The 72,089-nt window shown below is 40.3% G+C and overlaps 1 protein-coding gene across 1 annotated transcript; it reads left to right on the forward strand.

The window, feature by feature from the left end:
- Positions 1-19,382: 19,382 nt before the first annotated feature.
- LOC103955246 (UBX domain-containing protein 4) lies at positions 19,383-56,995 on the forward strand. Its single transcript, XM_009367123.2, is given in 13 exon segments — positions 19,383-19,791; positions 20,337-20,484; positions 21,246-21,317; positions 21,320-21,340; positions 22,344-22,420; positions 52,572-52,651; positions 53,204-53,264; positions 53,810-53,877; positions 54,025-54,106; positions 55,230-55,313; positions 55,421-55,498; positions 56,114-56,233; positions 56,703-56,995. Coding segments are annotated over 13 exon segments (1,236 nt in total). The 5' UTR covers positions 19,383-19,623; the 3' UTR covers positions 56,880-56,995.
- Positions 56,996-72,089: the final 15,094 nt, after the last annotated feature.

The raw sequence follows: 72,089 nt of genomic DNA on the forward strand, positions 1-72,089 counted from the left end.
TCATGAGCTTGATTCCATGTGGCGACTGATTGCTCTCTTTCTCCTTATCCTGCAGGTGAGAACAAGGATAAAGGAAATGACAGGGAGATTGCATGATATAAGATACTCTTACTCTTATTCCTGATGATATGAGATAATCTTACTCTGGTGTGACTGGTTTTGAAGAGGTATTCTCGGAGAGGAAGAAAACTGAGTATTTCGAGATGCTTTATTGAAGATGCATTCTCAGAGATGAGGAAGAGTTAGGTATTCTTGCAAGTCTGCCTTGTTATGGAGAACGAAGGTCGACATATATAGAGATTTTTCAATAGCAAGTAGTGGTGTTGTGCCTTTACTCTTGTCAGCAACTGTGGCGTTATTAGAACAATAAGATTTACGCATTTTCAACTTTGTCAGAGATCTTTGACAAAGTTGCACGCGATATCCAAAAAAGCTGAGATTGTGTCTGAAAAATGCCAACGAACTTTATTCAGGAAAATCTGGCTTTTGAAATTCGAAGAGTGATGCCTCTTCAATCTCTAAATAAGTGGCTTTATTGCCTCTTCTTTTATAGAGACATCAATTGTGTTCAAGAGTATGCTCAGAAAGTTGCTCCCTGTAGAAATTTTCCCCTTCTTGCACTTCTGAGATTTTATTTGACCTCCTTTTTCCTTCATCATTTCTGAAAATGGCTTGCTCGTCTAACATTTGCTTAGATTTGAGTCTTAGGAATGATACAGACGAGCAACGTCAAGATAATATATGGCACCCATCCTTCTTATCTTTTAATGGTCATCTTACGGTTGGGGACTCTATGATGAAGAACAACATAACCACTATTGTGGTAGCTAGGAATCTTCTCACTCTAAAGGATAACAGAATCCTTTCAAAACGATCTGATGAGTCGACCGTTCAAGACTCATTGGCTCTCAGTGTTCAATGTGCGGGCTCTGTATCCAATATGGACCAACGCCTACTTGCTCGAACTCGCCAAGTTGAATCATTCATGGCAGAGGTGGCAAGTCTTAAGCAAGAGATCAGAGGGTTCAATCACGAGAATAGAGTGTTACACGTGCTTGCAAATAATTACTCAATGAGCATGAAAAGAAAGCTCGACCAGCTATAAGAATCCAAAAGTCAGATTCAAAGTGATCACCAAAGGTTCGTAGCTAGATTTCGAAGGCAACTGATGCCTTCCTCTTCTGGTGTTTTGCCAAGTACTGGGGTGTCATATGATCAATCTCCAGTGCCTCCTCCTTCTGGGGTATTGTCGAGTACTGAGGCTTTACATGAGCAACCTTTGTGAAGGCTTCATCCTGTTTGTTTGTTTTAACTCATGTGTATGCACATATCTGTAATTTCTCAGAGATATTAATAGATATGTTTTATTTCATTCAATGTATTGTGCCAAATACAATAAAGCATATACTTCACTAAGATGTGGTACCTCTGGACCAAATATCAATTTATCTTTACCCTCACGAAGATAAATGATCATTCTTAGTGTCTAAATCATTTGAGTATTCAACTCATAATCTTCAATCCATATGATTCTTTAATATCATAAACATCATGGATAAGATTCGTGTTGACACATTGATCGATTTGCAGTTCGAGACAATATTTCTCTCAACAATTTATACTCTTTCTAGACTCTTCAGGAGTTTCAATTTAATATCATCAACTCTTGCAAGAGATTTTAGTATGTTGCAACAATATCATAATGAAAGTACTCACTAAGGTAATTTATACCATCCATTGGTATTGAGTACATATTTTATGTTTTACCCTTTGGGGCTTACTTCAAATAATTTGAATCCTTCACGGATTTTCTACACTTCATGACACATTTTCCTTTGGAATTTATACAGAGCAATTTGCTTCCATGTATATTTGAGGAATTTACGTATGGAGATATGATGTGGGCGACTCATAACCCTTCGTATATAATTCTCCATTCATATGAACTTGTTTATAACCTTGAGTCATATCATGTGAGTATATTTCACGGTATTACAAGTGCCTATATGTAACCTTCTAGGTTCAACATCTTTTGGCTATTTGTATTGTATTCAAGTATATAGGTCTATTTTTCCACGTTCTTACAAAATTGTAATGGAATTGCCTTTCTCCATTTTGGCTAATAATTTTGTTGACAGAAAAGGAACAGGACTCAATATCAACACAGCTCATTGATGAATTTAGTAGCTACTTGTAAAAACCAAAATTAACATTGGTTGTCATCAATCATTGATCCTATATTCTCATGTGCATGCACTTTCATAAAAGCTTTTCATTTATTTGGATATCCATTGCCTCTTCAAGGGCATTACACTATCTCTTCCAGGATAGTCATAATTTAGAGAATGTGGATCATAACCTCCTCTTAAGCATTATAGAGTTTGGATAGTAATCTCCACTTCCAGGAGTTGAGTCATTGGAGCCTATATGTCTATCATGCTTCGTGCATGAGACATCAATATTCCCATGTCCATGGATTGTCCTTTCTGGGACGTATATCCATGCGACGACTGTCATGCTTCTGGCATGCAATAGTTATGCTTCGGGAATGCAATAGTTCAGTAGTGCCATATTCTTCTTCTTTCAAATGACTAAACCTTTTGAGTCTAAAGGTCTGCCACGCTTCAGGTGCGCAACAAATAAATCATTTGCTGCCTCATTATATTGTCCAACGGGGACATTAATTCTTATAGACACATTTGCAAGAAGTATATGTGATTTCATCACTTTTGTTGCATCATTAATAGCATTTGGCATTTGATTTGCATATCGTTGCATCATTCAATTATTCTCACTTCGTTTTTATATTGATTGCTTCATGAATCAAAATAAGACAAATTCTTTTCGTTCTTCTTGAACAGTTTTTTCTCATCATTCTTCTAGAATGATATTTTCTCATCATTTTTCTGGAACAAAGTTATTTTCTCCCCCTAACGGCGGGAAAATTGTCTTATCAAAATGATAGTCCACAAACCACGCGGTAAACATATCCCCAATCAAGGTTCTAAATGTTGAATGATAGATGGTGAATCAAATTCAACATAAATTCCCAGTTTGTATTGATGCCTTATTTTAGTACGTTATGGTAGTACAACAGGCACATGTATAACACAACCAAAAACTCGTAAATGTGTAATGTTTAGCTGGTGCCCAAACACGAGTTGTACTGAGAAATATTGATGGTTGGCAACAGGTCTCAACCGAATTAATATTGCATCATGTAAAATGACATGTCCCCATGTAGAAGCTTGGCAATTTCATTTTCATGAGTAGAGCGCTGGTAATCAATTTCATTCACTTAATAAATACTTTTGCTAAACCATTTTTGGATATGGACATGAGGAACATGGTGTTCAACATCAATGCCTAGTGATATGCAATAATCATCAAGACTTTGAGATGTAAACTCTCCAACAAATATGCATTATATCATGATTTACATACATCAAGGAACTTCTGGTCCTTATTTAATAGCCTATGGATTGAGACTCTTATGTCCTTTATTACAATTAAGTTGTGGCACTTCAGCTCTTCAAACTTAAGGCACTCATCAAGGAACTTCATGTCCGATCTTGAGGATCTAGGGACTTCATGTCTGATCTTTCTGCATGATGGAACTTCGGGTCCAATCATTTTATGTGATGAGGATCAAGAAACTTCAGGTTTTGACTTGATCAAGGAACTTCGGGTCTAGTATGTACTCATCATAACAAAAAGAAGTACAATAAATAAATTAAAGCAATAGGCGGTAATTCCAACTATGGTAAATAAATTGCTTTTAAGTAAATAAAGCTTATAACAAGGGCTTTGATTCAGCACCATTCACATAAATATCAAAGCTTTAAAGCAAAGGGTAATAATTCCACCCACTGTAAATAAATTGCTTTAAATAAATAGAACTTGTGATATGGGCTTTAATCCAACACCATTCACATAAACATCAAAACTTTAAAGCAAAGGGTAATAATTCTACCCACTGTAAATAAATTGCTTTAAATAAATAGAACTTGTGATATGGGCTTTAATCCAACACCATTCACATAAATATGCCAAAATAGAAAATGCAATGATTAAGTCCTCATCTTTTGCTTTTTCATTTTCTTGGTCTGCCACTTTTTTTGTTTCATTCTTTTTATTTTTGTTTTTATTTCACAACTCTAAGTCCTTTTAGTTACTCAAGAAGTAGTAGTAACGATAAGTTCTAATTGGTGTTCCTCCTCGATGAGTTTCAAAAAAATTGAAACGGTTCCCATAAGTTTAGGAGACAAGAGTGTCAACAACTTATAAGAAGATCAAACCGTTAGATTTAGCTCAACATTTAGTATGATATGGATAAGATGATACCGAACAACTTTCGTGAAGAAATACTTTCGATCTGAGCTATCAAAATGGAGTTTTGGTACTCATAAGGTGCTTGTCTAATTTTCTGCGGAAATTGGAAACTGGTTTGGTATTTCAGGCATCTGCGATGATCGCACCGTTGGAATTTTCTGAAAATTTGATATGTTGTAGGTCCTGGGCGGACAAACAACTTTGAAGAAGAAAGTGTTTCAATCCGATATCTGCAAGTTAGAGTTCCGAGACTGTTTACATGACTGTCAGATTCTTTACGAATTTTGAGTTTGTACTCTTTTGCTTCTGCAAAGGATGATACACAGTCATACAACAACATATATATATTTGCTTCAGGAAAATCGGTAGTACAAAGATTTTAAGATGAAATGAAAAGATTTTCTTATCTATGAGATTCCAGGCGATAGAGGTGAACAAGATTTGTGGCGTTGTGCTTTCCACTGACACGAGAGCTTCTCGTGCTGATAACGTACTGTAAAATCAATGGTGTGTGCAGTGGAATAAAAGAAACAAGACACAAAATTTATGAGGTTCCTCTACAGTCAGTGTGACTGGAGTACGTCCTCGGAGTAGCAGCAATGCTTTCATATATAATATGAAATCATAAGATTACAAATCTCTGTTCTCTCTTCCCTTCTTCCTCTCTTTGCCGTGAGCCTTGTGGCTTTTTTCTCATTTTTCTGCATTGTCGTGCCTCTCTCTTCTGTATTTATAAGAAGCATGATCAAAGCATCTACATCTTTTTGTAGTGGGATAAAATAGTGGAGGACAACTATTATTCCACATATCGTTGAGTGGACATCCACTTATTCGTAACAGTACTGGACATTTGAGCTTATTATTTTATTTTAAGTTTATTATTTAACATATAACATAAAAAAATATCATACTTATCCGTAGTATGATTTACCATATACTTGAAATAATTGTTGTAATTGGTACTAGGTTTTCGTACTTATGATTTTGGATGCTATACAAGGTTTACAATGATGGGTTATTATATTACGAAAAACAAAGGTTTTATTGAATTCTTATTTTTGTCCACTAACACTTTAGGTTTTGCACCCCCCAAGGACTTAGTAACTAGATTTCAGTGGCGTGCAAGGGATCTTGGTGGTTTTGGCATCTGCTCTAATTAATGCAAAAAATTTATTTCATGTTTGTTGATGCACAAAATCGACGAGGACTTTGGTACAACAGAAAGTGTCAAGTTTGTGACCTTCGCTAGATTGCTCTGGTCATTAGTATGGATAAGTATGTAAATGAATAGAGATAAGGAAGCAAACAACACAAGATGTACGTGGTTCACCCAGATTGGCTACGTCCACGGAATAGAGGAGTTCTTATTAGTTGTGAAGGGTTTACACAAATACATAGGTTCAAGCTCTCTTTTAGTGAGTTCTAGTGAATAGTTTAGTACAAATGACATTAGGGATTATTGTGGGAGAATAATCCCTTTTTATAGAAGAGAGTTTCTAGCTTTGTTCTGACATTGACACGTGTCGTGTTGTGATTGGCCTTTGATATCGACACGTGTTGCGCTGTGATTGACCTCTGATACTGACACGTGTCGTGTTATGATTGGCCTCCTGGTTGGAGGAAAAGTCTTGTGGGTCATTGACGGTATACTGTTGACTGGTGCTTAGTAGTTTCGGGATTGGTCAAGTATGGTACAAATAGTGTTCCCCTAAGTTCACAAGTGAAGGAAGCTCCTCGGTTGGGGACTTACAAGATCTAAGCCATTGAGTAATCATGAAACTTCCAAGTACCGAAGTGTGGTGTCGCCTTCACTTGCCTTCTCTGTCCTGTAAGTAGATGTGGCATCTTCTCTTGGAAGTACTTTTCCTTCATCCAGGAGTGGTATCTTTAGTTGGCGTTGACGCACAAGGTAATGTATCATTTTCATTTGAAGCTTACTTGTAGTTTCGGGTTTGGTCAAGTGCGATACAAACCATATAGTAGGAGTCCCCCAAGTCTCTAAGCGAGGAAATCTGCCGAATGAGGTGACAGACAAGGTAAGCAATCAGGGTTCCAAGCAATCAGTCTTAGATCGGTAGGTTGATCTTGGGTTCTGGCTGATTGTACTCATTCTCCCTGTCTCTCATTCAGCAATAAGGATAAAGAGAATAAACAAGGAGAATAGATGATATGAGGTACTCTTGTTTTTGGAGAAGACGGACGAATTGGCACGTGCTTTGTTGTACTTGACTTTCCACATGTGTATTCTTGAACTAAGCTGTAGGGTTTTCTGGTTTCCTCCAAAGGAGCGAGCCGACTCTAGAATTTGAGGGTCAAAACAAGTCCGTCAAACCTGGAGTATGTTCGATCCTGATGATATGGGATACTTTTGCTGTTTGACAAAGTAATAGATGTGGTATGGTGAAGCTTTGTTCTTCGACGATGGTGCTAGCAAAAGGCTATTAAGGCTTCTCGATCTCTTCAATTAAAGCAATGATGCCGAGCTTGGATTTGACTTAGACTCTTCCGTCTGGATTGTGCAGTTCCATAAGAAAGGCATCGTGCTATAGTGATCTGTTCTAGCTCGTCGTTGAACTTTCTGATTCAATCTTTTGTATAGCAGAAATGGTGCGCAACCTTTGCATTTAAATGGTCATTCAGAGCACTACTTCTCAGTGACTCATCCATGCTTAGCAGTTTCAGTGTAAAGAGCCAATATCGTACCAACTGTTCTAAGGTATTTGCCGAAGGAATTCGTGACCTTGACAACAGTTGAGGATGTGTACTCGAGAGCAATGCTAGGCAAGCAACTAGGCGAAGGTTCCTGGCAATCAGTTCTAGATCGGAAGTTTGATTTCAGGTTCCGACTGATTGCATTCTTTCTCCTTGTCCTGCAGGTAATAGCAAAGGCAAAGGAAAAGATAGGGAAAAAACATGATATGGGATACTCTTGCTTTCAACCCTGATGATATGAGATATTCTTGCTCTGATGTGGCTGGTTGGCAGGGGTATTATCGAGGGAGAAGAAAACGGAGTATTTCGAGAGGCTACATTGGGAGTGCCATTTCGGATGTGAGGAAGGGTTGACCATTTTTTTTATTTGGCAGGTATGCCTGGCTATGGAAGATGGAGGTCGACATATATAGGAATTGTCCCAACAGTGAGTAGTAATGTTGTTCCTTTACCCTTCTCGGTCAGAGCAATGTAGTGGTCGCTGCAAGGTTCGCATGTTTTAACTTTGTCAGAGCACTTTGAAAAAGTGGTCTGTGGTATCCAGAAAGCTGATGTTGCATGTGAGGATTGTGGACAAATTTTATCCAATGAAATCCAACTCTCGAAGTTCGGGGAGCGGTGCTTCTTCGATTTCTGAGCAGGCAATCTTGTTGGGGATATAGTTCTCGAGATTCGAAAAGCGGTGCCTCTTCGATTTCTGGGCAAGCAATCTTGTTGGGAGTGTTTTGTCAGATGTGAAGAGAGGTTGGGCATTTTTGCAAGTCTGCTTTGCCACGGAGCACAGAGGTTGACACACATAAGGATTTTCCAATAATCAAGCAGCGGTGCTGTTCCTTTATCCTTGTGGGTAATAATAGGGTAACTGGGCCTTCAAAATTTACCTGTCTTAACTTTGTTAGAGTTCTTTGGCAAAGTTGTCCTTGGTATTCGAGGAACTAATGTCGCATGTGAAGATTGCTAATAAATTTTAACTCAGGAAATCCGCTTCTCGAAATTAGGAGAGTGGTACCTTTTCAATTTTTGAACAAGCAGCCTTGTTGAAGATCTGGCTCTTTCTTTTATAAAAGCACCAATTAAGTTCAAGGAGTACGTTCAGAAAGTTATTGCTTGTAGGAATTTTCCCTTATTTTCGTACTTCTGAGACTTACTGTACTTCATTTTTTCTTCATTTTTTCTGAAAATGTCTGGCCCGTCCGACCGTCATTTGGACTTGAATGTTGTAGAGGAGCTAGCCATGTCTCATCAGGATAACACATGACGTCCATCCTTCTTATCTCCTATTGGTCCCCTTACTATTGGGGATTTTGTGATGAAGAATGATATGACCGCTGCGGTGGTGGCCAAGAATCTTCTCACTCCCAAAGACAACAGACTACTTTCCAAACAGTTTGATGAGTTGGTTGTTAAGGATTCTCTGGCTTTCAGTGTTCAGTGTGCAGGTTCTGTGTCTAATATGGCCCAACGCCTATTTGCTCACACCCGCCAAGTTGAATCGTTGGCAGCTGAAGTGATAAGTCTCAAACAGGAGATCAGAGGGCTTAAGCACGAGAATAAGCAGTTGCACATGCTCACACACAGCTATGCTACAACCATGAAGAGAAAGCTTGACCAGTTACAGGAATCCGAGGGTCAGATTTTAACTGATCATCAGAGGTTTGTGAGTTTGTTCGAAAGGCATTTACTGCCTTCGTCTTCTGGGGCTGTACCACATACTGAAGCTCCAAATGATCAACCTCTGGTGCCTCCTCTTTCTGGGGTTCTGCCCAGTACTGAGGCTCCAAATAATCACCCTCCGGTGCCTCCTATTTCTGGGGCTTTGCCAAGTGTTGAGACTTCTCCTGAGCAACCTTTTTGAAGGCGCCCTCCTGTTTGTTTGTTTTGGTTCATATGTATGCACGTATTTGTAATTTATCGAAGATATCAATAAATAAGCTTTACTTCATTCAACGTGTTGTGTTAAATACACTAAGGTATCATTCACTAAGTTCTTTGAATTTTTTTATTTTGTTGAAGTTTGCATATTGAAACTTCGTGGGTGGACCCTGTAGGTTGAAGTAGTGCTCCCTTAATTTCCTGAGTGAGGAAAACTTCTCGGTTAGGGACTTGAAAAATCCAAGGCACTGAGTAGTCGCGAAATTTCCGAGTAGCAAGATGTAGTGGTATATGGTAGGAGTTCCCCAAGTCTCCGGTCGAGGAGTTGACGAAGGAGGTGTCTTGCTAGTAGGCAATTTTCCAAACAAAATTTCACCATTTTCCTTTCTAAGTGGTTGCCCAAAACTCCTCCTTCATATATATTTGGTATGAAAGTTGTTAGGCCCAAAGAAGGGGAGGCCTAGGCTCATTTCTTTTTTTCTTTTTCTTTTTTTTAATTTTTGAATTTTCGAAAAAAAAATTTATTTTTTATTTTTTTAATGGGTGAATCTTTGATGTTGAAGCTTTGTAGGTGACGTTTTTGTGTTGAAGCTTTGTAGGTGAAGCTTTTGTATTGAAGCTTTGGTGTTGAAGCTTTTGTGTTGAAGCTTTTGTATTGAAGCTTTGTAGGTGAAACTCTTGTGTTGAAACTTTGTAGGTGAAGCTTTTGTGTTGAAGCTTTGTAGGTGAAGCTTTTGTGTTGAAGCTTTTGTAGGTGAAGCTTTTGTGTTAAAGCTTTTGTATTGAAGCTTTGTTGGACACCATAAATTGATTTTGCTTCACACTATCTTGATCAAGAGTGTGTGAAGCTTTTGAGAATGGTAGTTGTTCTACATTGATGAAGCTTTGTTTGATGTTGAAGCTTTTGTGTTAGTCACCATAAATTGGTTTTGCTTCACACTATCTTGATCAAGAGTGTGTGAGGCTTTTGACATTTGTTGTTGCCTTTCATTTGTTGAAGCTTTTGTTGGCACTATAAGTTGGTTTTGCTTCACACTATCTTGATCAAGAGTATGTGAGGCTTTTGACATTTGTTGTTACCCTTCACTTGTTAAAGCTTTTGTTGGCACCATAAATTGATTTTGCTTCACACTATCTTGATCAAGAGTGTGTGAAGTTTTTGGGAATTGTTGTAGCCCTTCACTTGTTGAAGCTTTTGTTGGCACCATAAATTGATTTTGCTTCACACTATCTTGATTAAGAGTGTGTGAAGCTTTTGAGAATTGTTGTTGTATTCCATTGATGAAGTTGTTGTGTTCCCCTTCTTTTTTTTTTTTTTTTTTTTTTGGGAATGGGGTGAACAGAAAATTTGAAATTTGAAATTCCCTAGCTTGTGGAAGTTTGAAGACTTTCCATGTGAGGTTTTCTCATGGTTTGAATTTGAATTTTGAATTTCTTTGGTCCTGTTGAACTTATATAAGAAGGACAAGTATCCACTCTTTACCTTGCCTTCATTTGCTCATTTTGTAGTAATTTTGGAAGACAGAGTGTTCTCTAGTTGAGAGGGATTCTGGCATTGCTTTGCACCATCTTCAGGTTGGTAGTCTTCTTTACTAGATCGCATGCTTTCATTCTTGTTGAATTGTTTGCGTGTTCATGTATTTGGTTAAGAACAGGATGAACTGGTTGAGCTTTTCTTCATGCCCTATGAACTTCCTTATGTTTTGATCTTTCATGTAGTGATAGAGTTTGTTTCTGTTTGTTGAAGATGTCAGAGTCTGGAAGTCCTAGTGATGAGGGCTCCCCTAGCTCTAGCTCTAAGTTTAAGCTTGCAATGTTGGAGTCTTTAGGGCCTTTGTTGAAGTCTTGTACCAAAGAAACGTTGAATGATTTTCGCAATTGTCAAACTTTAGCCAATATTGGTTCTTCCTCCTTCATGTCAGTGGGTGAGGGGGTTGTTTTTTACGCCATACCTATATTTCTCTCTGAGTTCACAGCGGACCTTTTAAAGAAAAACTTGTTAGATAGCGAAAGGCAGCTTGAAGCCCTAAAGCAGTCATGTAGTATCCCCTACAGTGTAGGAATGCGTTTGGTACATCATGAAGAATTGCCCTTTGAACTGCCCAAGGGTCATATTATGTTTTATACCAAAATATTATTGACCTTAGGGGTGAAGTTGCCTCTACACCCTTGGTTGCAACGGATGTTATCTTTCATTGGATATGCGCCTGGGCAACTCAATCCTGGTTTTTGGGATACCTTGATTGGGTTTCATATTATTTGGATAGAATGTGGGTTAGGTGAGCCTTCCTTCCATCAGTGGCGCTACTGCTATAAGATGCGCCCGATGAAAGCATGCCCTAGGTATGCCGAGTGTGCATGTCGGAGTAAGAGAGAGCGTATTGTCTTTGGTAAGAAAAATGCGTACTGCACTTGGAAAAATCGTTGGTGCTTTCTTTATAATGATTGGGAGCATATTAGAGGTGTCACACCTAAGCGACGTGTTCTTACTCACTTCCAAATTGTAGGTTGTAATGTATCCATTGTTCGCATTGTTTGCTATTTGTTGTGATTTCTTCTTGCGTCTGACATTTTCCTTCATGCAGTGATGCAAAGCAACATTAAATTGTCCGGACAGAAGCTGGCTGATGTAGAGAAGGTGTTAAGAGTGCCTAAGGAGGATAGACATTTGGGCAAGCTATGGCCTTTGTTTCGAAAGTACGGTTTCCAGCCCCTAGTGTCAGAGTGCCAGAGACGAGTAAGTAAGTTGTGTCCTTTATTTCGCTCCCTCTTTCTTTTACAAAGTTGTATTCTTTACTTTGATTTTTCTTGTTCAGTGGAGAAAGTGAGCAAGAAAGGGGGAACTAGCACCAAGAAAGGGAAAACACCCATGTTAGTAAACACCGAGTAAGGCCAGCCCCTAGACTTAAGTCGCAAGAGGAGGTCCTCAAGATTACCGACTCAAAGAGAGTTGAAGCTGAGGCTATCGGGTGTGCTGCTGCCATAGTTGCAGGGGAGGAGAGATGACTGTTGCCTCCTCTTCCTACCATCGATCTCATATTTCCTCCAACCATGGAGTCAACTGACCAAGAAGGTGACCCTAGCTCCAGCCGTAAGAGGAAGTATAAAGAAGAGGTTGGCAGCATCTATTGGAAAGATTTGAAGGTTGCCATGCAACCAAGTAGTTTTAGGTATGTCAATAATTGCTTGGCAGGACGTCGATCCACTGTTGACGAGCTTGGCGAGCCGTTAGATGAGAATGAATCAAATCGTGACCGGATGATGAAGCTATCTTTTTATGTAAGTGTTATTCTGTCATTTCTTTATTTTCTTCCCTCTTTTTCGTGGTAGTGACGATCATCTTGTCATGTAGGTCATGACTGAGTACGACGACAGATTACGAGAGGTCGAGCGGTACAAGGTAAAGTTTAAAGAGAATAACCAGCTTATGAATGACGCCAGAAAAACAAGCAAAGCTTTGGCTGAGGCCATCCGCCTCAAAGATCACACTTTAAGAGTTTGAAGAGGCGAAATGGTGAGAATGTGAGGCTCAAGAAACAACTGGAGGGGGCTGGGAAATAGTTGGAGACTACTATCCTCGAAGTTTCCAAGGTTAAAGGGGAGTTGGATAGTGCCTTGGTTGAAGTTTCTGAGCTAAAAATGAGTATCCCAACTAAGAGAGACGCTGCCGTGCAGGAGTTCTTAGGTTCCCAGGCCTTTCATGATGCTTTTAAACCTTACTGCATCCGGGCGGCTAATTTTGAGAAAAGGAAATGGATGGTCGTCCTTGAGCGTTACGATAATGGAAGCATTATCCAAAAATACCGTGATGAGATTGATGAGTACCGACAAAAAGGTGAAGCCTTCGTCCTTGCAGTTGATCCTAGTACTGAGGATGACTCTGATAATGAGGCTAGTGTCGGTGAGCAGTCTCAGGAGAGTGAGGATGGTTCTGGAGATACCGAGGATAGTGGCGATGGCGATGCGGCTGAAACGCAGAGTGATATTGTCAGGGGTTCGGCCTCAGATGAGGATGACTCATAGTGCCCTCTTTTTCCGCATGTACTTTGAATGTAATAGTTTGTTGTTTGTATGGCATATGCCATGTATTCTAAATGTACTAGTTTGTTGTTTGTCTGGCATGTGCCATGTTATAAAGCTGAGGGTTTTTTGTTTATGTATGTTTGCAACCTTGTAATGTGCATTTTGATGTTAATTGCCAAGTATTTGTACTATCATTAATAAATGTTTGGCTATGTCTAAATAGATGTTTTGTTTGGATATAGGTCATGTTGACATATAATTGGACTTTATTTCATGTTGTAAGCATTCGTGTTGAAGCTTCAAACCTGAGCGTTTCAGTGATAGGAATGTAAGAGAGTTAGGACCAAGTTGTCTAAATCACCTCTTTATTGAATTGATGCCAAATGGCCTTCATTACATAAGATGCCGAATGGCCGTAGCTCAACACTTGTACAGTGTGAGTCTACTTGTAATAGTACTTCAAGTGATCAGCATTCCATGGATGGCCAAGGGTCTTGCCATCGAAGCTCCTGAGCTTGTAGGAACCAGGGCGACTGATGCCAATAACTTCAAACGGTCCATCCTAATTTGGGCTGAGCATGCCTTCACTCGGGACTCTGTCGCAGAGTAGTCTTTTCTTCAATACCCAGTGCCCCACTTTGAAAGAATGAGGTTTGACTCTTGAGTCATAGTAGTTGGAGATGCGCTGCTTATAGGCGACATTCCTCAAGTGAGCCTGATTTCTGTGTTCCTCGACTAGATCCAAGTTGAGGGTGAGTTGTTTGTCATTTTCACTTTGCATGTAGTTCTGGACTCGGAATGTTACTTGCTCAAGCTCAACTGGGACAACGACCTCTGTACCAAAGGCAAGTGAGAATTGAGTTTCTCCTGTTGAAGTCTGATATGAAGTGCGGTATGACCAAAGAACTTGGGGTACAAATTCTGGCCAACAGCCTTTAGCCTTGTCCAAGTTGGTTTTCAAAGTGCGCTTGATTATTTTGTTGATGACCTCAACTTGTCCGTTAGAATGGGGATGAACTGGGGAGGCAAAACATAAGTTGATGTTGAACTTAGAACTTAACATCCTGAATTTCTTGTTGTCGAACTATCGCCCATTGTTCGTGACTATCGCATTAGGAATGCCAAATCTGCAAAGGATGTTCTTCCATACGAAGTCTTCTATTTTTGCCTCAGTAATGGTTGCCAAGGGTTCTACTTAGGCCCACTTTGTGAAGTAGTCAACTGCAACGATTGCATAACGGATCTTGCGCTTCCCTACAGGCATTAGGCCGATCAAATCAAGTCCTCATTGGGTGAAGGGCCAATGGCTAATCATAGGAGTGAGAGGCTCGGGAGGGGAGTGATGAATAGTTGCGTAGCGTTGACACTTATCACATGAGCAAGATATTCTGATGGCATCTTGGTAGAGTGTTGGCCAGTAATATCTTTGGCAAAAAGCCTTGTGTGCTAGGGATTGAGATCCAGCATGATCTCCGCAGACTCCTTCATGTATTTCTCGAAGGACAATTTCCGCTTCCACAGGTGTGAGGCACCGTAAGTATGGTAGGTTAAAACCTCGCTTGTAGAGTTGGTCATTAATGATCAGGTAGCGGGTAGACTTGTATCGAATCTTCTTAGCTTGGACTTTTATCATTTGGGAGGGTGCCATGAACAAGGAATCTATAAATTGGGGTGATTCGGTTATCCCCCTGTTGCAAGTTGCACACTTCTGCGACCATGGTGCTTAGTGCTGCCAACAATTTGACATGAATTTTTCTCCCAATCTTGTCTTCCAATGTTGAGGCAAGGCAAGCCAAAGCGTCTGCATGACTGTTTGCCGCTTGAGGGACTTAGGTGATCTGGTAGTGGAAGTGCTTGAGCAAAAGCTGTTTTTGCGCAAGATACGCTGTCATAGAGTTATCCTTAACGTCAAAGTTGTTCGTGACCTGGTTAACCACCAATTGGGAGTCACTGAAAATATTAATTTGTTTAGCTCCAAGGTGTTTGGCCAAATGTAAGCCTGCTAAAAGGGCCTCATACTCGGCCTCATTGTTTAACGCCTTGAATTTGAAGCGAAGAGTATACTCCATTGCCACTTTGTTAGGGGTAGTCAGGACTAGTCCTGCTCCATAGCCCTATTGGTTGGATGAGCCATCAACATATAGAGTCCATACTGGGAGTGTTGGTTTTACCTTCCAGGTTTCCAGGGGTGATGAAGTCACTGCCTCAGGTGTAGGAGAAATGTCAACAGGATAAGTGAATTTGGCGATGAAATCTGCAACTACTTAGCCCTTTTCAGCTGGCTTTGGGTGGTAGGAGATGTCAAACTCTCCTAGTGCTATCGCCCATTTGATCATTCGCCCCGAAGTGTCAGAACTCTGAAGTATTTGTCGAATGGGGTGATTGGTAAGCACGATAATGGAGTGTGCTTGGAAATAGGGGTGAAGTTTCTGAGCAGACATGACTGATGCTAGAGCTAATTTCTTAATGTTGGAGTATCGTGTCTCCGCATCTTGTAGAGCCTTGCTAGCGTAGTAGACAGGTCGTTAGATACTACCATTCCTACGAATAAGAACAGAACTAACTGCTGAAGCCGAGACAGACAGATAGACAATTAGGGTGTCGCCAACTTCAGGTTTGGAAAGCAGAGGGGCTTTACTCATGTACTCCTTGAGGTTCTTAAATGTTTCGGCACATTCATCAGTCCACGTAATGTACTTCTTACTTCCCTTAAGTGCTTTGAAAAAATGAGCGCATTTGTCTGTGGCCTTAGAGATGAACCTGGTCAAGGCTGCCACCTTGCCAGTAAGGCTTTGGATGTCTTTTGAGGTTACTGGTTCTTTCATGTCCATGATTGCTTTGATCTTCTCAGGGTTAGCTTCAATGCCTCATTGGTTAATCATGAAGCCTAAGAATTTTCCAAAGCCCACATCGAAAGCGCATTTGTTAGGGTTCAACCTCATTCGATACTTCTTCAAGATAGAGAAGGTTTCAGACAAGTTGGCGATGTGTTGGTCAGCATATTTGCTTTTGACTAACATATCATCAACATAAACTTTCATGCTTTTCCCAATCTGTTCAGCGAACATTGAATTGACTAATCTTTGATAAGCCGCCCCTGCATTCTTTAGGCCGAATGGCATGACTTTATCGCAATATAGTCCTCTATCAGTGGTGAAGGCCGTGTGTTCTTGGTCCGAAGGGTTCATGATGATTTAGTTATACCCTACTATAGGGGGTTGGAAATTTCATCAACAACATATGTATGGATACCATGGCCTTAAGATCATTGATGCTTGTGCGCCCAAAGATGACATTGTATGTTGTTGGGCAGTCAACCACCAAGAAGTTAGTGGTGATGGTGGCTGTGTATGGGCCTGTAACGATGGTGAAGGGTAAATGTACGCTCCCTAAAGGTTGCACGACATCACCGGAGAAGCTTATCAAAGGAGAAATTGAGTGATTGAGCAAGTGTTCAGCTACATTAAGTGTTTTGAAAGCTTCAGCAAACATGATATTGACTAACCCCCCTCCCCAAGTCTACCAGGATTCATCGTACGTCAAAGTTGGCTATGTGAGCTTCCACAATCAGTGGGTTGTTGTGAGGATAGATGATACCTCTTTCTTCCTCAAGGTAGAAACATATTGGATCCTAATTAGGCTTTTGATAGTTACCTCCCTTGATGTCTTCCACATGAAACACTTGGTGGCCAGGCTTCAAGGTTCGTTCATTGTTTTTCATGGCCCTGTTAGAAGATTCAGATATGGGTGTGCCACCGCTTATGGAATATATCACATTCACTTGGCGTTGGTTGCGGTTATCCCTTGGAGGGTGAAGAAGGAATTGATCAATTTTTCCTTCACGTGCCAAAGCTTCAATATGATCACGGAGGGTGATACATTTCTCGCCGTCATGGCCATTATACTCGTGGTAACCACAAAACATGCCTGTGTTCTTCGTGGACTTGTAATCTGGCTTCCTCGGCCTTGGCTTTGGTATCAAATGAGCTATACTGGGGTAAATGGCCGTGCATGTGGCGTTCAAAGGTGTGTATGTCTCATACCTCGAGGTAGGACCATTCTTGACACGTGCTTGGCCCACTACATTGACTGCCTGGAGGCGGGCATTATAATGGCAATACCCTTGGTTATTGCAATATTGCCCCTTACTTTTTTTATTAAAATGAGATTGGTGAGGATGGAAGTCTTTTCTCTTGCCCTGAGAATGATACGCCTGTTGACTTGGCGAGGTATTAGGTAGGGCAGGGGGGAAGCGTCACTGTCGTTTGGAAGGCTAAAGTTTTCTCATTCGGTTGGATCTGGCTTCCACTCCCCATTTGCTGATAAGGGATGGCTGTAGGGAGTTTCCCTTGATATGTCCTTGCCTCAGCGGAGGCATGGTTGTAAGCCTATGCCATCAACTCAGAGTAAGTCTTCCAAGTGTTAGCATTGATCATGTACTTGAAGAAACAGTCACGTAGGCTTGCCGTGAAGGCTTTAAGGGCGATCTTGTCATCTGCTTCAGCGCAGCAAGAATACTAATGGCTTAAGCGGCCGGCATACTTTCGTAGTGGCTCATCCGGCTTCTGGCGAATAGTGTACAAGTCATCTGCGGAATGCAAGCGATCTGTCTAGAAGATGTGTTGAGAGACAAACAGTTTCCTCAGTTCCTCAAATGAGTCTACCGTCTCAGGTAGAAGACGGCACTACCAATTCAGAGCTCCGCCAGAGAGGGTAGAAGGGAAAAGAAGACATTGTTCTTCGTCAGTGTGCATCCAATATGCCATGGTGGACTCAAAGAGGTTCATGTGTTTCGTCAGTGTAGAGTTGTAAGCCAAGCTTTTGCTTTGTCTTTGCTTGGAGGGGGTGTCGAAGATCCTCCTTGTAAGAAGGCCAGGCCTGGGTTGGTTCCAGTTAGGTATTTCGACTTGACATTCGGCCTTCAACTTGTTTACTTCCTTAAGGAGTTGTAGGACAAGGGGGTCCTGAGTGGAGTCAGGTACTGCTGGATCCTTCTTCCGTAAGTCTCTATCTTCTCTTGGAAGTAGGAAAGCTTGATTAAGGGCATGAGATTTTTCTTTGGACTCACCGTACTGACTTCCAGGGCGAGCCTGTCGAAATGCCCCCGAGTCCCCCGTACCTTCATATTCCTCTAGGACATGTCGCTCATTCCCTAAATTGGCAGTTAGCTTGGGGTATAGGAGAGGATCGAATCTTTCAGAAACCCTTGGGTCATTGACCTTCGAGCTTATGTGGATGGGGTTCTCTCGACGTTGCCTCAGGAAGTCCCGATAGTCGCGATAAACGGCTTTTGATCCTTCTACTCCTTCTACAAGAATGTGCCTTCCTCCATTTCTCCTGCTTCGGGTCGAAGCAGCTGGGTCGAGAGAGGTCTCATGTTGATTAACACCTTGATGAGTAACTTGCTCCCCATTAGGGATATCCATGTTGAAGGCAGGTGATCCTCCGTGTTGGGGGGCACCCAGGTGGTGGTTGACTTCGCCGGGGGCGATGAGTTCGTGTGTTTGAGTATGCCTAGCTTCATGGAGCATTCCGAAAAGCTTTTCATACTACTCCTGGAATATCTCATTCTTTATCCCTATCTTGTTGTTCTGAGCCTCTAGCTCATCGACTTTAGCCTGAAGAGCAAACTTCTTTCGTTCCTTCTTTCGTTGCTTTACACTAAGTACGATGGGGGTGTCATTCTGCGTGCTATGGCTCCCTTTGCTCCCCATGTTGGAGAGGGGTGCCTGGTCGAAAGAAAGTGTACGAATGGTGGAAACCAGCTTGACAAAGCTAGAAAGAGTAGGAATAAGTGCGTTTCCCACAGACGGCGCCAAATGTTGATGCACAAAATCGGTGAAGACTTTGGTACAACAGAAAGTGTCAAGTTTGTGACCTTCACTAGATTGCTCTGGTCATTAGTATGGATAAGTATGAAAATGAATAGAGACATGGAAACAAACAACACAAGATGTACGTGGTTCACCCATATTGGCTACGTCCACGGAGTAGAGGAGTTCTTATTAGTTGTGAAGGGTTTACACAAATACATAAGTTCAAGCTCTCTTTTAGTGAGTTCTAGTGAATAGTTTAGTACAAATGACATTAGAGATTATTGTGGAAGAATGATTCCCTTTTATAGAAGAGAGTTTCTAGCTTTGTTCTGACATTGACACGTGTCGTGTTGTGATTGGCCTCTGATATCGACACGTGTTGCGCTATGATTGATCTCTGATAGTGACACGTGTCGCGTTGTGATTGGTCTCTTGGTTGGAGGAAAAGTCTTGTGGATCCTTGATGGTATACTGTTGACCGTTGCTTAGTAGTTTCGGGATTGGTTAAGTATGGTACAAACAATGTTAATAGTGTAACATCCATCCTACTCAGGATGAGAATATTCTTTCCTGCAGTGCAATGTTATGTGTGGCTTGGACACTTCATGCATTTGTGATTAGGGTTCATCCATCACTGCGTGCTGGACATCATGTTCGTTTGGGAATTGCCTTTGAGAATTGGATTGGGCCTGCTGGGCTGAGAAAAGGTTGAGCTTTGGGTCTTCTGTTGGTCGCAGGGAGCACTTTCGCTAATCCTTTTATCGAAAGAAAAAAGAGAGAAAGAAAGGGAAAACTTGTTGAGTGAGAGTCGAGACTCCTGAGTTCCACCGACGGCCGAGAGTGGGTGTGAAAACGAAAACAATCATCAATGGCGGGCGTATCGCTCAAGTGCGGCGACTGCGGGACTCTGCTGAGGTCGGTTGAGGAAGCCCAAGAGCATGCCGACCTCACCTCCCACTCCAACTTCTCTGAGTCAACCGAAGCTGTTCTCAATCTCGTTTGCTCTTCCTGCGGCAAACCTTGCCGATCCAAAACTGTATCTATACTTCTTCATCGAATTTCGAGTTTTTTTTTTGTTAATTCAACATTTTTATTTCAAAGGATTTGCTTATCTGGGTCATCTTAATTTTTATATGCATTAGTTGGATTAAGATATTTGATGAATTTGCTAGTGGATTTCGGAACTTTTTATCGGATTTTATTCTCTCTCGGAATTTCAATTGTTTTTTCTTTCAAATTTCGCCTTTTTCGTGATTTGTTTATCTTGTTCAGTAGAATTTCAGCTTAATTTTCATTTGTATTAGTTTGAATTCAGTATTTCTATTGTTAGATTAAGATATGTGTTAAATTTATCATTAAATTTTGAAACTTTTTATTTTATTGCTGGTGGATTAAAATTCAGTTTCATTTGGATTCGAGAGTTTTTTTTTGAAAGATCTTTTGGTTATTTGGGGTTAGAGATGAGATATGTACTAGGGTACCGAGTTAAATGAGTGATTACAGCAGAGGTTTATATTTGGTCGATTGGAGATTAGAAGTCTGGGCAATAATGCAAATTGTTTTGGTGCTTTGATTGTGCAGGAAAGTGATTTGCACACCAAAAGAACTGGGCATACTGAGTTTGTTGATAAGACTGCGGATGCAGCTAAACCGATAAGTTTGGAGGTTCCAAAGACTACTCCTTCAGGGTCCGAAGAGGCTGTTTGTGCAAGTAGCCATGCGCCAGAAGGTACTTCTTCCAGTTCAGTGTGATGTAAAAGCATGAAATTTGTAGTTTAATTTTTTAGTTACAAATAGGTTGTTATTTGTACAGTTTTAGGTAGATGTTACATTTCTGTATGAGTTTGTTGACCTTTTGTAACGATAACTAGAGGTTTGCTGTTTGGATGTCTTACCACCCTAAAATGTAGCCACTCACCCGGGAATAATTCCTGCTCAGATCTCAATCCTAGACTTTTTCTCTTCTACGCCGTCCTTAGTCATGTGATTGTTACTTTCTTTGTGCCTTTTTGTGCATGGTTTCTTGCTGTTGGCAAGCCGGATTTGTTTGAAGGGGCTTTGGTCCCTTTTGGATTGATTTTGTACCTTTTGGTAGTTGATGACCTTTCACATTGGTTTTATTTTTTTCTTTTCAAGGAAGATCGTGTAGTTATACTCAAATTAAGAATCTAAATATATGATACATGTAGTTCTAATTGTTGTTTTGTTAATGGTCTTTCTTCCTTTCAAAAATATTAGAGATCTTTCTTCGAAATTATTCATCGGGAAGGTTCTCAGCAGTCAGGGCTTAAAAGTAATGGTTGTAGATCAACATGGAGAATGAACTTTAGTTTTTCTACTCAATTCCTGAATCAGGCTTTATAACCTGTATATTTATGAATGGAAACATACTGCAATTGTTATTTTATTTCTTGATGTTTAGTTATTTTGGCTACTCTGGTTTATTAACTCTAGTAGTACTTGAGTTATTCATTAATTTTTTTCATCTAGAAATGGTCGTCCCGGACGTTGACAAAAAGCTGCTTGAGGAACTTGAAGGAATGGGCTTTTCAACAGCACGGGCAACCGTGCACTTCACTATTCTGGTGAGCTGATGATGAAAATAAAATTTTCTTTCAATTTGACATTGAAGCTTCTGTCTCTAGGCTTGCTTTTAGTGGCTTTATTTTACTTTTCCCAATCTTTTGTTCCTCTGACAAAGATGGTGGGTTCCTATAATAATTAGGAGGCTTTTCATATATATTCTCATAAATATCGCCATTTCTAGGGGTTAAGTGTTGGAAAATCTGATGTAACTTCTTTGGTTCTAGACTGAGGAGATGTCTTCTTGAGTAGAAATTTTTTTTTCAAAACTTAGAGTGTGATAGTGTCACAAGTTCAGGATTTAGCTGTTCCTCTGATATTTAGGATGCATCTTCATTTATTTATAATTTTGGGCCGTTCTTTCTCCAGCTGCCTACACAACTGATGGTGGATTATGTGAACTAAAACACATTTTATTTACAAAGAGGAATGAAGAAGCCTAAGAGTTCCATATAAGATAGAACCATAAACGTAGGCTTCAAAGAGGAAAGCACCAGAATTAGAAGTTATGAAAGTTTCTCTGTGCATCTTTTTAATTTTCTTCTCTTATTCTTTTCTTTCACTTTCTTGATTTTAAATGATTGGATAGAAAAACTTGATGTGAACCGAAGACTTACGGATGCTCCGGTTAGAAATGCGATTATGAGACAGAGGCTTAGGGAAAAAGGTGTAGAGCAAGACCTAGGGAAACCATGTAAGAGACTTTAAGAAAAGACATGGAGTACTTGGAGCTAAAGGGAAGACTTGGCGCAAAACCGAGCGCAATGGCGTTCTAGGATTCATACAGCTGATCCCAACTTAGTGGGATAAGGCTTTGTTGTTGTTGTTGTTGGACCCCATAGTTTAGGCAATTCTTTGCATTCTGCTTAGTCTGGTAAAACTGGCGAGCAATAATTTTTTTTTGATTTTTTATAGGGTTGTCAGCTTAATTTTCCTTTTGAAACTGTTAAACATGATATTAAGTTTGTGATCTTACAATTTTAATTTCTCATTTTGGTTTTTTAGGTAACGCTAGCTTGGAGGCTGCTGTCAATTGGGTGGTTGAACATGAGACTGATCCGGACATTGATGAAATGCCTTCAGTATGAAACATTTATTTCGATCCTTGTTTTGAAATATTGCATCTCTCTCTCTCTCTCTCTCTCTCCCCTTCTCTCTCTCGCACACCCTAAACCCCCTAAACCCTAAACCCTAAACCTGAAGCTAGACCAAGCAACGACGTTCATGGGATCTCTCTCTATCCAGCAACTACAGGAGATGATTGCAAGCACTATAAGACACAGTACAAAGGAAGTTCACATGACTGTACTGTACTCAAAGCCCTACTCCAAGAAGATTGATGCTTTGAAGATGCCAAGGGGTTATCAGCCCCCAAAATTCATGCAGTTCGATGGAAAAGGCAACCCGAAGTAACATGTCGCCCATTTCATTGAAACTTGCAACAATGCTGGGACAGAGGGAGATTACCTCGTCAAATAGTTCGTGCGTTCGCTGAAAAGTAATGCTTTTGACTGGTACACTGACCTCGAACCTGAGTCTATCAACAGTTGGGACCAGCTAGAAAGGGAATTCCTCAACCGTTTCTACAGCACTCGTCGTACTGTAAGCATGCTAGAGCTGACTAGTACGAAACAGTGGAGAGATGAACCTGTCGTCGACTACATAAATAGATGGCGCTCCTTAAGTCTGGATTGCAAAGATCGGCTTTCTGAAACCTCTGCCATTGAGATGTGCGTTCAAGGCATGCACTGGGGGTTACATTACATCCTCCAAGGCATAAAACCAAGAACATTCGAAGAGCTAGCAACTCGTTCCCACGACATGGAGCTGAGTATCGCTAATCACGGGGAAAAGGAGCCGATTACTAACTTCAAGAAGGATAAAGTATTCGCCCCAAATGTAGACAAGACCGGAAAGAAGCTCGCTAAGGAAGCTTTCACCGTCAACACTACCCTTATCAAGACCTCCTCAGCGCCTATCAAGATCTCCTCCAAGAAGAAAGCGAAGGAGATAAAGACAAATGAGGCTTCTCGCACCCAAGACAGATACAAGAGCACCTTGAGAGAGTTGGAACAGAAAACGTACCCTTTTCCTGACTCTGATATGGCTGCCATGTTAGATGACTTGATGGAAAAAAAGGTGATTGAGCTACCTGAATGCAAGCGTCCTGAAGAAATGAATCGCACAAACGATCTTAGGTACTGCAAGTACCATCATATTGTGAGCCATCCTGTTGGCAAGTGCTTTGTTCTTAAAGAACTCATCATGAAGCTAGCACAACAAGGGCAAATTGAGCTCGACCTTGAGGACACGGCCGCAACGCATACCACTACAATTGCGTTTGGATCGTTTAATCCCGTGCCTCTCCAAACGACACCTGACCATTCTCGTGAATGCTCAAGTTGCACGGCACCTCCTACACAACCATCACTGGAGAGAAGCGACTAAGATGCACATGCTGATGATGAAGAAGGATGGATATTGGTAACCTACAAAAAGACAAGGAAACCAAGACCACGAGTCATACAGCCAAAGGTGGAACAAAGAAGAAATCACCACGGCCGCAACAATGCGAAGCCTAAAAGAAACATAAAGCATGATAAGACAACATATGCTGGGGAACCTACGGAGCAGGAGCCACGCATTCCCGTTTCCTTGCATGAATACTTCCCGAATGACTTTTTCCAACAGTGCACTACTGTGGCCTGTCACATGGTTGAAGTAGAAATAGAAAAGCCCTCAAAAGGCAAAGCTATCGCCACTGAGGTAGAAAAGACCCTCACACCCGAAGAAGGTCTGCCAACACACTTTAGCATCGAGGAAGCGCTACCATTGCCAAAAAAGATACGAAGAGCACTAGCAGCAGTCCTGGCAGGTCCCGGCAACCACGAAGTGCGAGAAAGTAACGACGAAGGCTCGAAGCTTCAGCCACATGAATGTGCCACATGTTGTGCCACCCATGACGCAATTAACTTCACTGACGAAGACCTACTGCTGGGATCAAAGCCTCACAACCGTCCTCTCTTCGTCTTAGGGTACGTAAGGGAATACAAAGTCAACCGCATGCTTGTGGATGGTGGGTCGGCCATAAACATCATGCCAAAATCAACAATGACCATAATCGGCATCAAGGTGAATGAACTATCCCTGAGCCGTCTGCTGATCCAGGGTTTTAACCAAGGAGGACAAAGGGCGATGGGCATGATCCGGGTAGAGATGACCATTGGTGAGCTCAAATCAAGCACGATATTCCACGTGATTGATGCAAGAACTTCCTACAACTTGCTCTTAGGAAGACCTTGGATCCACGCAAATGGGGTAGTGCCGTCCACCCTTCTCCAATGCCTAAAATTTTACCGAGGAGTGAAGGTGATCCAAGGTGACACCAAGCCATTCACCGAAGCCGAATCACACTTTGCAGATGCCAAGTTCTACATGGACGAAGACATGGTACCCGAAGCTCTTCCAAAAGAGATCAAATCCACGGGCAAAGCAGCACCTAAAAAGCAGGAGTGGCAAGCCATGCCTAAAAAGCAAAAAGAGTAGGCCGTGCCATCTTCAAGCAAAGACGGTGACGAGTTTGCTAAACCTGCAACAACCAAAGGGAGTAGGATGCTGTCAAAAGGACCGAACGCACCCATATTCTGGTATATCCCGATGTCAAGAAGAAAGAATGGTCAATCTCCATTCGAAACTGGAACAAGAAAAGCCGACACATAGTGGCACACGGATAATGTAAAGTTGCTCAAGACGAATGCAGTTTTGCCTCTGACACAGCTAGGGGGTGCTAAGGCCGCAAGACTACCACAAGGCTTCATAAAAGCTCTACCAAAGAAGGTGGAATCAAGCTTTCTTCCAACCAAGAGGACCGAGGAAGGTTTCGACCCAAACGCCTACAAACTCATGTCAATGGCCGGGTACGACTTCGCTTATTCCGAGGCGGCTGGAAAGAAGGTTTCAAACACTGTCAATGACAAAGAATGTAACCTCACCAAAACTCAAAAGAAGTTGAAGGAGCATGGTTATGGAGTTGACAACAACAAAGTCGGACTTGGCTTCACACCAAATGCACCCGTGAAGATTTCAAGCAAAGTGAAGAAAGCTAGTGCTCAACACATCAGCGTGAGCATTGAACAAGACCAAAAAGAGCCTAAACCCGCCCCTGGAACGTTGGTCTTCGATAAGATGAGCCATTCAAGCTCCAGAATTTCAGTGCTTAATCGTATTGGTAGTCAAGACCGAACCTCTGTCTTCAAGAGGCTTAACGCGCCAACATCCCAAAGCTCTGTTTTTGAAAGGTTGTTAAAGCCTAAGAAACAAAGCAACACAGCTATCTCTCCTCTGCGACGATCAGCTTCGGAAAGATTTGAAGATAATGAGAAGCCTTTTGGAAAGAGGAAGACAACACCAAAGGAAGAAAAGTTCGATGGGTTAGCAGAAAAAGGCGACGTTCGAAGCTTGATTCCTTCAAGGATGAAGCGCCAAGCAATCCTAGAGGTCGACACAAAAGGACCACTGAAGGTAAGGAGGCGCATCATCGTCCACACTGGCAAATCTTCATGCCAACAAACCCAAGAGAACGGCACTGAAGATGAAATCCCTAAGAAAGATGTCACTTCTGGCTCTTTCGACTCAAAGTCTTCACCTCGACTGTTGGGGGCATGCTCCAAGTCAAGTGAAATTGAAGGATGGACTCATGTCACTCCGAAGAAACTGCACGAGAAACATATGTCTTCTCCACAAGTGCACCAATCAGAAAGGAGGGAAAGCAGCTTTCGCCAACCTCCAAAGCAATGTGAAAATGTTAAAGATAAGAAAATTTCAACACAAATATCGTTCATGCGGGATCTTTTCTTCCTATGAAGACTTATTCAATTTCTCGATCAAGGCTCCTTACTATGAAGATTGTGAGGAATGCATTTCGAAGATCGCTTCGAAGAAATTGGACAAGCAGCAACCATCTTGTCCACAAGTTTATCAGTCGAAAAGAGGGCAAAACAGCTCTTGTCAACCTCCAGAACAATGTGAAAGTGTTGGAGATAATGAAATTTCGACACAAAGATCGTCCATCCCCATCACAATGTGCGACCTCTTCCCAGAAGACTTCTTCAATTACTCGGTCAAGGCTCCTTCCTATGAAGATTGCGAGGAACGCCTCTCCCAGATCGCTTGACAAATCCACAACAACAACCAAAGCTCCTCGTTCGCATGAGCCTAAAAGGTGACAACCAAACGCTCCTGGCCCGCAAGAGCATAAACTGTGTACGGCAAAATCATTATCAAAATCACCAAAAAAAAAAAAAAAAAAAAAAAAAGGAAAGAAAGGAAATAACACATCTTGGTGATATATATGTTTTATCTATATTTAGCACAATACACTGAATAAAATAAAGCATGTCCATTGATCTCCGAGAAATTACAAGTGCGTACAAAAAAAAAAAAAAAAAAAAGATGGAGCTTTCACAAAGGTTGTTCACGTGAAGCCCCACTACTTGACAAAACTCCAGAAGCGGGAGGCATCGAAGATAGATCATTCGAGGCCTCAATACTTGGTGGAACGCTAGATGACGCAGGAAAAAGGTGCCTCTGGAAGAAAGCCGCAAGCCTTTGACGGTCACTTTGAATTCGACCTTCAGATTCTTGCAGCTGATCAAGCTTCCTCTTCATGCTCGTCGAATAATTATTTGCAAGCACGTGCAAACCTTTATTCTCGTACTTAAGCTGTTTGATCTCTTGTTTAAGATTTTCCACCTTCGCCATCAATGATTCAACTTGACGGGATCGAGCAAGTAGGCGTTGGCCCATGTTGGACACGGAGCCCACACACTGAACACTGAGAGCTAGGGACTCTTGAACGGCCAACTCATCGGACCGTCCTGAAAGCAGCCTACTATTTCTAAGAGTGAGGAGGTTCCTAGCTACTATTGTAGCTGTTGTTGCATTCTTCATCACGGAGTCTTCACCTGTAAAAGGGCCACTAGAAGATAAGAAAGACGGGCACCATACATTACCCTGACGTGGCGCACCTGTATCACTGCTGAGACTCAAATCTAAGCAAATGTTAGATGGGTTAGCCATTTTCAAAGGTGTTAAAAGAGAAGGGTTGGATGGAGTAAAATCTCAAAGGGCCGTTAAAACAAAATACACCGGAGACGATTTTCACGAATGGGCAATCTTCAAAGTGTGCATGTTGGAGGTGATCGATACCTCTATAAAAGGAGAGGCGACACCATCTTGATGGTGTCGCCTCTCCTTTTATAGAGGTATCGGTCACCTCCAACAGATGGTGTCGCCTCTCCTTTTATAGAGGTATTGATCACCTCCAACATGCACACTTTGAAGATTGTCCATTTGTGAAAATCGTCTCCGGTGTATTTTGTTTTAACGGCCCTTTGAGATTTTATTCCATCCAACCCTTCTCTTTTAACACCTTTGAAAATGGCTAACCCATCTAACATTTGCTTAGATTTGAGTCTCAGCAGTGATACGGGTGCGCCGCGTCAGGGTAATGTATGGTGCCCGTCCTTCTTATCTTCTAGTGACCCTCTTACAGGTGAAGATTCCGTGATGAAGGATGCAACAACAGCTACAATAGTAGCTAGGAACCTCCTCACTCCTAGAGATAGTAGACTGCTTTCAGGACGGTCCGATGAGTTGGCCGTTCAAGAGTCCCTAGCTCTCAGTGTTCAGTGTGCGGGCTCCGTGTCCAACATGGGCCAACGCCTACTTGCTCGATCCCGTCAAGTTGAATCATTGATGGTGGAGGTGGAAAATCTTAAACAAGAGATCAAACAGCTTAAGTACGAGAATAGAGGTTTGCACGTGCTTGCAAATAATTATTCGACGAGCATGAAGAGGAAACTTGATCAGCTGCAAGAATCTAAAGGTCGAATTCAAAGTGACCGTCAAAGGCTTGCGGCTTTCTTCCAGAGGCACATTTTTCCTGCGTCATCTAGCGTTCCACCAAGTATTGAAGCCTCGAATAATCTATCTTCGATGCCTCCCGCTCCTGGAGTTTTTTCAAGTAGTGGGGCTTCACGTGAACAACCTTTGTGAAAGCTCCATCTTTTTTTTTTTTTTTTTTTTGTACGCACTTGTAATTTCTCGGAGATCAATGGACATGCTTTATTTTATTCAGTGTATTGTACTAAATATAGATAAAACATATATATCACCAAGATGTGTTATTTTTTTATTTTTTTTTTTGGGTGATTTTGATAATGATTTTGTCGTACACAGTTTATGCTTTTGCGGGCCAGGAGCGTTTGGTTGTCACCTTTTAGGCTCGTGCGAACGAGGAACTTTGGTTGTTGTTGTGGATTTGTCAAGCGATCTGGGAGAGGCGTTCCCCGCATGAACGATCTTTGTGTTGAAATTTTCTTATCTTCAACATTTTCACATTACTTTGGAGGTTGGCGAAAGCTGCTTTCCCACCTTTCTGATTGGTGCACTTGTGGAGAAGACATATATTTCTCGTGCAGTTTCTTCGGAGTGATATGAGTCCATCCTTCAATTTCACTTGACTTGGAGCATGCCCTCAACAGTCGAGGTGAAGACTTTGAGTCGAAAGAGCCAGAAGTGACATCTTTCTTAGGGATTTCATCTTCAGTGCCGTTCTCTTGGGTTTGTTTGCATGAAGATTTGCCAGTGTGGACGATGATGCGCCTCCTTACCTTCAGTGGTCCTTTTGTGTCGACCTCTAGGATTGGTTGGCGCTTCATCCTTGAAGGAATCAAGCTTCGAACGTCGCCTTTTTCTACTAACCCATCGAACTTTTCTTCCTTTGGTGTTGTTTTCCTCTTTTCAAAAGGCTTCTCATTATCTTTAAATCTTTCCGAAGCTGATCGTCGCAGAGGAGAGATAGCTGTGTTGCTTTGTTTCTTAGGCTTTAACAACCTTTCTAAAACAGAGCTTTGGGATGTTGGCGCGTTAAGCCTCTTGAAGACAGAGGTTCGGTCTTGACTACCAATGCGATTAAGCACTGAAATTCTGGAGCTTGAATGGCTCATCCTATCGAAGACCGACGTCCGAGGGGCGGGTTTAGGCTCTTTTTGGTCTTGTTCAATGCTCACGCTGATGTGTTGAGCGCTAGCTTTCTTCACTTTGCTTGAAATCTTCATGGGTGCATTTGGTGTGAAGCCAAGTCCGGCTTTGTTGTTGTCAACTCCGTAACCATGCTCCTTCAACTTCTTTTGAGTTTTGGTGAGGTTACGTTCTTTGTCATTGACAGTGTCTTCGTCCATGTAGAACTTGGGGTCTGCAAAGTGTGATTCGGCTTCGGTGGATGGCTTGGTGTCACCTTGGATCACCTTCACTCCTTCTCGGTGATCAGCAGACGGCTCAGGGATAGTTCATTCACCTTGATGCCGATTATGGTCATTGTTGATTTTGGCATGATGTTTATGGCCGACCCACCATCCACAAGCATGCGGTTGACTTTGTATTCCCTTACGTACCCTGAGACGAAGAGAGGACGGTTGTGAGGCTTTGATCCCAGCAGTAGGTCTTCGTCAGTGAAGTTAATTGCGTCATGGGTGGTACAACATGTGGCACATTCATGTGGCTGAAGCTTCGAGCCTTCGTCGTTACTTTCTCGCACTTCGTGGTCGTCGGGACTTGCCAGGACTGTTGCTAGTGCTCTTCGTATCTTTTTTGGCAATGGTAGCGCTTCCTCGATGCTAAAGTGTGTTGGCAGACCTTCTTCGGGTGTGAGGGTCTTTTCTACCTCAGTGGCGATGGCTTTGCCTTTTGAGCTTTTCTATTTCTACTTCAACCATGTGACAGGCTACAGTAGTGCACTGTTGGAAAAAGTCATTCGGGAAGTATTCATGCAAGGAAACGGGAATGCGTGGCTCCTGCTCCGTAGGTTCCCCAGCATATGTTGTCTTATCATGCTTTATGTTTCTTTTAGGCTTCGCATTGTTGCGGCCGTGGTGATTTCTTTTTTGTTCCACCTTTGGTTGTATGACTCGTGGTCTTGGTTTCCTTGTCCTTTTGTAGGTTACCAATATCCATCATTCTTCATCATCAGCATGTGCATCTTGGTCGCTTCTCTCCAGTGATGGTTGTGTAGGAGGTGCCGTGCAACTTGAGCATTCACGGGAATGGTCAGGTGTCGTTTGGAGAGGCACAGGATTAAACGATCCAAACGCAATTGTAGTGGTATGCGTTGCGGCCGTGTCCTCAAGGTCGAGCTCAATTTTCCCTTGTTGTGCTAGCTTCATGATGAGTTCTTTAAGAACGAAGCACTTGCCAACATGATGGCTCACAATACGATGGTACTTGCAGTACCTAGGCTATCATATGTTGCTTGGTCTAGCTTCAGCTTCTCTTCGACTTTCTCTGCTGGAGGCTCATCTTCTTTGTCGACTTCTTTCTTTACTAGGCTATCATTTGGGCCGACTTTCACGTCAGGCAGCGCATCTAGTTGGTTGACGAGTGCAAGGGGTTCTTCTTTCTTTACTAGGCTATCATTTAAAACAGATAGTAAAGATGAATGTGATGAAAATATGGATGATGGAATAGCTAAAGGGTTCTTCTCCACAACATGTTACACTTGCATACAAAATTGATTCTCAGTTGGTCTTTCGATAAATTATGAAACTCAATGCTCCAAGTTAATTAGGTCCGCTTAAATTAACTTTCAGATTTCCCTAGATTCGTTGGATTGAATGGAATACGCATTACAATCAAATTATTCTTAATCAAAGTCCCTAACTATGGAATACGCATGATAGAGACATTCAACAAAGATCATTAAGTTCAACGGAAATCATAAACATCGACGAGGCATTCGTTACTATGCAATACGCATGAAACTTATGCCAAAAATTCGTTTAACGCGATTGTTTATAAGCAACCTCCACTACTTGTGAATATAAGTTCGTAACTATTAGGTGAAACTCACTTATATTCTAGCGTCATATTCATTCAAATGGTTAAACAAATTGAATCCACAATTTATGAAATTCCAACCAAAAGTAATCAATTCATATTGCAAGCATAAACATGTATTTTGAATCACCCCCTAGCTAAAGGGGGGTTTAGTTCCTCATAACTTTGAAATCAAAGAGACATCTAAACATTCCAACAACTCAAACTGAATTGTATGAACGTTTAGGCACTCTTCTCTTCCATTACAAAACAAAGAAAATTGAATTTAAACATTGAAATCAAAGAAACACCTAAACATTCCAACAACTCAAACTTGAATTGTATGAACGTTTAGGCACTCTTCTCTTCTTCGTTGTTGTAGCACAAGGTCTAAGGTGAGTTTTTGGGGGATGAGGAGTGGTTGGAGTGGTTGGAATGAAGAGAAAATATGCAGAAAATGAAGGGATATGCACGGCAAGAATGGAGGTATTTGTGGTGTGTTGTGTATGAAAATGAGATGTGAATTGAATGGGGAGTGAATGAATGCCAAATGAATGAGAATGCAAGGGTTTTTATAGGAGGAATGGAGATGTATATGGCTGTTTGTTTAAGATGCAAGTGGCTAATTAATGATGGAAAATAGTTAGGAAAGCATGTGAAAGCTGGAAATGCATATGGGGTACACGGCAATGATGCTTGTTGGTGCTGAAATTGCATGTGTGTGAGGTGTGTAGGTGCTGAAAATGCATGTGAATGCATGGCATTTGAAATGATTGTTGTTTGGAAATGAATGTGAAGACATGTGAAAGCTGGAAATGCATGTGAAGATGTTGGAAATGGGAATGAAGGCCACGGCAAAGGATTTCAGGATGCATGTGTTTGTAGGTCACGGCATGGTTGAATGATTATATGTGTTAAATGAATTAAAGGGTGCATGTGTTGATTTGAATGTGCATGTGGGTGAGTGTGAAGGGAATGCATGTAAAGATGCTAATAAATAATGCATGTAGGGTTAGGAAATAAAAACATAACTTAAAGGGGAATGATTAAAAGGTGTTGAAAGGTTTTGCATGGCTTTGAAGTGATTGTGGATTGGGCTAGGGTTTAAGTACATGAAATGGACCCAAATTGCTCCCCCTTGCATGGCAAGGAATGGTGTTTGTGTTAAGCCCAAGGCAAGGTGAATGTAATTGGGTTAGGGCCATTGTTTTGTGTCCTCAAGTGCTTACAAGGCTTTCAATTTCATCCAACACTTGGGCTCCAAGCATAAGCTATCCATCCTTAGCCCAATAGTGCTCCAAAACACTCCATAATGCATCCTTTCGTCAAACACGTCTTATTATCCTGAAAACACACAAAAGAAGCATAAAGGACTAAACTAACTAAAAAAACATAACGTAAATGTACGAGAACAAGCCATTTAAGTCGCATGAATATGCTCCTATCAAATACCCCCACACTTAGCTTTTGCTAGTCCTCGAGCAAAACAGAAAAACAAAATAAAACGAAACGAAACAAACCAAACACAATCTTAAACCTTCCAACGTTGCCTCAGGGATTTCCAATGCACATGACATGTTAAAAATCATTACTCCCACAGATTTTGGTTATCTTTACACTTAAGTACATACTTAATCATAGTCACCACATACTAATTCACAATTAAGCATTTAAAACTATATTTTGAATGTAGTAACATGCTTTTAGAGAATTTGCTCAATTCCTTACAAGATATGTACTCAAATTTCACTCAGATTTTCTGACTACACACCCTAATCTAGTTACATGTGAGAAGATTGATGTAAATATGAAAACGAACACTCACATATATGTATCATAAAGAGAGCAATTTCTGGAGTTAATAAGCATGTTTAGATATGATCTCATGAATGGAATGCTCCTACTTAGATGCGAGAACCAGTGACACCATATGCTCATACCAAGTTCAAACTCCACAAATTGAAACACATAACACTCAAGATTGAAGTCACGGGTTGTAATGGGGCTTGGGGTAATTGGCTAAAAATGAAAGGTAAGGATAACAAACGTTCTTTAAGCAATAGTGAGCAAAGTATTGAATTAGGCACTTAGAATTCCCTTTAGAACGCAGAAGTCAACTTTGAACACCCAAGGGGAAGTCACAAAACTTAGGGCCATATTCAAACTTTTTGGGCCCTTTCTTTAACAATCACACTTGTGAGTCCATTCTCACTTATTTTCACTCTTTTTTTTTTTTTTTTTTTTTTTTTTCCCGTGCCTCCTTTAAGACTTAGGCACATACATACACACAAAAAAATCCTTTCCCCCACACTTAGCTTTTGCTACATATTAATCAAAAGGAATTCATTATCCGTCATGCTTACTATGCTTCAAGAACAAGGGTACGGATGGTCCTAATCTAGGCTAGGTAAGGGGTGATGTGGTTAGCAAAGGAAATAGGCTAAACGAGGCTCAACGGGGTTAAAACTAATAACAAATACGAAATATGGGAAGTAAGGCTATTTGGTTATGGTGGCAACTACACAACTTCATCTTGATATATGTTATGCAATTCAATGTCATGCTTTGAATGAAACGGATATAAGTTCTAGCATTTAGTTCTATCATGATACAATTGCATTCTAAGTAGCAACCAAGCAAGGAATAATGAGATCATGCAACAACTTTAGAAAACAAAGAATCACAGAATAAAACTCTCCAAAGAAGGTAATGACTCGAGTCTCACAGGGATGTAGCGTCATTATGAGTTCCTTCCTTCAAGCATGTTACAAAAACGAATTTTTCTTTTATGATTGCATGTGAAGTCATACATTATAACCATAACTAAACATATACCAAGAGTAAATCAAACTTTCATCCATGTTTATAACTCTTTTTAACAGTCATGCAATTACAAACCAAATCCTCATCATAACGTTGGAAGGTTCCCTAAGACACAAAAACAACTCAAAACACTCTTTTTAGGCTTTTCAAAAAAATGTTTTTCAAATTTTTATGTGATTTTCGGAGTTATAAAACAAAACACGCTAAAACAGTTTAAAAACACCTTAAAAACATTTAAAACAGCAAGGAACAACACTTGAAGTTATGGGTGATAAAATTCAACGAATTTGCATCAACATACTTAGTTACCCCCCCCCCACACTTAAATCAAACATTGTCCTCAATGTTTTAAGCATAGATTCACACAAAGCATAAGTAAATACACAAAAAGCACTTAAACATACTAAACATGGCAGAATGTAATTAACAAAGAGAAGAGTTTAGAGACGCAAATCTGGTTATAGAGTGTAAATTCCATCTTCTCCTTGGTAATTGCATTGAGGCTTTTGATCTTTGTGATTCCACAGGCTTACTCTTGAACTGGTTTCTGCCCATCGTTGATTTTCCTTTGTGCTACTTCTTGAACTGGGCAGCAGGATGGTTCTTTTGGTCTCCCCCGAAGGTCTGAGCTTATCCCTTTTATCTGTTTCTTTGTTCAATCTTTCCAATTCGTATTGAAAAGGGTTGGAGGATAACTCAGCCTATGTTTGTCTCCACATGCTTCAATGTATCATTTTCACTTGCCTTACTCGCTCCCCTTTGCAGAAGTGGTTCCTTCTCCGGAAGTGTATCAACCGTTGAAGATGACTACTCGAGAGCAACGCTAGGTAAGCAATCAGGAATAGATTCCAGGCAGTTGGCTCCAGAACGGAAGACTGACTCCAAGTGCCGGCTGATTGCTTGTTTTACTTTGCCATGCGAGTAAGAACAAGGACAAAGAAAAAGACAGGGAAAGAGCATGATATGAGATACTTTTGCTTTTGACCTTGATGCTATGAGATACCTTTACTTTTGAAGAAGCGGTGAATGAATCAGCACATGTATTTGTTGTGTTGTTTCCTCCTGGGTCATCTGTACTCCAGACATCTGGTATCATCTTTGGGGAAGAAGAAAGAATTTAGTATTTCGAAAGGCTTTGCTGGGAGTGCACCCTCAGAGGTGAGGGAGAGTTGGGCATTTTCTTCAGGTTTGCCCTGCCATAAAAGACGAAGGTCGACATATATAGAGATAATAGCAAGTGGTGGTACTTTTTACCTTTGTCGACAAACGTTTTGATCCCGCAACTCTGGCTTTTTGAAATAGTGGCGCCTCTTCGATTTTTGAATACGCCTCTTCGATTTCTGAGCAGGCGCCCCTTCGATTTCTGAGCGACACGTGATAGTGCAGATGCGGCTCCTTTTGACAAAGCTGCACGCGTCCTCTGAAAAGCAGAGAAAGCGTCGCCGAACTTTGCGCTTGTCGGCTAAAGATGCGTAGTTGTGATGATGGCCTCCACGTGTTGTCTGAAAAGAAGAAATCTTTTGACAAAGTTGAACGCGCCTTCTGAAAAGCCGAGAAAACGTCGCCTAAATTACGCCAGAAATTCCGGCTTTTTGAATTGGTGGACGCGTCGCCTTGGCTTTTTTATTGAGCTATCGATCACCACAACAAACACACTCTGAAGATTTCCCATTCTTGAAAATCGACTCCGGCCCTTTGAAATTTAACTCCATCCCTTCTCTTTGAACACTTTTGAAAAAATGGCAAACTCATCGAACCTTAGCTTGGAATTGAGCCTTAGCAGTGATACGGGCGCGCCGCGTCAAGGTAACGTATGGCGCCCTTCTTTCTTTTCTTGTAACGGTCCTCTCACAGGTGAAGACTCCGTGATGCAGGACGCCACAACAGCTACAATAGTAGCTAGGAACCTCCTCACTCCAAAAAATAGTAGGCTGCTGTCAGGACGGTCCGATGAGTTGGCCGTTCAAGAGTCCCTCGCACTTAGTGTTCAGTGTGCGAGTTCTGTGTCCAACATGGGCCAACGTCTGCTTGCCCGCTCCCGTCAGGTGGAATCATTGATGGCAGAGGTGGAAAGTCTCAAGCAGGAGATCCAGCAGCTTAAGTACGAGAATAGAAGTTTGCATGTGCTTGCAAATAACTATTCGTCGGGCATGAAGAGGAAGCTTGATGAGCTGCAAGAATCTGAGGGTCGGATTCAAAGCGACCGTCAAAGGTTTTCTGCTTATCTCCAGATGCATCTTTTTCCTGGCTCATCCAGCGCTTGGCCAAGTATTGAGGCCTGGAATGCTCTAGCTCCGATGCCTCCCGCTCCGATGCCTTCTGCTCCTATGCCTTCCGCTCCGATGCCTCCCGCTCCGATGCCTTCTGCTCCTATGCCTTCCGCTTCAAGAGTAAAGCCACGTAGTGGGGCCTCAAGCAAACAACCTTTGTGAAGCACCATCTTTCTTTGTTTAGCAGTGCCTATCAATAAATCAAACATTTTCTCAATGTTACAATCATAGACTCACATAATTAATAAACAAACAAACAATAACAACTAAACAACCTAACAAGGCAGAAACGAAATAGCAACAAAGAGAAGAGTTTTTTTAGGAATCTGGATTTGGAGTGCTTTCTAAGTCTTCGTTTGTTGAATGCATGGGTTGCCTCCCAAGTAGCGCTCGCTTTTACGTCTTGCAGCCGGACGGTACCTCCGTTTAAGCTTGACTAGGTTCCACGGCATGGAGGGGTACCTCCTCCACGACATGCTCCTCAAACATCTCGTAATAGGGCTTCAATCGATGCCCATTCACTTTGAATTCTTGCTGCGTCCTTGAACTTTTGATTTGCACTGCACCATGAGGGAAAACATTAGTAACAACAAACGGGCCAATCCATTTAGAACGCAACTTACCAGGAAACAAACGTAGGCGAGAGTTGAAAAGTAACACTTTCTGCCCAACTGTGAAGGTCTTGGTTCGAATCATTTTATCATGGAATGCTTTGGTCTTGGCTTTGTACATCCGGGCATTCTCATAGGCTTCATTCCGAATCTCCTCAAGTTCATTCAATTGGAGCTTCCTATGAACTCCCGCTGCATCTATGTCCATGTTGAAAGTCTTCACGGCCCAATGTGCCTTGTGCTCTAACTCTACGGGCAAATGACATGGCTTACCATAGACGAGCCGAAAAGGTGACATTCCAATGGGTGTTTTGTATGCCGTACGATATGCCCACAGTGCATCATCTAAACGTAAGCTCCAATCCCTCCTTGTTGGTCCAACGGTTTTCTCCAAAATTTGTTTGATTTCTCGGTTAGACACCTCGGCTTGGCCATTTGTTTGAGGATGGTAAGGTGTGGAGACCTTATAGTTGACATGGTACTTTCTTAGCAACGCCTCAATGGTCCGATTGCAAAAGTGAGACCCTCCATCACTTATGATTACTCTCGGCATTCCAAACCTAGCAAAACTGTTAGATTTCACGAAATCTGCAACCACCTTAGAATCGTTAGTACGGGTGGCTTTTGCTTCCACCCATTTAGAAACATAATCAACGGCTAGCAAGATATAAGTGAAACCATAAGATGGAGGGAAAGGGCCCATGAAATCAATGCCCCAAACATCAAAAATTTCAACATTAAAGACAGGGGTTTGCGGCATTTGGTCCTTGGTAGCTATGTTACCCATTCGTTGGCAACGATCACAAGACATACAAAAGGTTCTAGCATCCCTAAATATAGTCGGCCAATAAAAACCACACTCTAGAACCTTGAGGGCAGTGCGTTGTGTGCCAAAATGACCACCACATGCATATGTGTGACAAAAGCTTAGAATTGAGTGAAATTCAGAATCATGCACACATCTACGTACAATTTGATCTGAGCAATACTTCCACAAATAAGGGTCATCCCAAACATAGAAACGTGCATCATTTTTAAGCTTATCACGTTGGTGCTTGTTTAGTTCATTTGGAATTTGTTTAGCCACCAAGTAATTCACTAAATCTGCATACCATGGTTCACTTACCTCAATGGATAGGAGCTGCTCATCGGGAAAAGTTTCAGGGATAGGTACGGCATGTTCATGCTCCTCGTGGATCATTCGGCTTAAATGGTCAGCCACTACATTCTCGCTTCCTTTCTTATCCCGGATTTCAATATCAAATTCTTGAAGAAGAAGAATCCAACGGATAAGCCTCGGCTTTGCTTCCTTTTTCGTGATCAAGTACCTCAAAGCTGCATGATCAGAATAAACGATTACTTTAGTACCAATTAAATATGAACGGAATTTATCTAAAGCAAAAACCACAGCTAGAAGTTCTTTTTCCGTCGTGGAGTAGTTCAATTAGGCATCATTGAGAGTCCGAGAGGCATAGTATATGACATGCGGCCGCTTGTCTCTTCTTTGTCCTAGAACAGCTCCTAATGCATAGTCGGATGCATCGCACATGAGCTCGAACGGAAGGCTCCAATCTGGAGGTACAATAATGGGGGCCGAGACTAGCTTCTCCTTGAGTTGGTTAAATGCCGAATTACACTCTTCATCAAACTTGAATGGCACATCTTTTTGAAGCAATCGGCAAAGAGGGTTGGACATCTTGGAGAAGTCCTTGATAAAACGCCTATAGAACCCTGCATGGCCAAGAAACGAACGTACCTCTCTAACCGAAGTAGGAGAGGGTAAGTGACGTACAGGGTCTATTTTCGATTTATCTACTTCAATTCCTTTTTCTGAAACAATATGTCCTAAAACTATACCTTGTTTCACCATAAAGTGACATTTCTCCCAATTCAAGACAAGGTTAGTTTCAACACATCGTTTCAAAATTAAGGTTAGATTCTCTAAGCAATTATCAAATGAACTCCCAAACACACTGAAATCATCCATGAAAACCTCAATGATCTTTTCAACAAAATCGGAAAATATACTTACCATACACCTTTGGAAAGTGGCCGGTGCGTTGCATAAGCCAAATGGCATGCGACGATAAGCAAATGTTCCAAAGGGACATGTGAATGTGGTCTTCTCTTGATCATCCGGGGCTATCACAATTTGGTTATATCCAGAGTATCCATCAAGAAAACAGTAAAAGGCATGACCGGCTAACCTTTCGAGCATCTGGTCGATGAATGGCAAAGGAAAGTGATCTTTCCTAGTCATGGCATTTAGCTTTCGGTAATCGATACATACTCGCCATCCAGTCTGAATGCGTGTAGGTACGAGCTCATTCTCATCATTCTTGATAACTGTTACTCCGGACTTCTTGGGAACGACTTGAACTGGAGAGACCCAACGACTATCGGAGATAGGGTAGATCACTCTGCAATCCAAAAGCTTGATTATTTCCTTCTTCACCACTTCCATCATCGGAGGGTTGAGATGGCGTTGAGCCTCTCGGGATGGCTTAGTCCCCTCCTCAAGAAGTATACGGTGCATGCATGTGGTAGGGCTTATTCCTTTAATGTCGGCCAAAGTCCACCCTATGGCCGTTTTGTGTTCTCGCAGCACCCTCACAAGCTTCTCCTCCTCCATTGCCGTGAGACTTGATGAAATGATGACGGGCAATGTTTCGCCTTCTCCCAAAAACACATACTTCAAATGGTCCGACAACGGCTTAAGTTCAAGCGATGGTGCCTGAACAACAGAAGGTAGCATCTTAGTGGAAACTGAATTTGAAAGTGAGAGTGGAACCTTACCATATTGTTGTGGCAATGACTCAAGGGCTGCCACAACCTCAATTATTTCTTCACTAGAACCCATGGCAAAGAATTCCTCCTCCTTGCCGTGGCCTTGCATTGGCCCAAATCCTTCATTTTTGCACTCTATGGCCTTAGTGATGGTTGTTTCCAGGGCGTCCTCGTTCAATTCTTCAAGGTATACCTGCGCCAAAGAATCGATAACATCAATGGAAAAACAAGAATGGTCATCAACGGGATATCTCATAGTTTCAGAAATATTAAAATCAATCACTTCCCCATCGAATTCCATTGTCAAGGTGCCTTTGTATACATCAATCTTCGTTCGGGCCGTCTTCATGAATGTCCTACCAAGGAGAATCGGCAAAGATGTAGAATGGGCTGAATCCTCCATGTCTAGGACGTAGAAATCAGCTGGAAAAATTAAATGGTTCACCTGCACAAGCACATCTTCCAAAACTCCTTTTGGATACGCGTTAGAACGATCGGCCAATTGTATAATTACACCATCTTGTTTTAATTCACCCAAATTCATAGATGCATAAATAGAATAAGGCATGACATTTATGGATGCACCTAAATCAAGCATGGCATGTTCAAAACGATTATGTCCAATCACACAAGGAATCGTGAAACTACCGGGGTCTTTGCACTTGGTAGGCAGTTTACGTTGCAAAACAGCGGACACATTCTCGCTTACCTTCACTACCTCTTTGTTTGCCCTTCTTCTCTTTGTATTGCATAGGTCCTTGAGGAATTTAGCATACTTTGGAACCTGCTTGATGCATCAGTGGGAGGAGCATTGGTGGACAAAACACCAAGGGATGCCAAGATTCTCATAGCCAACCGAGCGCTCAACGCTCAACAATATGAAGGAGTGGGCCAAAGGGAAGCCCCACGGCAACAAAGTGTAAATGAGGTGAGTGCTATTTCTGAAATTCAATCACAACTTGCTAATCTTAATTCTCTTGTTTCTCAGGTTGTGATTGGTCCAAAAGCACAAGAACACCAAGTTTGTGGCGTGTGCTCAATTCAAGGGCATCCATCCGACAAGTGCCCTCAACTAATCGAGAATGGTGGGTGGGAATCTGCCAATGCAATTGGTTTCCAAGGACAAAATCAAAACAACCCATACTCGAACACTTACAATGTCGGATGGAGGGACCATCCAAACTTCAAATGGAGGGAGCCACAACAAGCTGCCCAACAAGGAGGATTTAGGCCAAACCCCCCTGGTTTTTATTCCAAGCCGTATGCACCCCAACAACCCCAACAACCTTCGGCATCATCTCATTCAGGTACGTCCTTGGAAAGTGATCAAGCTATGCAATTACTAACCTCTATTTCGCAGGGGTTGCAAAATCAAAACAACCAGATAGCAAATAACGAGAAGGAGATGATGGATATGAAGAAACAAATAGGGCAGATTTCTGAGTTCCTTGGACAGATTAGAGAGCAAGGAAAGCTTCCTAGCTCAACCACAGTCAATCCAAAGGGAGGATTCGAATCCGCCAAGGCCATCACCCTAAGGGGTGGAAAAGAAGTTGGGACCGAGCCAAACAATCCCAAATCTGCCCAGAAAGTAGATGAAGAGACGACACAACCTGAGGAAGTGTCTAGCTCACCCACGGTAAGGGTGAAAAACCCAATGCCGCAGGCCCCCAATCACCCTAACTCGGCCAAATCAGGTAATTTAAGTTCAAATTCATGTACTTCACGTCCTAATCTGCCCAATGTACCTTTTCCTCGCAGGTTCATGCAAGAAAAAAAGGAAGAAAGCGAGAAGGACATTCTTGAAACGTTCCGGAAGGTGCAAGTGAACATACCGCTTCTCGATGCAATCAAACAGGTTCCAAAGTATGCTAAATTCCTCAAGGACCTATGCAATACAAAGAGAAGAAGGGCAAACAAAGAGGTAGTGAAGGTAAGCGAGAATGTGTCCGCTGTTTTGCAACGTAAACTGCCTACCAAGTGCAAAGACCCCGGTAGTTTCACGATTCCTTGTGTGATTGGACATAATCGTTTTGAACATGCCATGCTTGATTTAGGTGCATCCATAAATGTCATGCCTTATTCTATTTATGCATCTATGAATTTGGGTGAATTAAAACAAGATGGTGTAATTATACAATTGGCCGATCGTTCTAACGCGTATCCAAAAGGAGTTTTGGAAGATGTGCTTGTGCAGGTGAACCATTTAATTTTTCCAGCTGATTTCTACGTCCTAGACATGGAGGATTCAGCCCATTCTACATCTTTGCCGATTCTCCTTGGTAGGCCATTCATGAAGACGGCCCGAACGAAGATTGATGTATACAAAGGCACCTTGACAATGGAATTCGATGGGGAAGTGATTGATTTTAATATTTCTGAAACTATGAGATATCCCGTTGATGACCATTCTTGTTTTTCCATTGATGTTATCGATTCTTTGGCGCATGTATACCTTGAAGAATTGAACGAGGACGCCCTGGAAACAACCATCACTAAGGCCATAGAGTGCAAAAATGAAGGATTTGGGCCAATGCAAGGCCACGGCAAGGAGGAGGAATTCTTTGCCATGGGTTCTAGTGAAGAAATAATTGAGGTTGTGGCAGCCCTTGAGTCATTGCCACAACAATATGGTAAGGTTCCACTCTCACTTTCAAATTCAGTTTCCACTAAGATGCTACCTTCTGTTGTTCAGGCACCATCGCTTGAACTTAAGCCGTTGCCGGACCATTTGAAGTATGTGTTTTTGGGAGAAGGTGAAACATTGCCCGTCATCATTTCATCAAGTCTCACGGCAATGGAGGAGGAGAAGCTTGTGAGGGTGCTGCGAGAACACAAAACGGCCATAGGGTGGACTTTGGCCGACATTAAAGGAATAAGCCCTACCACATGCATGCACCGTATACTTCTTGAGGAGGGGACTAAGCCATCCCGAGAGGCTCAACGCCGTCTCAACCCTCCGATGATGGAAGTGGTGAAGAAGGAAATAATCAAGCTTTTGGATTGCGGAGTGATCTACCCTATCTCCGATAGCCGTTGGGTCTCTCCAGTTCAAGTCGTTCCCAAGAAGTCCGGAGTAACTGTTATCAAGAATGATGAGAATGAGCTCGTACCTACACGCATTCAGACTGGATGGCGAGTATGTATCGATTACCGGAAGCTAAATGCCATGACTAGGAAAGATCACTTTCCTTTGCCATTCATCGACCAGATGCTCGAAAGGTTAGCCGGTCATGCCTTTTACTGTTTTCTTGATGGATACTCTGGATATAACCAAATTGTGATAGCCCCGGATGATCAAGAGAAGACCACATGCAGCTTTGAGGTACTTGATCACGAAAAAGGAAGCAAAGCCGAGGCTTATCCGTTGGATTCTTCTTCTTCAAGAATTTGATATTGAAATCCGGGATAAGAAAGGAAGCGAGAATGTAGTGGCTGACCATTTAAGCCGAATGATCCACGAGGAGCATGAACATGCCGTACCTATCCCTGAAATTTTTCCCGATGAGCAGCTGCTATCCATTGAGGTAAGTGAACCATGGTATGCAGATTTAGTGAATTACTTGGTGGCTAAACAAATTCCAAATGAACTAAACAAGCACCAACGTGATAAGCTTAAAAATGATGCACGTTTCTATGTTTGGGATGACCCTTATTTGTGGAAGTATTGCTCAGATCAAATTGTACGTAGATGTGTGCATGATTCTGAATTTCACTCAATTCTAAGCTTTTGTCACACATATGCATGTGGTGGTCATTTTGGCACACAACGCACTGCCCTCAAGGTTCTAGAGTGTGGTTTTTATTGGCCGACTATATTTAGGGATGCTAGAACCTTTTGTATGTCTTGTGATCGTTGCCAACGAATGGGTAACATAGCTACCAAGGACCAAATGCCGCAAACCCCTGTCTTTAATGTTGAAATTTTTGATGTTTGGGGCATTGATTTCATGGGCCCTTTCCCTCCATCTTATGGTTTCACTTATATCTTGCTAGCCGTTGATTATGTTTCTAAATGGGTGGAAGCAAAAGCCACCCGTACTAACGATTCTAAGGTGGTTACAGATTTCGTGAAATCTAACATTTTTGCTAGGTTTGGAATGCCGAGAGTAATCATAAGTGATGGAGGGTCTCACTTTTGCAATCAGACCATTGAGGCGTTGCTAAGAAAGTACCATGTCAACCATAAGGTCTCCACACCTTACCATCCTCAAACAAATGGCCAAGCCGAGGTGTCTAACCGAGAAATCAAACAAATTTTGGAGAAGACCGTTGGACCAACAAGGAGGGATTGGAGCTTACGTTTAGATGATGCACTGTGGGCATATCGTACGGCATACAAAACACCCATTGGAATGTCACCTTTTCGGCTCGTCTATGATAAGCCATGTCATTTGCCCGTAGAGTTAGAGCACAAGGCACATTGGGCCGTGAAGACTTTCAACATGGACATAGATGCAGCGAGAGTTCATAGGAAGCTCTAATTGAATGAACTTGAGGAGATTCGGAATGAAGCCTATGAGAATGCCCGGATGTACAAAACCAAGACCAAAGCATTCCATGATAAAATGATTTGAACCAAGACCTTCACAGTTGGGGAGAAAGTGTTACTTTTCAACTCTCGCCTACGTTTGTTTCCTGGTAAGTTGCGTTCTAAATGGATTGGCCCGTTTGTTGTTACTAATGTTTTCCCTCATGGTGCAGTGCAAATCAAAAGTTCAAGGACGCAGCAAGAATTCAAAGTGAATGGGCATCGATTGAAGCCCTATTACGAGATGTTTGAGGAGCATGTCGTGGAGGAGGTACCCCTCCATGCCGTGGAACCTAGTCAAGCTTAAACGGAGGTACCGTCCGGCTGCAAGACGTAAAAGCAAGCGCTACTTGGGAGGCAACCCATGCATTCAACAAAGGAAGACTTAGAAAGCACTCCAAATCCAGATTCCTAAAAAAACTCTTCTCTTTGTTGCTATTTCGTTTCTGCCTTGTTAGGTTGTTTAGTTGTTATTGTTTGTTTGTTTATTAATTATGTGAGTCTATGATTGTAACATTGAGAAAATGTTTGATTTATTGATAGGCACTGCTAAACAAAGAAAGATGGTGCTTCACAAAGGTTGTTTGCTTGAGGCCCCACTACGTGGCTTTACTCTTGAAGCGGAAGGCATAGGAGCAGAAGGCATCGGAGCGGGAGGCATCGGAGCGGAAGGCATAGGAGCAGAAGGCATCGGAGCGGGAGGCATCGGAGCTAGAGCATTCCAGGCCTCAATACTTGGCCAAGCGCTGGATGAGCCAGGAAAAAGATGCCTCTGGAGATAAGCAGAAAACCTTTGACGGTCGCTTTGAATCCGACCCTCAGATTCTTGCAGCTCATCAAGCTTCCTCTTCATGCCCGACGAATAGTTATTTGCAAGCACATGCAAACTTCTATTCTCGTACTTAAGCTGCTGGATCTCCTGCTTGAGACTTTCCACCTCTGCCATCAATGATTCCACCTGACGGGAGCGGGCAAGCAGGCGTTGGCCCATGTTGGACACAGAACTCGCACACTGAACACTAAGTGCGAGGGACTCTTGAACGGCCAACTCATCGGACCGTCCTGACAGCAGCCTACTATCTTTTGGAGTGAGGAGGTTCCTAGCTACTATTGTAGCTGTTGTGGCGTCCTGCATCACGGAGTCTTCACCTGTGAGATGACCGTTACAAGAAAAGAAAGAAGGGCGCCATACGTTACCTTGACGCGGCGCGCCCGTATCACTGCTAAGGCTCAATTCCAAGCTAAGGTTCGATGAGTTTGCCATTTTTTCAAAAGTGTTCAAAGAGAAGGGATGGAGTTAAATTTCAAAGGGCCGGAGTCGATTTTCAAGAATGGGAAATCTTCAGAGTGTGTTTGTTGTGGTGATCGATAGCTCAATAAAAAAGCCAAGGCGACGCGTCCACCAATTCAAAAAGCCGGAATTTCTGGCGTAATTTAGGCGACGTTTTCTCGGCTTTTCAGAAGGCGCGTTCAACTTTGTCAAAAGATTTCTTCTTTTCAGACAACACGTGGAGGCCATCATCACAACTACGCATCTTTAGCCGACAAGCGCAAAGTTCGGCGACGCTTTCTCTGCTTTTCAGAGGACGCGTGCAGCTTTGTCAAAAGGAGCCGCATCTGCACTACCACGTGTCGCTCAGAAATCGAAGGGGCGCCTGCTCAGAAATCGAAGAGGCGTATTCAAAAATCGAAGAGGTGCCACTATTTCAAAAAGCCAGAGTTGCGGGATCAAAACGTTTGTCGACAAAGGTAAAAAGTACCACCACTTGCTATTATCTCTATATATGTCGACCTTCGTCTTTTATGGCAGGGCAAACCTGAAGAAAATGCCCAACTCTCCCTCACCTCTGAGGGTGCACTCCCAGCAAAGCCTTTCGAAATACTAAATTCTTTCTTCTTCCCCAAAGATGATACCAGATGTCTGGAGTACAGATGACCCAGGAGGAAACAGCACAACAAATACATGTGCTGATTCATTCACCGCTTCTTCAAAAGTAAAGGTATCTCATAGCATCAAGGTCAAAAGCAAAAGTATCTCATATCATGCTCTTTCCCTGTCTTTTTCTTTGTCCTTGTTCTTACTCGCATGGCAAAGTAAAACAAGCAATCAGCCGGCACTTGGAGTCAGTCTTCCGTTCTAGAGCCAACTGCCTGGAATCTATTCCTGATTGCTTACCTAGCGTTGCTCTCGAGTAGTCATCTTCAACGGTTGATACACTTCCGGAGAAGGAACCACTTCTGCAAAGGGGAGCGAGTAAGGCAAGTGAAAATGATACATTGAAGCATGTGGAGACAAACATAGGCTGAGTTATCCTCCAACCCTTTTCAATACGAATTGGAAAGATTGAACAAAGAAACAGATAAAAGGGATAAGCTCAGACCTTCGGGGGAGACCAAAAGAACCATCCTGCTGCCCAGTTCAAGAAGTAGCACAAAGGAAAATCAACGATGGGCAGAAACCAGTTCAAGAGTAAGCTTGTGGAATCACAAAGATCAAAAGCCTCAATGCAATTACCAAGGAGAAGATGGAATTTACACTCTATAACCAGATTTGCGTCTCTAAACTCTTCTCTTTGTTAATTACATTCTGCCATGTTTAGTATGTTTAAGTGCTTTTTGTGTATTTACTTATGCTTTGTGTGAATCTATGCTTAAAACATTGAGGACAATGTTTGATTTAAGTGTGGGGGGGTAACTAAGTATGTTGATGCAAATTCGTTGAATTTTATCACCCATAACTTCAAGTGTTGTTCCTTGCTGTTTTAAATGTTTTTAAGGTGTTTTTAAACTGTTTTAGCGTGTTTTGTTTTATAACTCCGAAAATCACATAAAAATTTGAAAAACATTTTTTTGAAAAGCCTAAAAAGAGTGTTTTGAGTTGTTTTTGTGTCTTAGGGAACCTTCCAACGTTATGATGAGGATTTGGTTTGTAATTGCATGACTGTTAAAAAGAGTTATAAACATGGATGAAAGTTTGATTTACTCTTGGTATATGTTTAGTTATGGTTATAATGTATGACTTCACATGCAATCATAAAAGAAAAATTCGTTTTTGTAACATGCTTGAAGGAAGGAACTCATAATGACGCTACATCCCTGTGAGACTCGAGTCATTACCTTCTTTGGAGAGTTTTATTCTGTGATTCTTTGTTTTCTAAAGTTGTTGCATGATCTCATTATTCCTTGCTTGGTTGCTACTTAGAATGCAATTGTATCATGATAGAACTAAATGCTAGAACTTATATCCGTTTCATTCAAAGCATGACATTGAATTGCATAACATATATCAAGATGAAGTTGTGTAGTTGCCACCATAACCAAATAGCCTTACTTCCCATATTTCGTATTTGTTATTAGTTTTAACCCCGTTGAGCCTCGTTTAGCCTATTTCCTTTGCTAACCACATCACCCCTTACCTAGCCTAGATTAGGACCATCCGTACCCTTGTTCTTGAAGCATAGTAAGCATGACGGATAATGAATTCCTTTTGATTAATATGTAGCAAAAGCTAAGTGTGGGGGAAAGGATTTTTTTGTGTGTATGTATGTGCCTAAGTCTTAAAGGAGGCACGGGAAAAAAAAAAAAAAAAAAAAAAAAGAGTGAAAATAAGTGAGAATGGACTCACAAGTGTGATTGTTAAAGAAAGGGCCCAAAAAGTTTGAATATGGCCCTAAGTTTTGTGACTTCCCCTTGGGTGTTCAAAGTTGACTTCTGCGTTCTAAAGGGAATTCTAAGTGCCTAATTCAATACTTTGCTCACTATTGCTTAAAGAACGTTTGTTATCCTTACCTTTCATTTTTAGCCAATTACCCCAAGCCCCATTACAACCCGTGACTTCAATCTTGAGTGTTATGTGTTTCAATTTGTGGAGTTTGAACTTGGTATGAGCATATGGTGTCACTGGTTCTCGCATCTAAGTAGGAGCATTCCATTCATGAGATCATATCTAAACATGCTTATTAACTCCAGAAATTGCTCTCTTTATGATACATATATGTGAGTGTTCGTTTTCATATTTACATCAATCTTCTCACATGTAACTAGATTAGGGTGTGTAGTCAGAAAATCTGAGTGAAATTTGAGTACATATCTTGTAAGGAATTGAGCAAATTCTCTAAAAGCATGTTACTACATTCAAAATATAGTTTTAAATGCTTAATTGTGAATTAGTATGTGGTGACTATGATTAAGTATGTACTTAAGTGTAAAGATAACCAAAATCTGTGGGAGTAATGATTTTTAACATGTCATGTGCATTGGAAATCCCTGAGGCAACGTTGGAAGGTTTAAGATTGTGTTTGGTTTGTTTCGTTTCGTTTTATTTTGTTTTTCTGTTTTGCTCGAGGACTAGCAAAAGCTAAGTGTGGGGGTATTTGATAGGAGCATATTCATGCGACTTAAATGGCTTGTTCTCGTACATTTACGTTATGTTTTTTTAGTTAGTTTAGTCCTTTATGCTTCTTTTGTGTGTTTTCAGGATAATAAGACGTGTTTGACGAAAGGATGCATTATGGAGTGTTTTGGAGCACTATTGGGCTAAGGATGGATAGCTTATGCTTGGAGCCCAAGTGTTGGATGAAATTGAAAGCCTTGTAAGCACTTGAGGACACAAAACAATGGCCCTAACCCAATTACATTCACCTTGCCTTGGGCTTAACACAAACACCATTCCTTGCCATGCAAGGGGGAGCAATTTGGGTCCATTTCATGTACTTAAACCCTAGCCCAATCCACAATCACTTCAAAGCCATGCAAAACCTTTCAACACCTTTTAATCATTCCCCTTTAAGTTATGTTTTTATTTCCTAACCCTACATGCATTATTTATTAGCATCTTTACATGCATTCCCTTCACACTCACCCACATGCACATTCAAATCAACACATGCACCCTTTAATTCATTTAACACATATAATCATTCAACCATGCCGTGACCTACAAACACATGCATCCTGAAATCCTTTGCCGTGGCCTTCATTCCCATTTCCAACATCTTCACATGCATTTCCAGCTTTCACATGTCTTCACATTCATTTCCAAACAACAATCATTTCAAATGCCATGCATTCACATGCATTTTCAGCACCTACACACCTCACACACATGCAATTTCAGCACCAACAAGCATCATTGCCGTGTACCCCATATGCATTTCCAGCTTTCACATGCTTTCCTAACTATTTTCCATCATTAATTAGCCACTTGCATCTTAAACAAACAGCCATATACATCTCCATTCCTCCTATAAAAACCCTTGCATTCTCATTCATTTGGCATTCATTCACTCCCCATTCAATTCACATCTCATTTTCATACACAACACACCACAAATACCTCCATTCTTGCCGTGCATATCCCTTCATTTTCTGCATATTTTCTCTTCATTCCAACCACTCCAACCACTCCTCATCCCCCAAAAACTCACCTTAGACCTTGTGCTACAACAACGAAGAAGAGAAGAGTGCCTAAACGTTCATACAATTCAAGTTTGAGTTGTTGGAATGTTTAGGTGTTTCTTTGATTTCAATGTTTAAATTCAATTTTCTTTGTTTTGTAATGGAAGAGAAGAGTGCCTAAACGTTCATACAATTCAGTTTGAGTTGTTGGAATGTTTAGATGTCTCTTTGATTTCAAAGTTATGAGGAACTAAACCCCCCTTTAGCTAGGGGGTGATTCAAAATACATGTTTATGCTTGCAATATGAATTGATTACTTTTGGTTGGAATTTCATAAATTGTGGATTCAATTTGTTTAACCATTTGAATGAATATGACGCTAGAATATAAGTGAGTTTCACCTAATAGTTACGAACTTATATTCACAAGTAGTGGAGGTTGCTTATAAACAATCGCGTTAAACGAATTCTTGGCATAAGTTTCATGCGTATTCCATAGTAACGAATGCCTCGTCGATGTTTATGATTTCCGTTGAACTTAATGATCTTTGTTGAATGTCTCTATCATGCGTATTCCATAGTTAGGGACTTTGATTAAGAATAATTTGGTTGTAATGCGTATTCCATTCAATCCAACGAATCTAGGGAAATCTGAAAGTTAATTTAAGCGGACCTAATTAACTTGGAGCATTGAGTTTCATAATTTATCGAAAGACCAACTGAGAATCAATTTTGTATGCAAGTGTAACATGTTGTGGAGAAGAACCCCTTAGCTATTCCATCATCCATATTTTCATCACATTCATCTTTACTATCTGTTTTAAATTATAATCTGTCCGTTTAATTTAATCTCGTCCAACCACAATTCCCCCCTCTATTTTGTTAAGTCTTAATCATTTGATTTGTCTTATTTTATGTTTTTAAGTATTTGGAGTCTTTTGAACTTGTTTTGAGTCTTTTAGTTTGTCTTAGTGTTTTAAAAGTTAGTTTTATTTATTTGAGTCAAGTGTTTAGCATCCCTAGTTAATCCCCGGTTAGAACGATCCCTACTTACATCATTACTACAATTGTCACAAATAAGGTTTAGTTTGTGTGCGTATAACAATCGCATCAATATTTGATAGGAGCATATTCATGCGACTTAAATGGCTTGTTCTCGTACATTTATCTGAGCTAGCTGCTCCTCGATTGAAGTTGCTCCAGTGGTCATGACTTGCATGGTTGTACAGCCGCTCGAATCAGCGTCGGAGAGTAGGGACTCTGAGTATTTCCTCGGGCTTTCCCCCCTTGATGCCCTTAGCGAGGCTAGGGTGATCACAGGCTCGTACCTCAGGTGCTCTTGCCTTACTTCGGGTTATGATGCCCGAAATATCACCACTTGTGGCGATGATGTTCTTGTTCTTTGCTTTGATTGCAGGAACAGCTTGATCATTTCTTGATGCCATATGCGTTTTTCGATGATTTGAGGATAGAGATGAGAGGTAGAGATGTCCCACTGGGCGTGCCAAATTTGTGAACACGAAAAATTCCTGAAACAAGAAACAAGAATACGTGTACAAAATAATATTTTTGTGTTTAATGATTTTGGGGTTACGATCTCTCTCAAATTTGGTCCTCTGATTCTATCTTCGTAGGGTGTAGGTTTGTGGATGAGTTGTTGATCCAAAGGGCCGTCGGGGCTTGATCTAAGGATGAACAGTTGATGAACGAATCTTCAAGAGGCGTTGGGCTTGATCTTGAAGAATGGGTGTATGGGTTTGTTGAGGTTGTTGATCCAAAGGGCCGTTGGGGCTTGATCTTAGAATGAACAGTTGATGAATGGATCTTCAAGGGGCGTTGGGCTTGATCTTGAAGAATGGGTGTATGGATTTCTTCAAGGGCTTTTGGGCTTCATCTTGAAGGTTGATGGATGAGCAGATCTTCAAGGGCTTTTGGGCTTAGTCTTGAAGAACGATTGGATGTGTGGATTTGTTGAGGTTGTTGATCCAAAGGGCCGTTGGGGCTTGATCTTAGGATGAACGAATGATGAATGATGAACACTTTCTTTAAGGGGCCGTCGGGGCTTGATCTTGAGTTGGTGGGAGTTCTTCAAGGGCCGTTAGGGCTTGATCTTGAAGGAGGATTTGACGAAGAACGAAGAGTGCTTTCTTGATCCTTCGGGATTTTCTTGAGAGCTTTAGAACTTTAAGGCTTCAAGGTTTTGGTCCCCCCTTCTTCTTGATGGAGAAGCCTATTTATAGGCTTTGAGAGTGAATCACCACCATTCATTTTTTTGGTGAAGTGAGTCGAGGTTGTAGGTGAAGTGAGTGAAGGTTGTAGGTGAAGTAAGTGGATGTTGTAGGTGAAGTAAGTGTGTGAGGTTGGTGAAGTAAATAAATGTTGTAATTTTAATACATTGGTTAACATTTATTTTACTGAAATTTCGATGTCTACAGGTATGTGCTTGCATATCTTTTCGGTGATGACCTTAGTTCTATAATATTGGTCAAGGAAATATATTAAAAAAAAAAGGTGTCTGGGGTTTTGGAGATATAAGGGGGTTTCACATCCTAGTGCTAACAGTTATACTAATAAACTTGTATAAATTTATCTTCTGGAAGCTCACTAATTTTCTTTGAGTGATTATGGGTTGAAAATTTCTGTTGCATTATTTTGTATCAAGCTAAGTCCAGGAAGTTTTTATTTGGTTTGTTGTTGTGGTGCTCTTTGAATAACTTTATGAGGCTATGAATGTGAACTTCTTGAGTGAGTTCTGTAATAATGGTGTGCAAATTTTAACTTAAATCCAAAACAAATATAATTTACTGTATATTTTGGTAAATATGATTTATTGAATTTTGAACTTGGCTCCTGCATCAGGAGGTGAAAAGAAAGGTTCGAAGAGAGATCGGTGGTAGGGATAATTTATGTTCGTTAAGAATTGCGATTTTGTTTATGCTCAGGTACCAATAAACAGCAAAGTTGAGGCTCCAAAACCTTCTCTCACGCCAGAACAATTGAAAGCCAAGCAACAAGAGCTTAGGTAGTGCTTCTTTATGCATTGTTAGTGTCATGGATGAGTTCGATCAGACCAAAAAAAATAAAGGATTAGATTAGATCACTTGATACACAATTTTTGCTGATTTTAGTTTCTGCTTTCAGAATATTGATCTCATTCTTTTTCATGGATGCTGTAGTTCCAGTTTTGCTTGTTGAAGCTGATAATATTAGTATGTGCAAGGTTTAGAATTTAGATTGAAGTTTCCATTTCCTGCTTTCATCTTATAACTGAGAGCTAGCTAATCACTTGAAAATTCATTCCCTCTAGTCTGAAAAATGTACTCTGCTATTGAACGTTTTAATTGATTTCCAATTTCTTTTATTTGAACTTATCTTCTTCTTGTAGCTATCTTTCTAAAATATGTTATGCCATGTTTGCAGCATTTTAAAATATAAATCCTATACTTTTGATTAATTTTTTTTTCTTTGACACTGCGGTTCTGGGCAATACTCATGTTTGAAAATTGCTTTAGACTCGCTCGGTACTTCTCACTACTTAATTTTTGTCTTCTAATTCTTTCCAACCAACCTTAAGGGAGAAAGCCCGCAAGAAGAAAGAAGAAGAAGAGAAGAGAATGGAAAGAGAGAGAGAAAAGGTACTTCTAAATGTCTGCCCACTTGTCCATACTTGCATTGCAGGAGTAATCTTTTGCAACTGTATACATGTGTGTGTGTGTGTGTGTGTGTGTGTGTGTGTGTGTGTTAGTCTCATCTTAAAAAAATTGTATTGCAATCTTGAATACTCCCTCTGACCAAAAAGACAGATTCTTGGATATGCTTTTCCTTCTTCACCATTAAGTATTGTTTCTTCATGTGCCCCTATGAAATTTTTTAATCAAAATAATTGAGAATTTATAATATTTCTCTTTATCTTATCAAGACTGGATATGGTGTCAATAAAAGAAGGATTTTCTGATGAGGTCCTTTTTTTTCGCTTGTGCGATTCAAGAAACATATGTTTAAATTTTAGTTTCCAAGATATGTATGCTCAAGTATTTCTGGTGGATTCATTTACTTTAAAAACTTATGAGGAACCTCCAGAAACCAGGACTATGTTTACGATATATAATACAGCCTATCAATTTTCAATCTTACTAGTTTTCATCAAGTGCAATCCTTTCCTCTGTATGTGGTTCTTCAGGAGAGGATTCGCGTGGGCAAGGAACTCCTAGAAGCGAAGAGAATAGAAGAAGACAATGAAAGAAAACGGTTTATCTTCATCTACTGAAACTTTTGTGTGATTGATTATTTCTTGTGCTTGTTTTCCAATCGACCATTTAATGACATCAAATGTCCTTTTCCCTCACATTACATGAATTTGTCTTCCATTGGCATGGAGATGTTTCTTTGCGATAGGATTATTGCTTTGCGAAAAGCGGAGAAAGATGAAGAGAAAAGAGCTAGGGAAAAGATTCGTCAAAAGTTGGAGGAAGATAAGGTAAAGATATTTTTAACCACTGTTTAATATTGTACATAAGTATTCAGTACCAAGTTTTTGGGTGAGTGTTGTATTGTCAGACATGTCCAGTGTTGTTTGTAACATGCTTTAAGTGAAATTTGGTAAATTGGTGGCTCTTTAATCACATGTCTATAACATTCCTTTAGGAGACTCTTGAGTCATACTAAAAGTATATGTTTTGTTTTGTTTTTCCAAATCGAGTCTGAAGTATATTAGCAGAAGAAACCTTGAATTGAGCGAAGCAGACGAAGAAAGAACAGGTAGAGAAAAGCATTGTTTGAATTCTTAATTCAAGGAACATTATGAGATTCTGAGAAAATTAGGTGTTAGTCTGAAGGCATATATAAGGAGATCTGTACTACCAGGCATGTTTGACATTAAAATCCTGACCTATTTTATAGGGCTTATGGAGTTTGGATTACCGTGGAAACTCTGAATATCTTCATTCAGCTTTTAGAGAAACTTTTGCAAGAATTTTCGTCTTTGGTCTCATTTTATTTGTTTGTTTGATTCTCTGGGAGACGCGTAAAGATTTCTTCTGATATCAAGGAGAGATGAATAGTGAAATGATTGACTTTACTGGTGCATGGGCCATCAATTAGACATTTTTAGTTGGTATAAAATTTACTCTACTTTTGTGCCACTGGAAAGTATATGAAAGTGAGACCAATTGCATACAAGTCAAGTTATAACATGCACCCAATGAATTTCCATAGTTGTTCTTATAAGCAGCTAATCTGAAAATTTCGTGTCCTTTCATACTTTGGACTGCATGAGGGTTAACTAGCATGCATTTGGATTCATATACCCACCTCCCGCCCACCCCTCCTTTTAAAGTGAATAGAAAACACTCACAACTCTCTTCAAGTATTAATTCACAGGAAAATACTACTTGTGAACTATGATGGCTTTATAATTAAGCCTTGCGACCATGGCTTTACAACTAAGCCTTGCTATATCTCATGTGACAAGTAATGAAAGAATCAAAGGTTTTCGGAATTGCTCTGCTCTTGTCAGTCTGTATCTATTTCTTATTATTCTTTTTGGTTTTATTTTTATGAAATATGAAGCAGTCTTCTTTTTTCTTCATTATTCTTTACAGGCAGAGAGGAGGAGGAGACTTGGGTTACCACCAGAAGATCCTTCAACTGTAAAGCCTGCTGCACCTGTTGTGGAGGAGAAAAAGGCACGAGCTTGTTTGTATATGCTATTTACCTAGTGAATGCCACTCAGAAATTGTTTGAAATCTGTACTAATGGATCTCTGTTGTATTATTGTGTATCTATCGTGCAGAGCTCATTACCCATAAGGCCTGCCACAAAAGCAGAGCAAATGAGAGAATGTTTGCGATCTCTCAAGCAGAATCACAAGGTAAAAACAGTTGCTTGCAAGGTCAAATAATTCATCAAGAAAGAAACTATATTATATTTTCTTCATTTTGAGTAACTTTCTAGAGAACCACATACAGGTCTGGTACAAGACACCAAAAGTTAAGTGTCAATTGCTCATTTAGGCCTCATTTGGTGTCTAGGATTGAATTGGAATGGGTAACTTCAAGGTCTATTGAAGGTAGAGGAGAATGATTCTTCATTTTGACAGGATTAGACGTGAAGAAAAACATCTCCATTTTAGTCCTACCATTTTGGGGAGGATCGGAATGAATAAAGTTTTCTTTTGAAGTAATTCATCTCCTACCTCCAAGTTGGTCACAGTTTTTTAGTTTCTTCCTTCAATGTACCTAAATAATGGCTTATTCATTCCTTTCCAGTTCTCCATATACCCAATGAAGCCTTGGGTATTTTTAATGTCACTCACACACTGACCCTTGAGTTTAACCGAAGTTGCTTTTTGAAATGATAAAAAAAGAAACAAACAGAAATACAAAATGATATTGCTTGAAAGGAACTGCCCATTATTTATCTATTCAAAGTTTTGTTGTATGGATTGTGGAAAATGGCCTTACCTATATTTGCTTTCTGTATGTAGGAGGACGATGCAAAGGTGAAGAGAGCATTCCAGACTCTCTTAACTTTTGTAGGGAATGTTGCCAAAAATCCTAATGAGGAGAAGTTTAGAAAGATAAGACTCACTAACCCATCTTTCCAGGTAGAACAACTTATCTTGCACAGAGCACAGCTCACTTTTGAGTCTTTCCCCTCTACAGAGTTTTGTTCTCTTTCCCCTTCCCTGTTAAAGTTTGCGTGTACCGTTGTCACCACACTATTCACTGTTGAAAAAAAAAATGTTTTACTTAGACCTGTCAATGGATTGGTTTTTGATCCGGATCTGATCTGAATCTGATGGAATTTATAAGATATGGATTGACATTCTCAATATCTCATAATCCGAATCCTGTAACCTGTTAGCTAACAAGTAACAAATCAGATATGGATTTGAGTTGATCTAATCCGATAATAATACGATTGATAAATGATCAAGTGTGGATTAGGCCGATCCAATCAAAATCAGATCTGTTTACTGGTCTAGTTTACTGTTTTAATGTTCATGTTTCTTGATTTGGTAACTAACTCAAGTTTCTTTTCTTTTGTTGTCAAATTACTTGTTGCCTACGCAGGAAAGGGTTGGTTCACTAAAAGGTGGGATCGAGTTTCTTGAATTGTGCGAGTTTGAGAGAATGGAAGGGGGAGAGTTCTTACTTCTTCCTAGGGAGAAGGTGGACATGGCAGTGCTGAACTCAGCCGGATCGGAGCTCGACTCTGCAATCAAGAATCCCTTTTTCGGTGTTCTTTAAGTTAAAAAGATTGATGTTTGGATTTGTTAATTACAGCACCATTTTTCTCCTTTTTGATAGAATAATTTTTATATATGTTTAATATGCAGAAACCTAAGACGCATTTCTTACATTCATTTTATTGACATCGATAATCGTATCGGGTGTCAAGCCTCGTATTGTGAATGACCAATAATGCTTAATTTTTGTCAAAAAGAGCTGAGGGAAGGGGCATTCAACTTGGACAGTGATGTCACTTAGTACTACGGTCTAATAGTATTCTTCATTTGTAAGTAAGAGATCTTAGATTTGATTCTCGTCAAAGGGAAATTTGAACCATATTGTTGCTAGTTCGTTGTTAGGCTATGTTCACCCTCTCTTTTCTAGTGTAAATAATCTGGAGTTAAAAAAAAAAGGGACAGTGGTAGCATAGTTGCATTAAGTCATCTTCCTATTACATATGACCAATTCGAGAAAAGTATTATTATATTCCTTTTGTTAAAGTACATATTTCGTATCAATAGCTTGTTGAATAAGTGATGTTCTTTCCTGGATGCTTCAATTGGCGGTGGAGCGAAAGCATTTGGAAGGGGTGAAGATGAACCCGCATGGTCCAGTAATTCTTCGTATATTCTTTGCTGATGACACACTTATATTTTTGAAGGCCACTCGAATGAATTGTTGCAATTTGGTCAAAATCATAGAAGACTACTGTGCGGCTTTGGGCCAAGCAGTAAATCTACAAAAATTATGCGTTTTCTTTGGTGCTAATATGCTGGTGACTCTGTTGACGAAGCTGGGACAAGTTCTTAATATGTTGGTGGTTTCCGATCCGGGGACATATCTTGGTGTTCTTGCCATGTGGGGAAGATCAAAGCGGCAAGGTCTTGCTTATGTCAAAGGTAGGATTTTGCGGAAAATACAAGGGTGGAAGCAAAGCACTCTCTCTTAAGCGGGCAAAGAGGTACTAATTAAAGCGGTAGCTCAAGCGATTCTAGCATACCCTATGAATTTATTTAAGTTCCTAGCAGCGGTGTGCAACGAGTTGGATTCTTTGATATCCGGATTTGGTGGGGGGTTGTTGGTGCGGAGCGGAAAATTCATTGGGTGTCTAAGAACACTTTGGGTCTCTCGAAGCTGGATGGGGGTATGGGGTTCATGAACTTTAATGATTTTAATGATGCCTTACTTGCAAAGTAGTGTTGGAGGCTGATTCAAAACCCAAACTCTCTATGGGCATTGGTCTTCAAAGCTAGATACTTTTCGCATTGTTCTTTCTTTGATGCTTAACGGGGGAGTAGGGCCTTTTGGGCTTGGAATAGTCTTTTGGTGAGGAGGGATATGTTAATGAAAGGGTCGCACTGGCAAATCATGGATGGGTGTAATGTTCGATTGTGGGTGGATAGGTGGCTTCCCTCCCTCCCGTTGGGTTATCCAATGCCCAATGGGTAGGTGTTGATGACTAGGGATACCAGGGTGGTGTCCCTTATTAGTCATACTTCCCGTTCCTGGGATATAAGTTTCCTTCAACCGTTCTTGTCAGTAGAGGAGAAAGATGCTATATTGGTGACACACATTGGGGATCCTGGGAGGGGCGATATACTTGTTTGGCCTTCCACCAAGAATGGGTTGTATGTGGTCAAGTCTGGGTATCACTGGGCAAGGTCTCTGCTGGGTTCCCTTGTGGATGAACGGCCATCCTCTTCTCGTTCTTTATTGAGACAGATTTGGAAAATTATTTGGAAGTTGAGAACCCCACTAAAACTTCGTAATTTTATGTGGTGAGTTGCTCATTGTGCCCTGGCTACAATGGAGAATCTAGTTAAATGGAAATTAGCCCCTTCCCCAAAGTGTCTGATATGCAACAATCATGAGGAATCTATTGAACATCTCCTTTTATTATGCCCTTGGGTGGAGACCGTCTGGTTTGGTGGAATTCTAAAATGTTATATGCTTAAATGATAAGTCCAAGGAATATGTAATTGGGAGAATGTGATCTAAAGAAATTAGATTCATGAGACCATTCTCTTTCGTATACATATCCTAAACGTTCTTGATCATATGATTGCCAATTGGGCATTGACAGTCTGTTAAGATCAGTACGTGCTATGTCTTCTCTCAGGGAGTGTGACTGGTCTCGAGTCATTGGTGTGACTGACACCAAGACAAGTACATAGGTGCTCAATAGAGAATGAGTTCACTAAATGCGATCAACAAGGAGTTCTCACACTTATGTCACATGAGAACTCATGGTTGAGATAATGCAAAGTAGTCCTTTGACCTGAGGCATCATAGTTGTCTTGTGGTTAGGTCCTTGATCTTTGACTATGTCAAAGTCACTCCATTAGAGGGTGTCCACGACATGGTTGGGGTTAAGCCACTTGGGCATGGAGGCAAGTGAATGCGCAACAAGAGATCTCTCACCTTCGAACCGTTTGAGGGAGAATACTCTATGATATGATTAAGAATCTCTGGCCAGAGTATGAATGAGATTTAGGAAGTCGTTCCAAATAACATTCAAGGTAATCATATAAGGAAATGAATCACATTGGATAGTAGACATGAATAAACTATCAAACCAAACAATGTGGTCAAGAGTATTGTATTAAAAAAAGACCGTGTTGCATTGGAATCCTAAACTAAATAGGTTCTCCACCTCTTCTGATTAGCTTGGGTAGCCATGACATACAACTACGTGTCACTCATGGTTTGTGGAAGCCCTAAAGCTATATAATCACTAAAGGGAGAATTGAAAGTAAGTTTCAATTCACAATCAATTTGAAGAGTTCTAATCACCCACTGCCTCGCTAAAAGGAACCTAATGGATTGCACACCGTGTAAGGTAATTATTGAAGGATATAACGAAGATGAGTAAGGACAATTAAATAGTTTAATTGTATATGGCAAGGATTAATTAAAAGTTAATTAATCTAGAACGAAAGGTTCGTTTTAGGCCTTAAGTTAGTTTTGGGTTTGGGGACACAAAAGGGTGTTGGTCCACAAGGCACATAAGGTTTAAGTTGTGTGGCAACTAAAACAAAATGGGCAATTAACCCACTAAAATAGGGAGGAAGGCCATGCTTAGAGAGGGAGTGGGTTTTGGACTTATTACAAGTTTGCCACTCCAATGAAGGTAGGTATAAATGTGACTTTATAGCCTTTCTTCATTAGGTTTTTCTTGAGGAAATTGGAGAGAACAAAAGCTCTCCTTTTTCTCTCTAGGGGGCCGGCCACCATGGGGGAATTTACTAGCATCTAATTCTTCCATGGTCACTCATCTTCTTCCTTAACCATCCTTGGTGTCGAAACTTAGAGGTCTCCAACTTTGGGGACTTTTGGAGAACCCAATTCTTCCATCCATATCCAAGAAGACATGGAGCCAAGAAGCAAAGTTCCTCCACCCAAATCCATGGAGCCAAGGAGCAAGGTGACAAAGGAAAGAAGGCCCTCACATGGGTGATTAACCTTTGCTAAGCAAAGAGGTGCTTCAAAGGTATAAAGTTTCTCAACTCACTTTGTTTTGAGTTGAGTCTTGGTTCACCATAACTACTAGGCTTTGAATTTCATGGGTTAAGTTTTGTTTTTGAGTGCATACAAGCATGATTCCGCCTTTTAATTGTTAATAGCATGCATAGATGTTGCTCAAATGAACTTGTTTTCACAAAAATTTCCTTCAAGTGGTATCAAAGCCTAGGTCTAGTAGTTGGTGAATCCTTTTGGGTTTTGTATTTTCATAGTTTATGATTTGAATGTTGTAATTGTTACAAGCTTTATTCTTGCTTCTTTGAATGTAAATTTTGTTAGAAAATTTGCCATCTCAAATGTTGTAGATGTAGTTCATATAAGATGAATTTTGGAGCTAAAATTTGGTGCCATGTTTATGGGGAAATTCGACCAAATCCAAAGGGTGGATCTTTGGGTTCATGTTTGTCTTGTTAAAACTGTTTTGAAGTGATATTAGGAACCCCTAAGTACCCTAGTATGGTAATATGTTATTTTTCTTAAGTTTGAGAATTTTTGGGGTGTCTTTGGGTGAAAAATGTTCACGGAGCTTTTATAGGTTTTTACATAAAGGCCCAAATTTTGCTCCTTTAATGAAGTTTTTGTTTTTGTTGAAATTTTTGGGTTCTAGTTGTAATTACATGAAGTAGTGGACTTTTGTGTTTTTACAAAGTGACCTCAAAAGTTTGTGTTTTGCAATATAGCCCAATGGTTGAGGTTATTGCTTTTTGGCCCAAAATAGTTTTGTATCTTTAAATGAGAATTGGATTTTCATTTCATTTAGCTCCATCTAAATCAATTCTATGGATACAAAAACCAAATGACAATGTTGCATTCAAGCTTAATTAGTTAAAGCGTTAATTAATTAAAGAAAGGGTGATTATGAACCTAAGCCTACAATAATTGAGCTATGTGAAAGGCCGTCTCTCAAATTTGTTTGAACCATGGGAATGTGCAGATTAGATTTTGGTTACAATTTGATATGATCAAATGTTGTAAAAGAGCATAAGCTCTTCTTTACTTTAAAGTAATTTGTTTTGATCAAATGTTGTAGAAGAGCTTAAAGAGCATAAGCTCTTCTTTACTTTACTTTAAAGTAATTTGTTTTGATTAAATGTTGTAAAAGAGCATAAACTCTTCTTTACTTTGAAGTACTCCTTTTCTTGTTTTATTTGATATGCATGAAATTGGAGTCGTTTGGTCCAACGCCCAATAGGAAAACACGTCTTAATATGATTAAACGCATAACTAAAATCAATCACCATCCCTAGACCGAGATCCAACACTAGGCTTGTGTTGGATCGAATCAAAGGTTCATAGTCATCCTAAGGCCCTAAGGCAACTATATAGTCCATCAATGAATTCAAAGCTTATGTTAGTAGTACCATATATTCTTGCTTTAAAAACCGTTTTACAAGCATAATGGGAATATCATATACTACTAAATCAATCACATGTACCAATAGTTGTAATAGGACCAAATTGTTTTAATAAGATTAAAATGCATGATAATATGTGATGAGACCTAAAAACCCTCAACCAAACAATTATTAAGTTGACAAGCGTGAGAGTGCTTTGAACACTTTTTCGTGGCCTTCCGCCGTGGTAGGCTCCGATCGTTTGTGACTCGTACACCGACTTCACCCTATCATGGGGGAGTACAAAGTGCGTGCTTACACTCAGGAGGAGTCCTATACGCATACATGATGTTGTGAAGGTAGGCAACGAGAATGATCAACATCATATCATTATGAGGTTGTTCTTGAACCCCTACCTGAACTTGCATGGTGGGAATGACTTAACTAAGTGCAATGGAGCCAACATCATATCATTGTGAGGCATCATTCTCTAGAGGCCAAATAAGATGGGTACTTGCAAGAGATGCAAATGAGTAAGCGTACTCTCTCATTATTATTGCTGCTAGCCAAAATCTTATCATTGTGAGGTGGGCTTGGTAATAGTGAGTCTCCCATACCCTACTAAGAGTTTCCTCCAAAACTCTCGAATTCCGATGAGGGATATCGAATTTGCCAAAAATAGTGGGTGGTGCTATTTGATTTAAAGACCAAGATCAAATAACTTAAAATCAATCAATTTAAATTCTTTATGTATTTATTTACCAATATATTTGCAAATGCTATCCAAAACTTGACAAAGAAAAGCCGAAGGCTTTAGTTTCCGGACTTGGTACCACAATCCCATAGATTGTCTTGAATGGATTGTATATGTACCTAAGTAGTCTCATCCTCACAATCTTTCTATTGATAATGTATCATTGGAAGAACATGTTAGATAAGTCTATCATAAAAGAGGACAACACTTTTGTGTCATAATTCTGCACTTACAAATCGTTGTATGAGGAAATAAGAGTTGCTTTGAACATCCCTTAGTTAACGCAAACACTAGTGCTTGTTTTTTGTTAAATGAACAAGGAACTTGAGAAGTAAGCACAAGGGCATGGACACTTTATGTGCCATGATTCTTCACTTACAAATTGTTGTACGAAGAAATGAGAGTTGCCTTGAACAATTCTTAAAAGTTTGTAATTATGTTTAGAACATAATGGTTGATTGACAAAAATAGTCCATCAACATGGACTTATGATGATTTTGAATCATTGAGTGTTGAAGTGTTAAGCCACTGCAAGAGACGGAAACTAGGCAAGGACTTCACCTTTGTGTCCCTATCCAAATGGTTCACTAAGTTTGTTGTAAACTATATAGTGAACATTAACCGCACACTCTCTAAATCGTTTGATGTGTATAAACACAATTGAAATAAGTTTCAAGAGAGATAGTGGGAGTTTAGGGACCATGACTATTGTAGTCAAAGGAGAAGTCAAATGAAGAAGGCAAAATAACTCCAAGGGAACAAACTTTCTTTATGAAAGGATGAACATTGGAAGGGGTATTTGCAACAAATGTCTTGCAAGTGTCAAGAACACACCTTTCGAAGGTGTTGTAAATTGTTCTTGAATAAGTTTAAAACATTTGGTTCTTCTACTTGAATGCTTGATTCCGTATTAGTAACTATGTTTTACAATATTGTAAAAGTGTGGCTAATAAGAAGTAGAAGATTAATGAGAGAAGAGAAAGTACTTCACATTCGGAACGTGAATAAAATATAGATATCTGCGAAAGCAGATAATACTTACTTCCTCATATGAACTACCAAAGAAATTGGAAAACCAAAGATTGTCTTTACATTCCAATTTGAATAAGGAACATAATTCTGTCACTATAAGAGATGGATGAATGTTTTGTTTGACAAAACATTATTCTTTATTAATGAATGATTGGATTATTGTAATCTAATTGATTGTCTCTATATTAGAGATGATGTGGTAGTGTTAACTATTTAGAATATAATGATGCTTAAAACCCAAAAGGTTGCAATGTAGTGACTAATCCCATTGAGTTGTGACACCTTTGAAACATAAATTACAAGTTGGTCATAAATGGATGTTTTGGATCATAAGATCCGGATCCAATGCCTTCTTGTTAAAACTGTATAGAGGTGAAATGTTCGAATCTTTATTCTTTTGGAAAGAATAAAGAATCACAAAGTTGTTGAGGTTAATTCACTTAGATGTTAGTGGCACTTGTCCATAACATAATACTACTCATGTTGCATGACATTCACTGAAGATCACTCTCGGTTGGACTATTGTTTATTTTGAATAAACACAAGTCTGAATACTTTGCAAAGGGTTTCAAAGAATTCAAGAATGTAAGTTGATGAGTAAGACGTCTAAAGTATTTACCTTCTTAGAATTGATCCAAGGAAAAAAAACACTTTAGAAGAGTTTCCTTGAAAGATATCAAGGGAAGTAGCATCAAATACCCATACAAAGGATATATACTTCTAAGACAATATGATTGTCAATTAGAAGATCTTCCAAAATATTCATCACTCCATAGGATGTAGTTGGAAAGAAAGACAAGTCTTAATCGTGTTAAGATTTGGGGTTGTGTGCTAATAAGCAATATTTGTTTGAGAGCAATCTTGTGGGATATCCTTAAATTAACCTTTGGATATCACTTCTACAAACCAACTAACAAATGTTGTTTGTTGGGTAGTTCATTGTAATCCTACACTAGGATTTGCCTATGATAGAGCAAATAAACGAGAGATAGAACTCAAAGAATGAGTTCTTTGAGAGACAAGATAATAATCAACAAATATAACAACCTAGTTCCTACACCACAAGCTCCAAGGTAGTCGAGAAGGATTTATAAACCCTCTCAGTTGAATGGTTTGAACTTTATGACTATGTCATAGAGTTACACCTCTTAATTCGAAAGAAATAAGAATGAAAATTCTTATGACTACATTTAGTGTATATATAACATAAACTCAAGGAAATGGTATAGTACCATTTGACCCGAAATAGTGAAACCTTCATAGCTAATTGATAGCTTAAAGTGACTACAATCAATGAGATTGCTTGACTTGGAAGAAACCATCTTTCATGTAGTCTTGATTTCTATTAATTCGAAGATTGCTAACTAAAACTAAACGGTAATTCAATGTTTGGACATAATATGGGTTTCCGAAACCATTATCAAGATAGTCTTGATAATATATGTCTAAGACTAGGAATCACAAAACTTGTAAGTTGTAGAGATCCATCCATCATGAATCTTAGCAAGCTAGTGGGAGCTATAAGCGTCTTATGAGAGAGATCAAATCGTTTGATTCCTCATAAGATGTAAATAGAATCTTTTGTTTACTAGGTTGACAAAAGATTCGTGGGAGTTAATCATATTCCTAAATTTGAACATATATATGATATATTAATTTTAGGAATTCTTCTTCGTTAAAGTTATGACTTTAAACATTCTATAACAATAGGATGGATATGGGAGACATAGTCTATATAAATGGGATGAAAATCTATAATGATAGATTTTAGGATATAATTGGATTATATCAATCCCTAATGATAGACAAAGATGCTAGGAAGTTTCTCATATGATGATAAACTTCAATCAGAATGACAATTCTAGTGAGACTAGGAAGTTGCTCTTCTCAAATGGAACGTACCCTTTGACTCCCAAAGATATAATGCGTAAATAGAATCCTTTATGCACAAGTAGAAAGGTGATTTATGTATTTCATATTGTATGAAAAACATTGATATGAGTTGTACCAAGATCGGTACAAGACCATATCAGTGCAAGCTCAGGATCAGAACCATGGCAACTGTCAAGTGAGTCCTTAAGTATTTAAGAAATACTAAAGGATAGATTCCTCAAGAATGAGGAAGAATTAGAGTGATGCAAAGGAAGCCTAAATGTATTAGATTAGGAATCTAATATCGTATCCAACATTGGATGTCTCTTCATTTTGAATGAAGAGATAATTGGAGATAATTGGATATCTCTTTATTATGACTAAAGAGCTATTTGGGTGGAAATGTTAAAAGCAATGACTTTAGTGTGTTCCATCATGCAAAATATATTGCCATATAGAAGCTTACAACATTGTTGTTTGGATGGGAAAGTTCATTTATGAACTCTCCATTTCAGTTCCAACTAAAAAGTGTCTCTAGTGTGGTGACACTACGACATTAATGGGGCGATAGCTAAAGCCAGGGAATCATCAAGATCCAAACTCAAATGACAGACTGAACCACATGATTGAGAATCATATATAATGGTGACGTCGTTATTCTTAAGGTTGCTTCTGTGGATAACATATAGATATCCATTGTTTAAGCCTACTACTTAGCCGTTTTTGAAATGAATTCAGAAGAGGTATCATCACTGATGACCAAGCTGATTGGCCCTAGTTCAAGTGGGAGATTGTTGGAAATGTGCCCTAAAGCCAATCATATGATGATACTTTATGAACATTTCACATGTTAAACTAATCTAGTTTAATATAAAGGGCAAAGATTATTGTTTGAAGCCGTCTCATATAAATGTTATATGCTTAAACGGTAAGTCCAAGGAATATGTAATTGGGAGAATGTGATCTAAAGAAGTTAGATTCGTGAGACCATTCTCTTTCCTATACATATCCTAAACGTTCTTGATGATAGGATTGCCAATTGGGCATTGACAGTCCGTTAAGATTAGTACGTGCTATGTCTTCTCTTAGGGAAAGTGACTGGTCTCAAGTCATTGGTGTGATTGACACCAAGAGGGAGTGGGTTTTGGACTTATTACAAGTATGCCACTCCAATGAAGGTAGGTATAAATGTGACTTTCTAGCCTTTTCTTCATTAGGGTTTTCTTGAGGAAATTGGAGAGAACAAAAGCTCTCATTTTTCTCTCTAGGAGGCCGGCAACCATGGGGGAATTTACTAGTATCTAATTCTTCCATGGTCACTCATCTTCTTCCTTAACCATCCTTGGTGTCGAAACTTAAAGGTCTCCAACTTTGGAGACTTTTGGATAACCTAATTCTTCCATCCATATCCAAGAAGAAATGGAGCCAAGAAGCAAAGTTCCTCCATCCAAATCCATGGAGCCAAGGAGCAAGGTGACAAAAGAAAGAAGACCTTCACAAGGGTGATTAACCTTTGCTAAGCAAAGAGGTGCTTCAAGGTATAAAGTTTCTCAACTCACTTTGTTTTGAGTTGAGTCTTGGTTCACCATAACTACTAGGCTTTGAATTTCATGGGTTAAGTTTTATTTTTGAGTGCATACAAGCATAATTCCGCCTTTTAATTGTGAATAGCATGCATAGATGTTACTTAAATGAACTTGTTTTCACAAATATTTCCTTCACTGGCTTCTTGATTCTAGAGCTACCTCTCACATTATGAATGACATTGCAAACATTTCATCACCTACCCCTTTCACTGGAGGAGACAAGGTTTCTGTTGGCGGTGGTGAATGTGTCCATTCATAATGTTGGTTCATCATCTTTAAATACACCTCATGCTTTATTTCAGTTGAGCAGTGTATTAGATGTTCCTCACATGAAACACAATTTGTTATCTGCTTATTAATTTCTCAAAGACAATAATTGTTCTTTGACTCTTAACCATGATGGATCCATTGTCAAGGATCGCACTTCGGGGAAGACCCTTTTGCGGGGACCAATTAGGGATGGCTTCTATCCACTTCAAGGCTCCTGCAATCTTCCTACATCATCACCATCAGCTTTAACATGTGTAAAGGAACCTGTGAAGGTTTAGTACACAAGATTGGGTCATCCAATCTCTTCCATTGTCAGAAGGTTAATATCTAGTACTAAACTTGCCCTGTAAGGGAAATCCTATTGACTTCTTTTGTTCTGATTGTGTTGTTGCTAAGAGCCACAAATTACCATTTGGAGCACATAATTCATCCATAACTCAAAGCTTACAGTTACTACATTGTGATTTTTGTGAAGGAAATATTTGTGAAAACTAGTTCATTTGAGCAATATCTATGCATGCTATTAACAATTAAAAGATGGAATCATGCTTGTATGCACTCAAAAATAAAACTTAACCCATGAAATTCAAAACCTAGTAGTTATGGTGAACCATGACTCAACTCAAAACAAAGTGAGTTGAGAAACTTTATACATTTGAAGCACCTCTTTGCTTAGCAAAGGTTAATCACCCATGTGAGGGCCTTCTTTCCTTTGTCACCTTGCTCCTTAGCTCCATGGATTTGGATGGAGGAACTTTGCTTCTTGGCTCCATGTCTTCTTGGATATGGATGGAAGAATTGGGTTCTCCAAAAGTCCCCAAAGTTGGAGACCTCCTAATTCTTAATCATATGATTACCTTGAACGTGATTTGGAACGACTTCCTAAATCTCATTCATTTACTTATATGATTACCTTGAATATGATTTGAAGGTTAGAGATCCCTTGTTGTGCATTCACCTGCCTCCATGACTAAGTGGCTTAACCCCAACTATGTCATGGACACCCTTTTACGGAGTGACTTTGACATAGTCAAAGATCAAGGACCTAACCACAAGATAACTATGATGCCTCAGGTCAAAGGACTACTTTGCATTATCCCAACCAGGAGTTCTCATGTGACATGAGTATGAGAACTCCTTGTTGATTGTGTTCAGTGGACTTATTCTCTATTGAGCACCTACATGTTTGTCTTGGTGTCAGTCACACCACTGACTTGAGACCAGTCACTCTCTCTAAAAGAAGACATAACACGTACTAATCTTAACAGACTGTCAATGCCCAATTGGCAATCCTATGATCAGGAACGTTTAGGTTATGTATACAAAAGAGAATGGTCTCATGAATCTAACTTCTTTAGATCACATTCTCCCAAGTACATATCCCTTGGACTTATCGTTTAAGCATATAACATTTATATGAGATGGCTTAAAACAATAATCTTTGCCCTTTATATTAAACTAGATTAGTTTAACATGTGAAATGTCCGTAAAGTATCATCATATGATTGGTTTTAGGGCACATTTCCAACATTTTGGGGACCTGCTTCCATTCATTTTGTTAGTGGTTTTAAATACCACTTGTTACTTATTGATGACTATACCAAATATATCTGCTTCCATTCCTTTTGCATTCAGATTCAGGGGGTGAGTTCGCTAGTACATCATTTCATTCATTTCTCAGTAATCATGGTATACTACATCAATTCAGTTGCCCCCGTATTCCTGAACAAAATGGTTTTGTTAGAGAAAGCCCATACCTCTTGTTGAAACTGCCAGAACATGGCTTGTTGCATCTCACATACCTTATGTCTTTTGGGTTCAAACATTCTCCACTGCAATGTATCTCATAAATAGGTTTCTCGTTTCAAGAAATGCTAAATCTCCTTAGGAAATTCTCTTCAATCAACTTCCTAACTATTCTAGGCTCATGGTTTTTGGCTGCAACTGCTTTCAATGGCTTAAACCCTATGTTACTTCCAAGTTGGATGCCTAGAGTAAAAGTTGTGTATTTTTGGGTTATAACCTTCAACATAAGGGCTGTTAGGGGTGGGTTTGGTTTCATTTGGTTCGGTTTTTTGCTAAAATTGAAACCGAACCAAACTAGGTTTCGGTTCGGTTCAATTCAGTTCGATTTTCTTTTGGTTTGTCTCTTTCGGTTTGGTTTCAGTATGGTTTCGATTTTTTTATTTTATTTTATAAAACTTGATCTTTTTTTAATATAGAATTTAGAAAAGAGGCTTGCATTGGTAGACTAATAATAAGAAAATGGGGGAAGTGGGAAGCTAGATGTACACCTACAAGATCATATAAACCAATCATTTCTATCAACAATCTAAATTGAAAAGAAAAATGATCACCGTATGGTCCGTATCTACTCAAAAAGCAAACAAATAGAGAAGCTCTTCCAAATTCCAAAGCCTTCCAAAACTTTCCTCTATAATCAAAGGAATATCCTCCCTAATTGAACCAACTATGCTCCTTGAAAAAGCCCTAGGCTTAGTTTCAAACTTGGCAACAAAGTTTCACATAAGAAACATCATCGGCATACATTCATAAAGTGCAAAGGGATTAGGTTTGGTTCGGTTTCCAAACCTCTAAAAGCATAACTGAACCAATAAAGTTCGATTTGGTTCAGTTTTTCCTTTTTCGGTTCAATTTTTTTTTTTTGGTTTTTCGATTTCGATTTGGTGTTCAGTTCAGTTATTTTTTTGTTTTTGGTTTTTTGAACCCACCCCTAGGGGCTATAAATGTCTTGACGCTATTACTAAAAGTGACACATCCCGACTATAGATGTCCACTCGGACTCTGAATCAAGTTGTGCTGGCCGACACCAGGAAGGTGACGAAGCCATAAAGCGTAGTGAAATGGAAAATGTGATTGAATTTAAACCTATAAGTGACCTAATGCAAGAGTGCACATGTGAGCGGGATTGAACCCATTTCACACGTGATGTCAGTGCATAAGTAAAGTACAGTAAAATTAGAATAAGAATTATACCATCATAAGTAATCTCCTATAACAGCGCTTGCCAGAAATCCTCGTCGACACAAGCACTATCGCTAAACCACAAAGGTGGAAAAACAAGGGTGAGTGGGCCTTAAATAAAGTTTTGTTTAAACCCTTTTCGAAAAGATATAACCCCTCACCGTAAAACAAGTATAGTTTCTAAATATAACATACTATGTATACTATGAAAACACTTATCGCAAAATAGCAATATTTCAGAAGTACGATAAATCATAATATTTCACCTATAAAACATATAATAACCAGTAATCACAATATCTCGCATAAACAAACCTATAATATTGGGTACTCATCGACATATGCTGACACACGAGTTCATGCAGAGGTATTCTCACATGAACATGACTGGGTGTAATAATGATTTACGCTCTAGTACTACAATCATGTGAAGACTAGCATTATGCGCATCACATAGGAGTCCTAATTTCCTATAGCAATCTAAGACAAGACTGGCACCTACAATGGATCCAAAGTGACTGTACGGTGCAATGTGAACATACACGTGAAGCCTGGCCTTGGCCCGGGTGAGTACCAACACTAGTGTAGCATGCGATGAGCATATAACGTAAATATGATCATGCAACGGGAAATCGATAATTCACGTGGAAATAATACTATTCAATAAAATATTAATCATGACCGTAAAGATAATCTCATAATAGTACGCATAACTGAGAATCTCATAGGATTTAGGGTAATTTCGTAAATTTCAACATTTCCCTAATTCTTATAAACGTTAGTCTAATCTAGGCATACGTAGAAAATTCTTTATTAAATATATAAGTGGAAACTAAATAAATATATAATATTTAAAAGTGAAGACCCACTCACAAATCATGTTGTTGGGTCGAACATACCTCGTGGGCATCGAAGGTCCTTGCGATGCATTCCACCTAGAAACGAAACCATTTACGTAAATATATAATGAAGTAACGTAAATTCACGTATTCTTGCAAAGTACATCTTGACACATCCTGGCCCGGGCCCCCTACCACATCCCGGACTCAACTCCACCGTAGCACGATATTGTCTGCTTTGGGCCCCAACCACGCCCTCACGGTTTTGTTTCTGGGAACTCACACAAGAACTTCCCACTAGGTCACCCATCCTAGGATTGCTCTCGCTTGAACTCGCTTAACTTCGGAGTTCTGATGGAACCCGAAGCCAGTGAGCTCCCAAAAGGTCTCGTGTTAGATAGAGATGGGAATATACATATAAGGCTTACTGGATCCACCCCCTGGGCAATGTGGGAAGTTACAATCCACCCCCCTTAGGGGCCCGACATCATCGTCGGCACATATGATGCCAGGGATTGGCTCTGATACCAAATTGTCACATCCCAGCCCGAGCCCCCACCACATCCTGGGCTCGACTCCACCGTAGCACGATATTGTCAGCTTTGGGCCTCGACCACGCCCTCACGGTTTTGTTTCTGGGAACTCACACGAGAACTTCCCAGTGGGTCACCCATCCTAGGATTGCCCTGGCGCAAACTCACTTAACTTCGGAGTTCCTACGGAACCCGAAGCCAATGAGCTCCTGAAAGGCCTCGTGCTAGGTAGAGATGAGAATATACATATAAGGCTTATAGGATCCACTCCCCTGGGCGATGTGGGAGGTTACCAAACTGACACACCCCGACCCGGAATGTCCACTAGGACTCTGAATCGAGCTATGCTAGCCGACACCTAGAAGGTGACGAAGCCATAAAGTGTGATAATGTGTAAAATGTGAATAAATTTAAACCTAAAAGTGCCTATATACACAAGTACGTGGTGAGCAGTTTTGGAGCCATTTCGCACATGATACAGAGCATAAGAAAAGTACAATG

This window comes from the organism of the source record quoted next, unplaced genomic scaffold (assembly GCF_019419815.1).
Source record: "Pyrus x bretschneideri cultivar Hongxiangsu unplaced genomic scaffold, Pyrus_bretschneideri_v1 Contig65, whole genome shotgun sequence".
NCBI classification, from domain to species: domain Eukaryota; kingdom Viridiplantae; phylum Streptophyta; class Magnoliopsida; order Rosales; family Rosaceae; genus Pyrus; species Pyrus x bretschneideri.